At 40.1% G+C, this 72,089-nt stretch overlaps 1 protein-coding gene across 2 annotated transcripts; it reads right to left on the bottom strand.

Moving 5' to 3' along the window:
- Positions 1 to 11,849: 11,849 nt before the first annotated feature.
- Positions 11,850 to 39,617, bottom strand: LOC100590725 (zinc finger protein 726). Of its 2 annotated transcripts, none has more exons than XM_030820292.1 (4): positions 39,493 to 39,617; positions 34,475 to 34,601; positions 33,897 to 33,992; positions 11,850 to 13,879 (listed from the first exon to the last, which is right to left on the bottom strand). In XM_030820292.1, exons 1-4 carry the CDS (start codon positions 39,493 to 39,495, stop codon positions 12,003 to 12,005), a joined length of 2,103 nt encoding a protein of 700 aa, XP_030676152.1. In that variant the 5' UTR covers positions 39,496 to 39,617; the 3' UTR covers positions 11,850 to 12,002. The 2 variants fall into 2 exon arrangements, with proteins under 2 accessions (XP_030676152.1, XP_030676153.1); XM_030820293.1 differs by lacking the exon at positions 11,850 to 13,879 and adding an exon at positions 25,421 to 27,672.
- Between the last annotated feature and the right edge of the window lie 32,472 nt (positions 39,618 to 72,089).

The following is a 72,089-nucleotide window of genomic DNA, read 5'->3' on the forward strand; positions in this document are numbered from 1 at the left end:
GAAGAAGTGAGGAGCGCCTCTGCCCGGCCGCCCCATCCGGGAAGAAGTGAGGAGCGCCTCTGCCCGGCCGCCCCGTCCGGGAAGAAGTGAGGAGCGCCTCTGCCCGGCCGCCCCGTCTGGGAAGAGGTGAGGGGTACCTCTGCCCGGTCGCCCCATCTGGGAAGTGAGGAGCACCTCTGCCCAGCCGCCCCATCTGGGAAGTGAGGAGCGCCTCCGCCCTGCCGCCCCGTCCAGGAAGAAGTGAGGAGCGCCTCTGCCCGGCCGTCCCGTCCGGGAAGAAGTGAGGAGCGCCTCTGCCCGGCTGCCCGGTCTGGGAGGTGAGGAGAACCTCTGCCCGGCCACCCATCGTCTGGGAGGTGAGGAGCGCCTCTGCCCGGCCGCCCCGTCTGGGAAGTGAGGAGCGCCTCTGCCCGGCCGTCCCGTCTGGGAAGTGAGGAGCACCTCTGCCCGGCCACCCACCGTCTGGGAAGTGAGGAGCGCATCTGCCCAGCCGCCCCGTCAGGGAAGTGAGGAGCACCTCTGCCCGGCCACCCACCGTCTGGGAAGTGGGGAGCGCCTCTGCCCGGCCACCCCGTCTGGGAAGTGAGGAGCGCCTCTGCCCGGCCACCTCATCTGTGAAATGAGGAGCGCCTCTGCCCGGCCACCTATCGTCTGGGAGGTGAGGAGCGCCTCTGCCCGGCCGCCCCGTCCGGGAAGAAGTGAGGAGCGCCTCTGCCCGGCCGCCCCGTCCGGGAAGAAGTGAGGAGCGCCTCTGCCCAGCCGCCCTGTCTGGGAAGTGAGGAGCGCCTCTGCCCGGCCACCCACCGTCTGGGAAGTGAGGAGCGCCTCTGCCCGGCCACCCCGTCAGGGAAGTGAGGAGCTCCTCTGCCCGGCCGCCCTGTCTAGGAAGTGAGGAGCGCCTCTGCCCGGCCGCCCCGTCTAGGAAGTGAGGAGAGCCTCTGCCCGGCCACCCATTGTCTGGGAAGTGAGGAGCGCCTCTGCCGGCCACCCATCGTCTGGGAAGTGAGGAGTGCCTCTGCCCGGCCGCCCCGTCTGGGAAGTGAGGAGCGCCTCTGCCCGGCCACCCACCGTCTGGGAAGTGAGGAGCGCCTCTGCCCGGCCGCCCCGTCCGGGAAGAAGTGAGGAGCGCCTCTGCCCGGCTGCCCCGTCTGGGAGGTGAGGAGAACCTCTGCCCGGCCACCCATCGTCTGGGAGGTGAGGAGCGCCTCTGCCCGGCCACCCATTGTCTGGGAAGTGAGGAGCGCCTCTGCCCGGCCGCCACGTCTGGGAAGTGAGGAGCGCCTCTGCCCGGCCACCCACCGTCTGGGAAGTGAGGAGCGCCTCTGCCGGCCACCCCGTCTGGGAAGTGAGGAGCGCCTCTGCCCGGCCACCCACCGTCTGGGAAGTGAGGAGTGCCTCTGCCCGGCCACCCCGTCTGGGAAGTGAGGAGCGCCTCTGCCCGGCCACCCCGTCTGGGAAGTGAGGAGTGCCTCTGCCCGGCCACCCCGTCTGGGAAGTGAGGAGCGCCTCTGCCCGGCCACCTCATCTGGTCTGGAAATGAGGAGCGCCTCTGCCCGGCCACCTATCGTCTGGGAGGTGAGGAGCGCCTCTGCCCGGCCGCCCCGTCCGGGAAGAAGTGAGGAGCGCCTCTGCCCGGCCGCCCCGTCCGGGAAGAAGTGAGGAGCGCCTCTGCCCGGCCGCCCCGTCTGGGAAGTGAGGAGCGCCTCTGCCCTGCCACCCACCGTCTGGGAAGTGAGGAGCGCCTCTGCCCGGCCACCCCGTCTGGGAAGTGAGGAGCGCCTCTGCCCGGCCGCCCCGTCTGGGAAGTGAGGAGCGCCTCGCCCCCCCCTCTGGAAGTGAGGAGAGCCTCTGCCCGGCCACCCATTGTCTGGGAAGTGAGGAGCGCCTCTGCCCGGCCACCCACCGTCTGGGAAGTGAGGAGCGCCTCTGCCCGGCCACCCACCGTCTGGGAAGTGAGGAGCGCCTCTGCCCGGCCGCCCCGTCCGGGAAGAAGTGAGGAGCGCCTCTGCCCGGCTGCCCCGTCTGGGAGGTGAGGAGAACCTCTGCCCGGCCACCCATCGTCTGGGAGGTGAGGAGCGCCTCTGCCTGGCCGCCACGTCTGGGAAGTGAGGAGCGCCTCTGCCCGGCCGTCCCGTCTGGGAAATGAGGAGCGCCTCTGCCCGGCCGCTCCGTCTGAGAGGTCTACAATGGAGGCCAGAAGCAATGTGGGGCCTGGACGTGGTGGCTCACGCCTGTGGTCCCGGCACTCTGGGGGGCAAGGCGGGTTGATCACTTCGGGCTAGGAGTTCGAGACCAGTCTGGCCAACTTGGCGAAACATGAAAAATACAACAGACAAACCAACCAACCAACTCAGTGACAACAAAACAGGTCTACCCTGGAGTCATACTCTAATTTTTTCTATTTTCCTCCCTTTCTGATCATTTATCCCACTTTCTTTTTCTTCCTCTTCCTTCTCCCTCTTCTTTGTCAAATAGAGGATTGAGTTATTATCACTGATCCACATAAAGTCCCTCTCTACCTTATTTTAACTCCCACCCCCCATTTCTATTCCCCGACTTCCCATGTGTAACCTTCCTAATATGTTTGATACGCATCTTTTTGTTTGTATGTATTTTTAGAAAATGTTTATTGTTTTTGTGTGCAAAAAAAAATTAATAAAAAAAAACATATAAAAAAAAAGAAAACAATAATGAGCTATCACTTGAAATGTGTTAGGATTGCTAATATTAAAAACAGAAAATAGAGAAATAAGTAACCTCTGTCATTGATGTTCCTGAGATTTCTGAAACAAATCTTAACATCACCACTGCTCTCACACATTTCAGACATGATGGGAAAACTTAAGAAATAATCTAACATGCAGTTCCTCAAAAATACTCGGAGATTTTTTATATTCCCCCAAAGCAATGGAAGAGCAGGTATATCATGCAGTACCTTATAAGCCATAAAGAGGAGTTTAGTTCTCACTGTACCCTCAAAGGAAAATCACTAAATAGGAAGTAGAGTCCTTAGAAATAATTTAAGGGTATGGGACAAAAATGCTCATACTTGAGAGCTAGAGAAAAAAAAAATGGCTTTTTAGAAATCTTTCCACTGAAGCAGAGCATCCCATACCACATTTTAAGGTCTAGCATTCTTTTTGACCTTTGAACCTCTCGTCTGTGTTATTTGCTTCATTCATGCTTACCTACCTGAGTATTTGACTACTGTCTCATGTCTCTTCACATTCCAGGGCTTTTTTATTTGCCCAAGGCAGGGGATCAGATCAGGGTTAGAGACAGCAAGGCCTGTTTTGTTAGAAAAAAAGTAACATGACTTGCTGGGATTCTCCAGTTAGCAACCTAGTACCATGTTCAGTAGAGAAAATATTATGAAAGCTTCTACATATTTAATTTCAAAATACTGTTTTCTGATAGAACCTTTAGAATATTTAGAACATATTTTACATTTCTGGGCCCGTAGCTCTGCTATCCAATATTACTGAATTTAAAATTGGTCCTGGATATTGGATTTTAATATTTGGGCAACAATATTATTGCCATTGAATTTCTAGAGATGGGGGTGAAACCCAATCTCTACTAAATATACAAAAATTAGCTGGGCATAGTGGCGCACATTTGTAGTCCTAGCTACTCAGAAGGCTGAGGCAGGAGAATCACTTGAACCTGGGAGGTGGAGGTTGCAGTGAACCAAGATCAAGCCACTGCACTCCACCCTGAGAGACAGAGCAAGAGTCCATTCCCCTCACCTTCCCCCCCACAAAAAAACACCAAAGTATGCAGGCAACAAAGAGCATGATGAATGTAATTGTACATCACATTTCAATACTAACACTGAATGGAAATGGCCTAAATGCTCCACTTAAAAGACACAGAACTGCAGAATGGATAAGAACTCACCAACTATCTGCTGTCTTCAGGAGACTCACTTAACATAAGGACTCAAAGTGTAGAGATGGAAAAAGGCATTTCATCCAAATGGACACCAAAAGCAAGCAGGAGTAGCTATTCTTATATCAGACAAAACAAATTTTAAAGCAACAGTGATTAAAAGAGACAAAGAGGGACACTATATAATCGTAAGTGGCCTGATACAACAGGGAAACATCACAATCCTAAACATATATGCACCTAACACTGGAGCTCCAAAATTTATAAAACAACTACTAATAGACCTAAGAAATGGGATAGAAATCAATACCATAAGAGTGAGGGACTTCAATACTCCACTGACAGCACTAGACAGGTCACTAAGACAGAAAGTAAACAAAGAAAAAATGGATTTAACTATACCCTGGAACACATGAACTTAACAGATATATACAAAACATTTAATCCTACAACTGCAGAACACACATTCTATTCAACAGTGCATGGAACTTTTTCCAAGATAGATCATATGTTAGGCCATAAAACTAGCCTCAATGAATTTAAGAAAATTGAAATTACATCAAGCACGCTCTCAGAGCACAGTGGAATAAAACTGGAAATCAACTCCCAAAGGAACTTTCAAAACCATGCAAATACACGGAAATTAAATAACCTGCCCCTGAATGAGCATTGGGTCAAAAACAAAACCAATATGGAACACAAAAATTCTTCAAACTGAATGACAATAATGACACAACTGATCAAAACCTCTGGGATACAGCTAAGGTGGTAAGAGGAAAGTTCATATCCCTAAATGCCTACATCAAAAAGTCTGAAAGAGCACAGACAATCTAAGGTCCACCTCAAGGAACTAGAGAAACAAGAACAAACCAAACCCAAACCCAAACCCAGCAGAAAAAAGGAAATAACCATGATCAGAACAGAACTAATTGAAATTGAAAGAAAAAAATAAAAAAGGTAAATGAAACAAACAGCTGCTCCTTAGAAAAGATAAATAAAATTGATAGGCCATTAGCAAGATTAACCAAGAAAAGAAGAGAGAAAATCCAAATAACCTCACTGAGAAATGAAACAGGAGATATTATAACTGACATCACTGAAACGCAAAAAATTATTCAAGGCTACTATGAACACCTTTACACATATAAACTAGAAAACCTAGAAGAGATGGATAAATTCCTGGAAAAATACAACCCTCTTAGCTTAAATCAGGAAGAATTAGATACCCTGAACAGACCAATAAAAAACAGTGAGATTAAAATGGTAATTTAAAAATCACCAAGAAAAAAAAGTCCAGGACCAGACAGATCCACAGAATTCTACCAGATATTCAAAGAATTGGTACCAATCCTTTTGACATTGTTCCACAAGATAGGGAAAGAAGGAACCCTCCCTAATCCATTCTGTGAAGCCAGCATCACCCTACTACCAAAACCAGGAAAAGACAAAACCAGAAAAGAAAACTACAGATTAATATCCTTGATAAACATTGAAGCTAAAATACTTAACAAAATACTAGCTAACCAAATCCAACACGTCAAAAAGATAATCCACCATAATCAAGTGGGTTGCATACCAGGGATGCAGGGATGGTTTAACACACACAAGTGAAAAAATGTGATACACCACATAAATACAGCAATAATGTTTACACGAACTTTAGTTTGTATTATTTCCTATACTCAGCACTGATTTAGTGTAATGTCTAAAGTTTGAGTGCCCTAGATATTTCTACTGTGAATTATTCCCTGATATTTACAGACTTAATTTTGGATTGAACATCTTTCGTATTTAATGCATCTGCAAAAATATATTTTAGTATGAACCTTTTGGTGTTTTATAATTTGTAGTTTTTGAAAAAATGTTTTTCCAAATTCATTAGATTTGCAGGGTTTACTTCAATATAAACTCTCTGATGTTGAACAAAATTTTTGTTTCATTTCAAAACAAAAATCACATGATTATTCCAATAGATGCAGAAAAACCATTTGACAAAATCCAGCATCCTTTATGATTAAAACTCAGCAAAGTTGGCATACAGGGGTCAAAACTTCATGTAATAAAAGCTATCTATGACAAACCCACAGTCAACATCATAGTGAATGGGGAAGAGTTGAAAGCATTCCCTCTGAGAACAGAAAAAAGAAAGGATGCCCATTGTCAACACTCCACTTCAACATAGTTCTGGAGTCCTACCTACAGCAATAAGACAAGAAATAAAGGGCATCCAAATCAGTAAACAGGAAGTCAAACAGTACCTGTTTGCTGAAGATATGATCATTTACCTTGAAAACGCTGAGGACTCCTCCAGAAAGCTCCTAGAACTGAGAAAAGAATTCAGCAGTTTCTGGATACAAGATTAACGTACACAAATCAGTAGTTCTTTTCTTTACCAACAGCAACCAAATGGAGAAATAATCAGGAACTCAACCCTTTTACAATAGCTGAACAAAAATAAAATACTTAGGAACATATCTAATGAAGGAGTCAAAAGAACTCTACAAGGAAAACTACAAAACACTGCTGAAAGATATCATAGATGACACAAACAAATAGAAACACATCCCATGCTCATGGATGGGTAGAATCAAATTTGTGAAAATGACCATACTGCCTAAAGCAATCTACAAATTCAACAGAATCCCCATCAAAATACCACCATCACTCTTCACAGAATTAGAAAAAACAATTCTAAAATTCATATACAGCCCACATAGCCAAAGCAAGACTAAGAAAAAAGAACAAATCTCGAGGCACCACACTACCTGATTTCAAACTATAAGGCTATAGTCACCAAAACAGCATGGTACTGGTATAAAAATAGGCACATAGACCAAAAGAAGAGAGAACCCAGAAATAAACCCAAATACTTACAGCCAACTGATCTTCAACAAAGCAAACAAAAACATAACGTGGGGAAAGTACACTCTTTTCAACAAATGGTGCTGGGATAATTGGTTAGCCACATGCAGGAGAATGAAACTGGATCCTCATTTTTCACCTTATATAAAAATCAACTCAAGATGAATTAAGGACTTAAACCTAAGACCTGAAACTATAAAACTTTTGCAAGATAACATTGGAAAAACCCTTCTAGGCATTGGCTGGGCAAAAATTTCATGACCAAAAACCCAAAAGCAAATGCAGTAAAAATGAAGATAAATAGCTGGGACCTAATTAAACTAAAGAGGTTTTGCATGGCAAATGAAACAGTCAGCGGAGTAAACAGAGAACTCACAGAGTGGGAGAAAATCCTCACAATCTATACATCTGCCAAAGGACTAATATCCAGAATCTACAGTGAATTCAAATGAATCAGTCAGAAAAAAAAAATCCCATCAAAAAGTGGACCAAAGACATGAATAGACAATTCTCAAAAGAAGATATACAAATGGCTAACAAACATTTAAAAAGTTCAACATCACTAATGATAAGGGAAATGCAAATCAAAACCACAATGCCATACCATCTTATTCCTGCAAGAATGGCCATAATCAAAATATCAAAAAACTGTAGATGTTGGCGTGGATGCAGTGATCAGGGAACACTTCTACACTTCTAGTGGAAATCTAAACTAGTACAGCTGCTATGGAAAAAAGTGGGGAGATTCCTTAATGAACTAAAAGTAGAACTACCATTTGATCCAGCAATCTCACCACTGGGTATCTACCCACAGGAAAAGAAGTCATTATTTGAAATATAGACCAATGGAACAGAGAACCCAGAAATAACCCCAAATACTGATTATTTGAAAAAGATACTTGAACATCCATATTTCCAGCAGCACAATTCACAATTTCAAACTCATGGAACCAACCAAAATGCCCATCAATCAACAAGTAGATAAAGAAACTATGACATATACATATATGTTGGAATACTACTCAGCCACAAAAAGAAATTAACAGCATTTGCAATGACCTGGATGATACTGGAGATTATTATTCTAAGTGAAGTAACTGAGGAATGGAAAACCAAACATCGGATGTTCTTGCCGATATGTGGGAGGTAAGCTATGAGGATGCAAAGGCATAAGAATGATAAAATAGACTTTGGAGACTTGGGGGAAAGAGTGGGAAGGGGGAGGGATAAAAGACAACATATATGGTGCAGTGTATACTGCTCAGGTGATGGGTCCATCAGGGTCTCACAAATCACCACTAAATAACTTACTCATCTAACCAAATACCACCTGTACCCCAATAAATGGAACAATGAAATTAAAAAAATCATTCTTATACTTACAGACCAGCTCACATAATGAATATTTCATAAACTATTACACACAGGCTGGGCACGGTGGCTCACACCTGTAATCCCAGCATTTTGGGAGGCTGATGTGGGTGGATCACCTCAGGTCAGAAGTTCAAGGCCAGCCTGACCAACAGAGTGAAACCCTGTCTCTACTAAAAATACAAAAATTAGCTGGGCGTGGTGGCGGGCACCTGTAATCCCAGCTACTTGGGAGGCTGAGGAAGGGGAACTGCTTGAACCTGAAAGGCAGAGATTGCAATGAGCCAACATCACACAATTGCACTCCAGTCTGGGCAACAGAGCAAGACTCCAGCTCAAAAAAAAAAAAAGGAAAAAAAGAGAAAAAAAAACTACTAAACAAAAAAAATTATGGTTCTAACATGATTAACAGTCAAGTTAAAACAGAGAATTTGCATGGGGAGATTCTGAAGCATAAGCCAAAAGGTTATAAAGTAATAAATTTAATACAAAGCAGAGAGCATAGATTTACTTTCAGTATTTGAGAATTTTTGTTTTTTTCTAGTAAATTAGACACCTTAAAATGATTTGTTTTGTTCTAATATTACTTTTGGCTAAAAATAGTTTCTAACTTACACTAACACAAACACACTCCATAATTTATTTACACCTAAGATTTATCTTTAGACTAATAGATCTGTATATTTAATTCCATATAAATCAATACTAAGAGTCCATATGTGCTTGCAGCCAGAGGCCACATGTTCAAAGAAAAATATATTAAAATTTTAAAAAATATTTATTCAGGACTCAGAAATGTATGGATTTTACTTATCTTTGTATATAATTTTCATTATGACCATAAAAATGACCCTGTGGTCAAGAACAATTTAACTGTACATTTAAAAATAACTAAAACTGAAGAACTGAATTGCTTGTAATATAAAGAATAAATGCTAGAGGTAATGGATATCTCATTTCCTCTAATGTGATTATATCACATGCCTGTATCAAAATATGCCATATATGGCATAAGCATATACACATATTACATATCCACAAAAATTAAGAAAAATAAATTTAAATGTAAAAATAAGAATAAAATTTAACCTATAGGAACAATATTCTTTAACTTATTGGCAATTTAAAGCCACTGGCAAAAAGATTACTAGAGATGTCAGTCCATTATCTTACCAAATAGTGTATTGTTACTATCTTTTACCTACACCATTGAGTAAGGTGGAATAGGTTAAAGTTAGTGGCATAATGCTTCAATGAATTCACGATAGTATTTAACATGTTAAAAATGCTGAACTGAAAAGTTAAGTTCACACATAATTTAAAAATATACTGTATATTATTCCATAAAAGTACAGTAACATACTACTAACTTAATGTTAACTAAAGAATGTTTTTTTCTTTCATAATAATGCATAAAAATATTACTCTGAACACCTACCTCATGCATCACTCAACATTGTAAGTTAGCCCAAAGAGCCTCTCTACTTAAATTTTCATCATGTATCTTACATTTTAATGTCCTTACCTTTCCATAGAAAAAATCATAAATGCCTACCTAATAAAAAAGAATCTCTTATATCTTTAATGCAGCTACAATTAGTCACATGTTTTCACATGTGACTACACCAGGAATGATGAAACAGCATGAAGTAATTTAAGAGTTTAACTCCATTATTCGCTTTTTTAAAATTCTATTTTCAAAAAAGTTATACTTTGATTGTAATTATAACTCTCCAAAAAATATTCTACTTCTTTTAAAGTTATATACAAATAATGTTTACACGAACTTTAGTTTGTATTATTTCCTATACTCAGCACTGATTTAGTGTAATGTCTAAAGTTTGAGTGCCCTAGATATTTCTACTGTGAATTATTCCCTGATATTTACAGACTTAATTTTGGATTGAACATCTTTCGTATTTAATGCATCTGCAAAAATATATTTTAGTATGAACCTTTTGGTGTTTTATAATTTGTAGTTTTTGAAAAAATGTTTTACCAAATTCATTAGATTTGCAGGGTTTTCTTCAATATAAACTCTCTGATGTTGAACAAAATTTTAATAACTGCCTCAGACTTTTCCTCTAGTACAAAATGTGTACAATAAGATCCATGAGACAAGTAAATGTATTACAACCTTCTTCATATTTGTAATGCTTTTTCAAAATAAATACTCTTCTGCACTTTAAAGACATATTTTCTGATCTTTTGATGGTAATTAGATTTTTAATGCTTTTATTCAGTATGAACTCTCTGATTTTGAGTAAGACGTGAGCAGGTATTAATGGCTTTTTTACTTTGTCTATATTTGTATATTTGTTCTCAAATATAAATGCTTACCAGTGCAATAAGCTGTGAGCATTGGTTAGAAGCTTGGCCACATTGTTCACATTGGTAGTTTTTTCCAGTATAAATGATCTTATGTACAATCAAGTGTAACAATTATTTAAAGGCTTTGTCACATTCTTCACATTTCTAGGATTTGTCAGCAGCATGATTTTGTTTAGAAAAGTTTGAGATGCTGTCAAAGGCATTGGCACATCTTTCAGATTTGTAGAGTTTCTCTTCAGTATGAATAATCTTATATCTGCTAAGAATTGAGGACTTTTTTCGGATTTCTGTATTATTCACACTTGTAAGATTTCTCTCCAACATGAGTTATCTGTATCACCAGCCTTACCCCTGGGCAGAAGCAGCAGCAGTCTGCCTGGCTGGATTCAAATGATTCTGAGACTTCTATAGTCTATGCCTCCAGCTCTCTCCCTCACCCATGCTATGGTGTCTGAAATTCCACCATTAGAGAGTCATTTCTTGGGCTGTTAAAGGGACCAGGCTCTTTATAAAGCAAACGCCCCTGAGCAAGCCATTGATTTATCAGGTATCTTCTCTTCCCTGCCAGAAGGAAGGAAGCTAAGGTGCATGTAGGGCGTACTGTGTGCCCAGGCACTGTGCCAGATGCTTTGGATACTTGGAGTCATTGAATTCTCATAGTAACCCTGTGAGAGAGGGAGTCTTTTCCCCACATTGTAGAAAAAGGAAAAAGGGCTCAGAGAGATCAAGAAATATCCCTGAGATCACATGGCTCCTAGTGGAGTCAGGATCCAAACCTGGTGTCTGATTCCTTAGCCCTTGGGGGTCCGGAGGCTGCTGAACAAGAGAGGTGGAGAGGAGAGAAAGCTGCAGGAATACCACTGTACACCCTTCTTGATTTAGAAAGACTGTATGAAAATTCTGAACAGTGAACAAAGTAAACAATAAAGGTGCAATGGAAAAAAAAAGATTTCCCACATTCTTCAGACTTGCAGGGTTTCTTTCCAGTTTGAATTCTCTTATGGTTACTCAGGACTGAAGACTACTTAAAGGCTTTGCCACATTTTTCACATTTATAGGGTTTCTCTTCAGTATGAATTATTTTATGTTGAGGATCATTTAAAGGCTTTGCCACATTCCTCACATTTGTAAGGTTTCTCTCCAGTGTGCATCCTCTTATGTCTACTTAGGGGTGAGGACCATATGCTTTGCCACATTCTTCACATTTGTAGGGTTTATTTCCAGTATGAATTATCTTATGTGTAGTAAGATTTGAGAATCAATTAAAAGCTTTCCCACATTCTTCACACATGTAAGGTTTCTCTCCAGTGTGAATTATCTAATGTTTAGTAGATTTGAGGATTAAAAGCTTTTTCAAATTCTTCACATTTGTAGGGTTTCTCTCCAGTGTGAATCCTCTTATGTTTAGCATTGAGGACCATATAAATGCTTTGCCACATTCTTCACATTTGTAGGGTTTCTCTCTAGTATGAATTCTCTCATGTTCAGTAAGGGTTGAGAAACATATAAATGCTTTGCCACATTCTTTACCCTTTTTAAGGTTTCTCTCAAGTATGAATCCTCTTATGCTTAAAAAGGGTTGAGGACCAGATAAATGATTTGCCACATTCGTCACACTTGTAAGGTTTCTCTCCAGTATGAGTTATCTTATGCATACTAAGATTTGAGGATCGATTAAATGCTTTGCCACATTCTTCACACTTGTAAGGTTTCTCTCCAGTATGAATTATCTTATGTGTACTAAGATTTGAGGATTGATTAAAAGCTTTGCCACATTCTTCACATTTGTAGGGTTTCTCTCCAGTGTGAATCCTCTTATGTTTAGATAGGGTTGAGGACAATATAAATGCCTTGCCACATTCTTCACATTTGTAGGGTTTCTCTCCAGTATGAATTATCTTATGTGCAGTAAGGGTTGAGGATTGGCTAAAAGCTTTGCCACATTCTTCACATTTGTAGGGTTTCTCTCCAGTGTGCATCCTCTTATGTGTAGTTAGGGCTGAGGATCGGCTAAATGCTTTACCACAGTCTTCACATTTGTAGGGTTTCTCTCTAGTATGAATTTTCTTATGTTCAGTAAGGTTTGAGGACCATATAAATGCTTTGCCACATTCTTCACACTTGTAAGGTTTCTCTCCAGTATGAATTATCTTATGTTTAGTAAGATTTGAGGATCGAAGAAAAGCTTTGCCACATTCTTCACATTTGTAGGGTTTCTCTCCAGTGTGCATCCTCTTATGTGTAGTTAGGGCTGAGGATCGGCTAAATGCTTTACCACAGTCTTCACATTTGTAGGGTTTCTCTCTAGTATGAATTTTCTTATGTTCAGTAAGGTTTGAGGACCATATAAATGCTTTGCCACATTCTTCACACTTGTAAGGTTTCTCTCCAGTATGAATTATCTTATGTTTAGTAAGATTTGAGGATCGATGAAAAGCTTTGCCACATTCTTCACATTTGTAGGGTTTCTCTCCAGTGTGAATCCTCTTATGTTTAGTTAGGGTTGAGGGCCATGTAAATGCTTTGCCACATTCTTCACATTTGTAGGGTTTCTCTCCAGTATGAATTATCCTATGTGTAGTAAGGTGTCCGAATTGGCTAAAAGCTTTGGCACATTCTTCACATTTGTAGGGTTTCTCTCCAGTGTGCAGCCTCTTATGTCTAGTTAGGGTTGAGGACCATACAAATGCTTTGCCACATTCTTCACATTTGTAGGGTTTCTCTCCAATGTGCATCCTCTTATGTATGGTTAGTGCTGAGGGTTGGCTAAATGCTTTGCCACATTCTTCACATTTGCAGGGTTTCTCTCCAGTGTGTATCCTCTTGTGTATGGTTAGCATTGAGGGTTGGCTAAATGTTTTGCCACATTCTTCACACTTGTAAGGTTTCTCTCCAGTATGAGTTATCTTATGTACAGTATAATTTGAGGATTGATTAAAAGCTTTGCCATATTCTTCACATTTGTAGGGCTTTTCTTCAGTAGGAGTTTTCTTATGATTAGTAAGGGTTGAGGACCAATTAAAGGTTTTTCCACATTCTTTACATTTGTAGGACTTCTCTGTAGTATATATGCTTTTATGCTGGGTTTTGTGTGAAAGCATGCAAAATGATTTGACACAATTTTTACATTTGAAAGGTTTCTTTCTAGTATGCCTTATCTTATGTCTGTTTAAATTTATAAATTTATAAAAGACTTTCAAATATTTACTACATTGAGATGCTTTGCCCTGGGTAGTTGTAAAACACTGGTTAAGTCCATTATAACCTTCTTTGTGTACCTTACACTCATCCACACTTTTACAACCTTTTCTTAACTGTAAATTCTCATGTCCACATTTTTCAAATCTTCTTAGTATTACTTTTTGAAAAGAATCTTCCATGCCCTGCTCTGGCCAAATGTCTTGAGCAAAATGAGGACATATATCTGAAAATAAATTAAAATAATTTACTCCACTTACTATATTGACATAAATATAGTTTAAAAATCTTACCTATAAAATTATACAACCTACATAAACAAGATGGTTTTGCAAAATGCCACAGACCCTAATTCTTTCACAGACATTTAAATGTAACAAAAACATACAAACCAAAATATATCTGTGGGAAATTTATAAATCAGTTAAGTTTGTGCAGTGTTCCTGAAGAGCACAATGCAAAAACCACATAGAAAAAGAAAAGTCTAAATTTACCCAACACAGCTTTTCCTGCTTCCCACTATAACATAGTGCCTTTAGAAGTAAATTGCAAACCCTTGATTTCTGTTTTAAAAGAAAGGTAAAATACTGGCACATTCATTATCATTTCTGGCTTTTAGGGGCTTTTTCCTGACACTGTTTTCTGTCTCTCATGACATAAAGTGCTGACAGAAATGGTGGTATACTTTGGAATGAGAGTTTGAGTCTGCTGAGACCAAAGAAAAATGTTCCAGCAGCAGCCAGACTGCAGTACCACAGAAAAGGAACAGGTGTAGCAAGTGATTACTGACTCCTACAAAGTGACATGAATAAACTCTCTTAACTAAAAACTAAACACAAAATTTCAGACAATACAGGTCCTAAGAATAAGTTTGAAAAACTCTCATAATGACGAGCCAAGACAATTGTTTTCAGACTATGTCAGGACAAAGCTACATTATAAAAATTTTGACAGGTAGATTTTTTTTAATGTAACAAACTGAAAGCTTATAATATATACAAAATATGGCAGTATCATCCCACCAAAAATATCATAAAATGTTCCGAAAGAAAACATAAAAAAATAAGATTTATACATTAATTTTAAGAATTGGTAATAAATTGAATAATACTGATTAAAACAGGAAGAGAGACAAGTATGGAAAATCAGAAAAATGAGGACGAGAACAAAAATATTTAACATTTCATAAAAACAGAAACTGTGGAGGTAAAAAATACAAAAGAAAACTAACAGATCCTAAAAGTTAGAAAAAATGATGTAAAAATAAAGAAGCTCAGTTGTGCTTTTGGCTGGGGGGCGGTGGCTCATGCCTGTAATCCCAGCACTTTGGGAGGCTGAGGCAGGTGGATCATGAGGTCAGGAGATCAAGACCATCCTGGCTAACGCGTGAAACCCCATCTCTACTAAAACAATACAAAAAATTAGCTGGGCGTGGTGGCAGGCACCTGTAGTCCCAGCTACTCGGGAGGCTGAGGCAGGAGAACGGCGTGAACCCAGGAGGCAGAGCTTGTATTGAGCCAAGAATGTGTCACTGCACTCCTGCCTGGGTGACAGAGCGAGACTGCATCTCAAAAGAAAAAAGAAAAAGAAAAGAAAAAAAAAGCTCAACAAACTAGAAGACATTTATAACAAACAAAATATATAACCACAATTTCAAAAGTCACAGATGAAAAGATTATATTTGAAGGTGCAAGATAAAAAGGATATGCCAGGCCAGGTGCAGTGGCTCAAGTTGCAATCCAGGCACTTTCGGAGGCCGAGGTGAGCGGTTCACCTGAGGTAAGCAGTTTGAGACCAACCTGGCCAACACGATGAAACCCCGTCTCTACAAAAACTACAAAAATGAGCCGGGTGTGGAGGTGTGTGCCTGTAATCCCAGCTACTTAGGAGGCTGAGGCTGGAGAACCAATTGAACCTGGGAGGCGGAGACTGCAGTGAGCTGATGTCACAACACTACACTCCAGCTTGGCTGGAAGATAGAGTGAGGCTATGTCTCCAAAAAACAAAAAAAAAGAAAACACAAAAAAAGAAAAAAGTGATGTGCCATTTACAAACATAGTCTTATGATATAATCAGTGAACTGTTAACAAAAATTTTGAAGGCCATAACAGAACTGTGTGATGTAGTCATGAAAAAAGTTAAACATAGCTATTAAATAAGAATGATACCATCAGTGAATCTGTCCTGCCCAATTAAAAAAATAAGAAACCTCCAAAATAAACAAATTCTAAAAAAAAATTGGAACTGCATATGCCCTAGATATAAAAGGTACTGAAAACAGTTTCTTCCACTTAAAATAACATGATTCAAAAAAAAACATACAAAAATACATTATTTTCTGTAAAAAAATATGCAAATACACAAAAGTAGAATTTCTTAGCATTATCCTAGTGGTGCAGAAAACATTTTTAATTATTCTCTGAAATTTGAAAGATAAGAGCAGAGAAATCATTATAAACATCTGTTAATGAATATACAACATAAAAAATATAAATAGCAACATAAATGACAAGTCTTAGAGAAGATGTAATAAAAAAGAATTTTTGTATACAACTTAAAGATTTTTTTTCCAGATTAAAATACATGGTTGTATTTTTTACAGGTTATATGTAATCCCCAATGTACCACAAAAATATTTGTATAAATACACAAACCAGGCTGGGTGTGATTGCTCATGCCTGTAATCCCAGCACTTTGGGAGGTCCAGGCAGGTGGATCATGAGGTCAAGAGATCAAGACCATCCTAGCCAACATGGTGATACCCCATCTTACTAAAAATGCAAAAATTAGCAGGGCATAGTGGCATACGCCTGTATTTCCAGCTACTCAGGAGACGGAGGCAGAAGAATCACTTCAACCTGGGAGGCAAAGATTGGAGTAAGCCGAGATACACCACTGCACTCCAGCCTGGGCGAGAGAGTGAGCCTCTGTCTCAAAAAAAAAAAAAAAAAAAATTGTATACAACATGTTATTTCTTTTTTGGCAGATTAAAATATATTGTATCTTTCAGAAGTTATATGGAATCCCCAAGGTACCATAAAAATATTTGTATAAATACACAAAAGAGGCTGGGCACAGTGTCTCACACCTATAATTACAGCATTTTGGGAGGCCAAGGTGGGTGGATCACCCAGGTCAGGAGTTCCTGACCAGCCTGATCAACATGGAGAAACGCTGTCTCTACTAAAAATACAAAATTAGCTAGGTGTGGTGGTGCATGCCTGTAATGCTAGCTACTCGGAAGGCTGAGGCAGAAGAATCGCTTGAACCCAGGAGGCGGAGGTTGTGGTGAGCTGAGATCATGCCATTGCACTCCAGCTTGGACAATAAGAGCAAAACTCCATCACAAAAAAAAAAAAAGAAGAAGAAGAAAGAAAACAATGAAAGCATATAAATACAAACTTCAAAAAGACACAATGATGGAAAAAGACTGAGCGACACAGATGCAAAAATCAAATAAAATGCTTAATAAAATAACAGTCTCTTTCAGAAACTTATTTAAATATATAGAAAATTAGCTTTTAAATTGAGATGTATTTTCAATAAATAGATTTATTTAAACATTTTAAAAGCCAAAATACATTTTGCCTTTCTACAAGAGTCAGTTGAGATCTAATTTTAAGGCCGGGTGCAGTCGCTCACGTCTGTAATCCCAGCACTTTGGGAGGCTGAGAAAGATGGATGACAAGGTCAAGGGTTCAAGACCAGCCTGGCCAACATGGTGAAAGCCCGTCTCTACTAAAAATACAAAAATTAGCAGGGTGTCGTGGTGGGCACCTGAAACCTTAGCTACTCCAGAGGCTGAAGCAGAAAAATCACTGGAAACCAGAAGGCAAAGGTTGCAGTAAGCGGAGATCATGCCACTGCACTCCCACCTGGGTAAAAGAGAGAAACTCTGTCTCAAAAAACAAAATAAATAAAATAAATCTAATGATTAAAAAAACTAGAAGTGGCAGGATGGAAGTAGACATTCCATGCAAACATTAATCAAATGACAGCAGAAACAGTCAAAATAATCATACACAAGCTACCTCTTAAGTCAAAAAGCATGATATTTTATAAAATATACTTGACATCAAAACTCCAAAGAAACAAAGGACATCAAAAAGCAATAGATTCATTCACTGGCAACCTATGAGAAATCTGTGTGTGTGTGTGTGTGTGTGTCTCACATTAGGGTTCCAAATATATAAAGCAAATATTGATAGAATGAAGATACACATAGAAAGCAATATAATTAGAGGAAGGTATTTTAATAACACACTTTCTGTAACAAAAACTAAAACAAGAAAGAATGTTAATAAGGGAACAGACTACTTAAAGGCTGTATAAAACAATTATTCCAAACAGAGTTATGGAGAACACTCCTTAACAACATCAGAATACACACCCTTCTCAATCGCTCATATAACATTTTCCTTGATAGATCACATCTTAGGCCAAAAAGGAAGTCTTACCAAAATTTATTTTTATTTATTTATTTATTTATTTATTTATTTATCTTGAGATGGAGTTTTGCTCTTGTTGCCCAGGCTGGAGCGCAATGGCACGATCTAGGCTCACTACAACCTCTGCCTCCCGGGTTCAAGCTATTCTCCTGCCTCAGCCTCCCGAGTAGCTGGGATTACAGGCACGCGCAACCACACCTGGCTAATTTTGTATTTTTAGTAGAGACGGGGTTTCTCCATGTTGGTCAGGCTGGTCTCAAACTCCCAACCTGAGGTGATCCACCTGCCTCAGCCTCCCAAAGTGCTGTGATTACAGGTGTGTGCCACTGCAATCAGACTTCAAAATTTTTAAAAGTAAAATTTTATGAACTACTTTCTATTACAAAAATGGAATGAGAGTGTACAACGATAAGAGAAAAAAACCGTAAAATTTACAAATATATAGAAATTAACACACTATTGAGTGTGCTCTTATGCAAAGGTTGAAATAGTTAAATTATGAAGAGGTCCATCCTGCTCAATGCAATCTACATATTTAATGCAATGTTTTCCAAATTCCTCATTGCATTTTTAAAGAAATAGAAACAGCAACCCTGAAAGTATATAGAAGCTCAAGAGACAATAAAGTACCCAGGAAACTTAAAAAAAAAAAAAAATGCTGGAGGCATTAAAGATCTTAATTCAAAACACATTACAAAGCTACAGAATTAAAATAATTTCATATGAGCATAAAGGTAAATAAGTAGACTATACAATAGAATGCAGCACATATATAAGCTTTTACATATATTGTCATATAAGGAGTCACTTACATACTCTTAATTATAGCAGCATTGTTACTTTGTAAGCCAATAGGTGAAAGCAATGTAAATTTCTTTCACTAAATAATTCAGTAGATGTAATTTGAAATATAAAAATTCTGAGGCCGGGCGCGGTGGCTCATGCCTCTAACCCCAGCATTTTGGGAGGCTGAGGCAGGCGGATCACCTGAGATTGGGAGATTGAGACCAGCCTGACCAACATGGAGAAACACCATATATACTAAAAATACAAAATTAGCCAGTGTGGAGGCACATGCCTGTAATCCCAGGTACTTGGAGGGCTGAGGCAGTAGAATCACTTGAACCTTGGATACAGAGGTTGCAGTGAGCCGAGATCGTGCCATTGCACTCACTCCAGCCTGGGCAACAAGAGTGAAACTCTGTCTAAAAAAAAAAAGAAAAAAGAAATTCTAGAATATAATTCAGTACTCAAAAGGCAGGAAATATTCAATGAACTACAAATATAAATCTTGACGGCATTATGCAAAATGAAATGAGCCAGCCACAAAAAGAGATTGTATGAGATATATGAAGGACTTACACTCTTAGAAACAAAGAACAGAGTGGTATTTGCAAAGTGCTATAAAACAGAAAAAATTGGGGCCAGGCATGGTGGCTCATATCTGTAATCCCAGCACTTTGGGAGGCCGAGGCGGGTGGATCACCTAAGGTCAGGGGTTTGAAACCAGCCTGCCCAACATGGTGAAACCCCATGTCTACTAAAAATGTAAAAATTAGCCAGGCATGGCAGTGGGCACCTGTAATCCCAGCTACTCAGAAGGCTGTGGCACTAAAATTGCTTGAACCTGGAAGGTGGAGGTTGCAGTGAGCTGAGATCGCGCCACTGCACTCCAGCGAGGGTGACAGAACAAGACTCCATCTCAAAAAAGAAAAAAGAAGGAAAAATTGGTAGCTGTTTAATATGTATTAAGATTTAGCTTTGCAAGATAAAAACATTTTAGCAATATGTTGCATTACAATGTCAAGATAATTAATATGACTAAACTGAATATTTAAAAATATTTTGTGGTAAATTTTGTTGTGTTTTTTGGACAAGCAAAAATAAACAATAATACCTAAAAGAGATAAAGAATTATGATTGTTTTAAATTATATTCAAATCCAAAAATGTTTCTACCACACAAAAATTACATAGATTCACAAATAAATAGGATGTTGAAATTACAAGAATTTTATGACTTCTCATCTACACAGGATTAGAAAACCATTAACAAACTTACACAACAAATATGCACGTTATTAAAAAAATACAAGGATAACATTTATACAGGCAAACAAACATAGAGATAATTCTATCGGAAAAAGACATATGGCTAATTCATATATGATTTTGCTCCACAATGTCTTAAATTGTATAAAGTTAAAATATTGGCACGCACAATTATAATACATACTAAAAAATCAAAACACAATGGATGTGTGGTAGCATACCCTAACATATATAACATAAAAATATAAAATTCCAAAATGAAATTAAAACATGGAATGTAAAAGTTATTAGATACCATCAACTAGATCAATATATTCATTAAGAAAATCTCAGAAGAATAATATGGGAAAAAAATAACATAGAGATTACTTGAAAATAAAAAAGGGTGAGAACTTCCCAAATTTTGATGTAATAAAAGGAAAAAATATTTCTAGCCAATAATATTTGATTTAAATGTATTTCTCTTTAAAAAGATGAAAATAAAAAAACAAAAAAACAAAATAAAAGGTAAGGGTATTCATCACCAATAGCACAGTTCTACCAAAAAAAATGGTACATGGTGGCCAGGCACCATGGCTCATGCCTGTAATTTTACAGTTTTAGGAGGCCAAGACTGTCAGAACACTAGAGGCCAGGAGTTGCAGGTCAGCCTCAGTAATACAATGAGACTCTACATATAATAAAAACTGCTATAATGAGTCCATTTTGTTTAAAAATAAAATACTACTGGACAGTATCATAAAACCATATATAAAATAAAGCTCTCTATTAAATGTAAATACACAAACATAGAAATTTTTACTATCGTAATGATGATGCATATAACTCTTAAAGCTATTCTGTAGAATATTTAAAACAGGATAAAAACCTGCATAAATATGTTAATACACAATATAAAATAATTTTAATATTAATAAACTGAAAAATATAGAGGTATAATCTTTATATTCAATTGAAGTTGTCATGAGATATAAATATATTGTTTTAATTTTAAGATGTTTCATGTAAACTCCATTTTTTAGGATGATATGGTTTGGCCATGTCCCAACCCAAGACTCATCTTTAATTCCCACATGTTGTGGGAGGGACATGGTGGAAGGTAGTTGAATCATGGGAGCAGGTCTTTTCTGTGCTGGTCTCATGACAGTGAATAAGTCTCATGAAATCTGAAGGCTTTATAAGGCAGAATTTTCCTGCACAAGCTCTCTCTCTTGTCTGCCACCATGTGAGACATGCCTTTCACCTTCCACCATGATTGTGAGGTCTCCCCGGTCACACAAAACTGTAAGTCCAATAAACCTCTTTCTTTTCTAAATTGCCCAGTCTCAGGTATGTCTTTATCAGCAGCATAAAAACAGACTAATACACAAGATGATTATGAAGATAATATTTATAGAAACTATGCAAAACAAGATATAAAAAATAATTGAAGCATATCACTACACAATTAAAATGAAATTTAAGGCAATAAACCAACATATAAAAAATACCACTGAGGAACACATAAAACAATCACAATAAAAGTAGTAACTTCATTTTTAATAAATAATTTTAAATATAAATTAAACTACTTAATAGAAAAAAATACAATCTCAGGACTTTGGAAGATTAAGATGGGCTGATGACTGGATCTCAGAAGTTTGAGACCAGCCTCGACAATGTAGCAAAACTCTGTCTCAACCATAAATACAAAAAAAACTAGCTAGGTGTGATGGTACACACTTGTAACCCAGCTACCTGAGAGGCTGACATGAGAGAATTCTTCTGAGTTTGAGAGGCTGAGGCTGCCGTGAGCCATGATCACAACACTGCAAACCAGCCTGGTTGACAGAGTGATACCTATCTCAAAAATAAATGAATAAACAAGTAAATAGATGAAATTATAAAAAGAAAAACTACGCCGGGCGCAGTGGCTCACGCTTGTAATTCCAGCACTTTGGGAGGCCGAGGCGGGCGGATCACGAGGTCAGGAGACCGAGACCACGGTGAAACCCCGTCTCTACTAAAAATACAAAAAAAATTAGCCGGGCGTGGTGGCAGGCGCCTATAGTCCCAGCTACTCGGAGAGGCTGAGGCAGGAGAATGGTGTGAACCCGGGAGGTGGAGCTTGCAGTGAGCCGAGATTGCACCACCGCACTCCAGCCTGGGCGACAGAGCGAGACTCTGTCTCAGGAAAAAAAAAAAAAAAAAAGAAAAACTAAAATGCTTTAGTGGCTTAAGAAAAAGCAAACAATATGCTACCTACAAGGGACTCATTTTAGCATTGAGTCAAATAGGCTGAAAATTACATAGTGCAAAAACCTGTATTTTATGAAAATAGTAACTACAATTGGGTATTAGACATATTTTAAGTCAAGTGCTAACGTGAGACACACTGATAGTATATATCGGTAAAATGGGTTGACTTACCACAAATTTATAACTATTCTATCTATCTATCTATCTATCTATCTATCTATCTATCTATCTATCTATCATCTATCTATCTATCTGTATGTGTATGTACAACATCAGGGCTCCAAAATACATAAAGCAAATATTGACAAAAGTAAAGCAAGAAATATATAGCAACATAATAATTGTAGACATCAAGACCCGATTTTCCATAATAGAAAATTCACATTAAACAAAAAATAAGAAAACAGAAAACCTAGACAACATTATAGACTGTATCAATTATTTTGCATATAGGTGAATACTGGAGAGTGGATAACTTATAAAGAAATAATCTTTATTTGGCTCACAATTTAGCAGACTGTAGAAAATGTGCCAGCATCTGCTTCTGGTGAGAGTGTCACCAAGCTTACAGTCATGGTTGAAGGCAAAGAGTAACTGCGCATATTACATGACGAGAGACAGAGCAAGTATGAGGTGAAGGAGCCTGGTTCTTCTAATAAACCTGCTTTCATTTGAATTAATGGAGTGTAAACATTTTCATTACCGAGAGGATGGTGCCAAGCTATCTACGAGGACTTTGCCCCCATGACCCAAACACCTCCCACCAGGTCTCACATCCAACATTAAAAATTACATTTAATCACAAGGTTTGCAGGACATGAACATCAAAACCATATTATAGACCAACTAGGTTTAACAGATGAGTATAGAACTTTCCAGTCAAAAGCAAGAAAATATACAATATTCTTATTTGCACCTGGTGTATTCTGTTAGGACACATACTAAGTTTTATCAAATTTAAGAATGCCAGGTGGGTGGTGTAGCTCATGCCTATAATCTCAACACTTAGACCAAGGTGGGAGGATCACTTGGAGTTAAAACTTTGAGGCCAGCCTGGGCAACTCTATCCCTACAAATAATCAAAGAATTATTCAGACACGGTACTTTATGTTTGCAGTCCCAACTACTTGAGACACTGAGGTGGAAAGATCACTTGAGCCCAGTAGGTTGAGACTGCAGTGAGCCAAAATCATGCCAGTACACTCCAGCCTGGGTGACAGAGTAAGATCCTGTCTCCAAACAAAAACCACAACAAACACAACAACAATAAAAAATAAATTTAAGAAGACCAAAATTACACACTTTGTGCTGTCTGACCAAAACTGAACTAGAAATTAAAAAACTGAACAATATAAAATATATAAAAATAAAACACACTTTTCAACATATTTTTGCTCAGGAATCAAAAAATCATTAATTTTTCAAAATGTCAATACAACCTACAGTGGTAGACATATTCAATATAATTTTTATGGCCGGGTGAGGTGGCTCACACCTGTAATCCTAGCACTTTGGGAAGCTGAAGCGGGTGGATTGCCTGAACTCAGGAATTCTAAACCAGCCTGGGCAACACAGTGAAACCCCGTCTCCACTAAAAATACAAAAAAATTTAGCTGGGCATGTAATCCCAGCTACTCTGGAGGTTGAGACAGGAGAATTGCTTGAACCTGGGAGGCAGAAGTTGCAGTGAGCTGAGATCGTGCCACTGCACTCCAGCCTGGGCAACAGAGCAAGACTCCATCTCAAAAAATAATAATAATAATTTTTATATAAATCCAAATAGGGTTTAAGGAAACATTGTTTAAAATGTTAAAATTTTATTATGAACTATAGACAAACACCCATGAAAAACAACAGAGACATTATATTTTCTGATTTTGAAACACATTAAAAGCAACAATAACAAAAACAATTTGGTACTGACACAAAGACAGATAAAGAGATGAAAAAACAGAATAGAGAGCCCAGAAATGAACCCTTCTGTATAAGGCCAAATAATCTCCCACAAAATTAACATGAGCACACAGTAGAAAAAAGATAATCTTTTCAAAAAATTATGTTGAAAGCTGAATATCCATACTGATAAAATGAAGTTCGATTATTTCCCTATACCATATGTGAAAAATCTTTTCATTAGACATAGGAAGATAATTTTTTTTTTTTTTGGAGACAGAGTCTCACTCTGTTGCCCAGGCTGGAGTGCAGCCCAGGTGGAGTGCAGCGGTGTGGTCTTGGCTCACTGCAACCTCCGCCTCCTGGGTTCAAGTGATTCTCCCACCTCAACCTCCTGAGTTGCTGGGATTAACATGCATGCCATCATGCTCGGCTAGCTTTTTTGTATTTTTAGTAGAGACGGGGTTTCACCATGTTGGCCAGGCTTGTCTTGAACTCCTGTCCTTATGATCCGCCCACTTCAGCCTCTCAAAGCACTGAGATTACAGGCATGAGCCACCGCGCCCGACCGGATAACTTCTTAATCTCTTTAAAATATATAGGGAAAACATGACATTAGTCTTGGGGCCATTTTCTTAGATATAAAATTAAATGCATGAGCATCAAAGAAAAAAACAAAAAATTTAACTACACTACACTTCAACATTTCTGCACATATAAATATTTAAAAGACGGATAATGCCTCCTAGAAAATGGGTGAAAATATTTACAAATCACATGTGATAGGAGTCAATATTCAAAAACTATAAACTTTTAAAACCAAACAATAGCCGGGCGTGGTGGCTCACACCTGTAATCGCAGCACACTGAAAGGCAGAGGCAGGCGGATCACGAGGTCAGGTGTTCCAGACCATCCTGACCAACATGGTGAAACTCTGTCTCTACTAAAAATACAAAAATGAGCCAGGCATGGTTGCACATGCCTGTTATTTCAGCTACTCACGAGGCTGAGGCAGAAGAATCCCTTGAACCCAGGAGGCAGAGGTTGCAGGGAGCCGAGATCTCACCATTGCATTTCAGCCTGAGCGACAGAGCAAGACTTTGTCTCCCCCCCCAAAAAAAAAAAACTACACAATAAAATTGAATAACTTTATTTAGAAATAGACAAATTGAAATAAATTTTCATCAAAAATTTGAAAGGCCACTCAAAACTAATTTGTACAGAAATGCATAAAAGTCATAATGAAAAACAAAATCCCCTCACACTCAAATGGCCACTACAAATTTTTGTGAAAACACCAAATCTGTTGATGATGCAATAAAAATAAAACCCTTGGCCGGGCGTGGTGGCTCAAGCCTGTAATCCCAGCACTTTGCGAGGCAGAGGTGGGCAAATCCCGATGTCAGGAGTTTGAGACCAGCCTGACCAACATGATGAAATCCCGTCTCTACTAAAAATACAAAAGTTAGTTGGGTTGATTGTCGGTGGAAAATAAGGATGCACCAATTATTTTACAATGTTATAAATGTACTTCAAATAATTAAATATAAATTATTAAATACAGTGATTCCATTTATGAATCTAATCTAAAATATGTAACATAGGACCTTGAAGACATATTTGATACAATGGAGTATTATTCAGCCTTGAAAAAAAATCTTGTCACATTTGAAGATACACTTTGAGAATATTATGCCAATTGAAATAAACCAGTAACGAAATGATGGATGTTAGGATTTCACTTATATGAGATATATAAGACAGTCACACTTGTAAAAACAAAGTGGAAAAGTGCTTCTCAGGGGCTAAAGAGAGCATAAAATGGGTAAATGTTATTTAATGGATATTGAGTTTTAGTTTTACAAGATGTAAAATTTCAAGAAGTCTTTTGCATAACAATGTGAATATACATGATATGCCTGAAATATACACTTTTTTTTTTTAAGACAAGGTCTCAATCTGTCACTCGAGTTTGAGTACAATGGGACAATTATGGCTCACTGCAGCCTCACACTCCTAGGGTCAAGTAATCCTGACCCTCAAACTCTCAAGTAGCTGGGACCACAGGTGCACACCACCATGCCTTGCTATTTCTTAGAAAAAAATATTTGTAGAGAGGGTGTCTCCATATTTTACCCAGGTTGGTCTCAATCTTTTGGGCTCAAGCAATCCTCCTGTCCTGGCCTCTCAAAATCCTGGTTTTACAGAAGGGACCTACCACAATGCCTTGCTCTTACATGTACATTTAAATAGATTTAAGGAGGTAAGTTATATGTTATGTGTTTTTAAAACAATTATTTATTAAAAAACTGGAGACAATACAGGATTATGAATCTTTTTAAAAAATTACCTTCAAATCACAAAAGAATTATTCTCACACAAAGGAAATATATATTCATCATTAAACACATGGTGAAAATAAGACTATTTCCAAGGCTACTAACTTAGACAAGATAAAACCAACATTGAAAATAAGCTAAGAGGCCAGGCAAGGTGGCTCACACCTGTAATCCCAGCACTTCAGAGGCCAAGGTGAGCATTTCAACTGAGGTCAGGAGTTTGAGACCAGCCTGACCAACATGGAGAAATACCATATCTACTAAAAAAAAAAAAAAAACACAAAATTAGCCAGGTGTGGTGGCACGTGCCTGTAGTCCCAGCTACTCAGGAGGCTGAGGCAGGAGAATCACTTGAACCCGGGAGACAGAGGTTGCAGTGAGTCAAGATCATGCATCACACTTCAGCCTCGGCAACAAGAGTAAAACTTCCTCTCAAAGAAAAAAAAAGAGCTAAGAAAGAATATATACAAAGTATAACCAAAATTGGGGTCATATTTGTAGATATGAACACGCACACACATAAATAATTTGATTGTGATAGACATGGCTCATTTATCTTTTAATTGAACTCCACATTAACTTAAAGTATACAAAACATAATACCAACAGGCACAATAAACTGATGTTAGGAAACTTACACTACAAAAAACACTAATATAAAACTGCAACACAATAACAGAAATGTTTACTCATTACAACTAGTTGGCAACATTTATGTACATTAACAAATAATTTGTCTAGATAACTGCAATGTTTGACTGTAACTGTGCATTCATGGAAGGCAGGTATTTTAAATTACTGGCATCTGTAATCCCAGCACTTCGGGAGGCCGAGGTGGATGGATCATGAGATCAGGAGATTGAGGCCATGGTGAAACCCCGTTTCTACTAAAAATACAAAAAATTAGCCAAGTGCGGTGTCAGGTGCCTTATGTCCCAGCTACTCAGGAGGCTGAGGCAGGAGAATGGCGTGAACCAGGGAGGCAGAGGTTGCAGTGAGCCAAGATCATGCCACTGCACTCCAGCCTGGGCGACAGAGCGAGACTCCATCTCAAAAAAAAAAAAAAAATTACTGGCACCTATTGTATGGCAATAAAATTTCAGAGAAAATGCAGTACAATCATAAATAGGAGATGCTAATGAGAAACTTTTAATAGATAAGCATTTAAAAGAAATTCGGGTCAATTTTTATGTTTTAAATATATGCTAGTTTTAAACAAAATAAAACTACTGTAATCCAAGTTTAGAAGCAAAGAATAGCCTTACATTGCTAAATTATATATATATATTTAGCAGAATATGGGTAGAGCTTCATATATAAAACAAATATTTGGGGAATAAATTATGTTATTTAGTTATAGGCTGACAAAAGTGGTTGAAAATTCTATAATTCCTTTTTGCCTGCCTGCCTATTAATTATCTAATTTAATTCAGGAACATGTAAATTCTAGTATATTGCCCTAAATGTCAGAATCTAAAATTACAGACAAATTTGAAGTAGAAAATAGAAAGTAAAAATTTATATGGAGAGTGGCATTAATAAGATAAAAAAAGGTGACCTATTTGCTTATACCCTGACAGCAAGAAAATTTGTCACCCATTCCTGACAAAAATGCTTTTATGAGAGAACCAGTCATCATGGTTCACACTTGTAATGAAAACTACATGGTACATTACAGTTGAAGAATTGCTTGAGGTCAAAATATTAAGACTTGCCTGGATTATGTAGCAAGATCTCATCTCAAAAATAAATGCCTTTAAGAGAGCTCTGAGATCCAGGAAAGGAGTTGTGAAATTCTGCTAAAGCCCAAGATTCAAGGTAATTCTGTTTAGAAGGCAGGCCCCTCTGTTCAGGTTGCAAACTACATGACTACTGTTTTTGGCTACAGACAAGAAAGTGCTCCACCTAACTTGGTTCCACTGAGAATTTTAAACTTACTCTGTAACTATCCCAAACTCTTCCCAGCCACAGTCTTGTGAGCCGGCGGGCAGCGGGGTGGGTGGGGGGTCCTGCCCTTCCAGAGGCCTGGAGGAAGACTTCCATTTACAGCCATGATGGCAGGCCTCAGACCTTGGCCTTTCCTGTGGTCCATGAAGCAGTTCCATGACTCAGTTCCAGCTCCCTGAGCCACAGTTCGTAGCCAGTTCTGCCTATGTAGAAATCCAAAGTGACCTGGGAAAATCCTCTCTTGTACTGGGTGAAAGCCATGCTCATCCACATCCTGATATAAAGAACACCATATACAGACCTGACTGCAGAAACCTGCCCTTGGGTCTGCCCTTCAGAGCAAAGTCCTGAAGGATATTCACTCTCTCTAAAATTTAAATGAGAATTACAACTATTCAAGCCCTGTTTAACAAGACAAGTAAAAGTGGACCCTTGTGCAAACCCAGCAGACTTAAGACCAAGCTACAACCCCTCTTCACTACAAACCCAGAGGATATTCTATCACCCTGGGGGTACAACGAAAATAGATTTTTAGTTTCTGAAACCACTTTATAAAATCCTGAAGAGGTGTTTGCTCCTTCAAATTTACAGACACCAATGCAAAACTATTGTTTCTTATTGTCAATGCTTCTATTTTAACATAGCACTGAAAGTATGTGAAAGAAGTAGTCAAAACAAAAATTTAAAGTCGCTGGAATTGAAGACCAATAAGTAAAACGTCACTGTTTGTAGATTATGTAATCTTATATATAAAAAAGTATATTAAAACCTCTTTAAACTAATGAAGACACTCAGTTGATTAGCAGAATATGAAATTAACAAACAATTATAAGTTATCATTCCATACACTTAAAACCATCTCTCTGATAGAGGAAAAAACATTCTTATTTACAATAGCAATAAAATAATCAATTTTAGAACAAATTTAGCCAAGGAGCTGATAAATCTTTTAAGTGAAAGATATATCAATAAAAAAATTAGAGAGGACAAATATAAATTTAAAAATATTTTATTTCTATTGAAAGAGTAAGTATTGTGAAACTGCCATATTATCTAAGTTGATCTCTAGATTCAATAAACTCCCTGTCAAAATTCCAGTTTTTCACAGTAATGAAAATTACAATCCTAAAATATACACAAAACCACAAGGAATTGTGAATAGCCAAAGCAATCTTGAGGAAAAAGAACAAAGTAGAAGGACATTATACTTTATAATTTCAAACTATATATATATATATATATAGAGAGAGAGAGAGAGAGAGAGTCTTGCTCTGTTGCCCAGGCTATATAGTACAGTGGCATGATCTCAGCTCATTGCAACCTCCGGCTCCCGGGTTCAAGCGATTCTCCTGCCTCAGCCACCCAAGTAGCTGGGATTACAGGTGCCCACCACTGAGCCCAGCTAATTTTTTTATTTTTAGTATAGATGGGGTTTCACCATGTTGGCCAGGCTGGTCTCAAATTCATGACCTTGTGATTCACCCACCTTGGCCTCCCAAAATGCTGGGATTACAGGCATGAGCCACCACGCATGGCCCAAACTATATTTCAAGGCTATAGTAATGAAAACAGGATGCCCGTTCCAGCCAATGGAAACTGGACACAGCAGTGGAGTGCACACATCAGGTTATAAATGACCCTGTCTCCTTTGCTCAGTGTACTCTCATGGCAAAACTTCTGGTGAGTGTACCCTTTCTGCAGGAAGTAAAAATGGCCATATTAAAAAAACGAAAGAAAGAAAGAAAGAGCTCTCTCTTTCTCTCTTCTTTCTCTCTCTTTCCTTTCTCTCTCTTTCCTTTCTTTCTCTTTCTTTCTTTCTCTCTCTCTCTTTCTTTCTTTCTTTCTCTTCCCCTCTGTGGCCCAGGCTGCAATCTACTCGGCTTGCTGCTGCCCACGCCGCGGACTGCCTGGGACTGCCGCCGCGCGCCACCGCTGCCTGCTTTTTCTCCTTTGGCTGCAGGCGCGCGTTCGCCATGTTGGCCACGCTGCTCACCAGCCCCTGATGCCGAGTGCTCTGCCCGCCTCAGCCTCCCGAGGTACTGGGACTGCAGACGAAGTCTCGCTCACCCGGTGCTCGGTGTTGCCCGGGCTGGAGTGCGGTGGCGTGGTCTGGGCTCGCGGCAGCCTCCGCCTCCCAGCTGCCTGCCTTGGCCTACCAGGGTGCTGGGATTGCAGCCCCTGCCCGGCCGCCGCCCCGTCTGGGAGGTGGGGAGCGTCTCTGCCTGGCCGCCCCTCTGCCCGGCCTCCCCATCTGGGAAGTGAGGAGCGCCTCTGCCCGGCCACCCATCGTCTGGGAGGTGAGGAGCGCCTCTGCCCGGCCACCCATCATCTGGGAAGTGAGGAGCGCTTCTGCCCGGCCACCCATCATCTGGGAAGTGAGGAGCGCCTCTGCCTGGCCTCCCCATCTGGGAAGAAGTGAGGAGCACCTCTGCCCGGCCACCCATCATCTGGGAAGTGAGGAGCGCTTCCGCCCGGCCACCCATCGTCTGGGAAGTGAGGAGCGCCTCTGCCTGGCCGCCCCGTCTGGGAAGAAGTGAGGAGCACCTCTGCCCGGCCACCCCGTCTGGGAAGTGAGGAGCGCCTCTGCCCGGCCGCCCCGACTGGGAAGAAGTGAGGAGCACCTCTGCCTGGCCACCCCGTCTGGGAAGTGAGGAGCGCCTCTGCCCGGCCGCCCCGACTGGGAAGAAGTGAGGAGCGCCTCTGCCCGGCTGCCCCATCTGGGAAGTGAAGAGCACCTCTGCCCGGCCGCCCCGTCTGGGAAGAAGTGAGGAGCGCCTCTGCCCTGCCGCCCTGTCCGGGAAGAAGGGAGGAGCCCCTCTGCCCGGCCGCCCCGTCTGGGAAGTGAGGAGCGCCTCTGCCCGGCCCCCCTCTGCCCGGCCGCCCCTTCTGGGAAGTGAGGAGCGTCTCTGCCTGGCCGCCCCGTCTGGGAAGTGAGGAGCGTCTCTGCCTGGCCGCCCCGTCTGGGAAGTGAGGAGCACCTCTGCCCGGCCGCCCTGTCTGGGAAGTGAGGAGCGCCTCTGCCCGGCCGCCCATCGTCTGGGAAGGGAGGAGTGCCTCTGCCCGGCCACCCATCGTCTGGGAAGGGAGGAGCGCCTCTGCCCGGCCACCCATCGTCTGGGAAGTGAGGAGCGCCTCTGCCCGGCCGCCCCGTCTGGGAAGTGAGGAGCGCCTCTGCCCGGCCACCCATCGTCTGGGAAGTGAGGAGCGCCTCTGCCCGGGAGCCCCGTCTGGGAAGAAGTGAGGAGCGCCTCTGCCCGGCCGCCCCATCTGGGAAGTGAGGAGCGCCTCTGCCCGGGTGCCCCGTCTGGGAAGAAGTGAGGGGTGCCTCTGCCCGGCCACCCATCGTCTGGGAAGTGAGGAGCGCCTCTGCCCGGCCACCCCGTCTGGCAAGTGAGGAGCGCCTCTGCCCGGCCGCCCCGTCTGGGAAGTGAGGAGCGCCTCTGCCCGGCCACCCGTCTGGGAAGTGAGGGGCGCCTCTGCCCGGCCGCCCCGTCTGGGAAGTGAGGAGCGCCTCTGCCCGGCCACCCACCGTCTGGGAAGTGAGGAGCGCCTCTGCCCGGCCACCCACCGTCTGGGAAGTGAGGAGCGCCTCTGCCCGGCCACCCATCGTCTGGGAAGTGAGGAGCACCTCTGCCCGGCCGCCCCATCTGGGAGGAAGTGAGGAGCGCCTCTGCCCGGCCGCCCCGTCTGGGAGGAAGTGAGGAGCGCCTCTGCCTGGCCGCCCCGTCCGGGAAGAAGTGAGGAGCGCCTCTGCCCTGGCGCCCCGTCCGGGAAGAAGTGAGGAGTGCCTCTGCCCGGCCGCCCCGTCCGGGAAGAAGTGAGGAGCGCCTCTGCCCGGCCGCCCTGTCCGGGAATAAGTGAGGAGCGCCTCTGCCCGGCCGCCCCGTCTGGGAAGTGAGGAGAGCCTCTGCCCGGCCACCCATCATCTGGGAAGTGAGGAACGCCTCTGCCCGGCCACCCATTGTCTGGGAAGTGAGGGGCGCCTCTGCCCGGCCACCTATCGTCTGGGAAGAAGTGAGGAGCGTCTCTGCCTGGCCGCCCCATCTGGGAAGTGAGGAGCGCCTCTGCCCGGCCGCTCCGTCTGGGAGGTCTACCACGGAGGCCAGAAGCAATGTGGGGGCTGGACGTGGTGGCTCACGCCTGTGGTGCCGGCACTCTGGGGGGCGAGGCGGGTTGATCACTTCGGGCTAGGAGTTCGAGACCAGTCTGGCCAACTTGGCGAAACATGAAAAATACAACAGACAAACCAACCAACCAACTCAGTGACAACAAAACAGGTCTACCCTGGAGTCATACTCTAATTTTTTCTATTTTCCTCCCTTTCTGATCCTTTATCCCACTTTCTTTTTCTTCCTCTTCCTTCTCCCTCTTCTTTGTCAAATAGAGGATTGAGTTATTATCACTGATCCATATAAAGTCCCTCTCTCATTTATTTTAACTCCCACCCCCCATTTCTATTCCCCGACTTCCCATGTGTAACCTTCCTAATATGTTTGATACGCATCTTTTTGTTTGTATGTATTTTTAGAAAATGTTTATTGTTTTTGTGTGCCAAAAAAATTAATAAAAAAAAAAAGAAAGAAAGAAAGAAAAAAAAAAAACAACAGGATGAAATGAGCAGAAAAAAAAAAATCCCCCTAATGAAACAGAAACCACTACTCTCGTGCAAAAAGAGAATTCAAAAAATTGTTTAGGCCAGCCATGCTGGCTCACACCTGTAATCCCAGCACTTTGGGAGGCTGAGGTGGGTGGATCACCTGAGGTCAGGAGTTTGAGACCAGCCTGGCCAACATGATGAAACTCTGTCTCTACTAGAAATACAAAAAACTAGCCAGTTGTGGTGGTGTGCACCTGTAACCCCAGCTACTCAGGAGCCTGAGGCAGGAGAATCACTTCAACCCAGGAGGCAGAGGTTGCAGTGAGCCAAGATCGTGCCATTGCACTCCAGTGTGGGCCACAAAAGTGAAACTCCTAAAACAAAAAATAAAATTTTAATATAGAGTGTCTCAAAATTATGCAGATATTTATCTGTCCACAAAAACAAGAAAAAATGTCAGATTGTATGCTCCTTTATATGCCATGAACAGTACTTTGGCTGTCACTGTAAACGTTAAGGAAGATCATTGAAGGAACAGTAGAATTCTTAGAGATTTTATAAGCTTAAGCAGAAGATGCCCATATGTGAGAGTATAATTTTTAAAAACTTTCAAGCTTTCCAGAAACTATTTCCTCCGGAACGCAGCTTTCCAAACCACTTTAAAGACTGGCTTTCTTCTTGACGTTGGGCCTCTCATCCAGATCGTCTGTTGTATTCACTCTCACCTACCTGGGGGTTCATCCACCATCTCATGTCGCTTCATATTCCAGGGCTCTTTTTCTTTCTCCAGACAGATGATGAGGTCTGGCTTAGAGACAGCAATACCTGTTTTATTAAAAATAATTAACATGAATCTTGCTCATATTCTCCAATTACCAACTTAGTAATGTGCAAAGTAAAAGGGATATAATATTCAAATAAATTTATCCCATATACTAATTTATAACAGAAATTTTTAAATATTTAGAGAATATTTTAATTTTGTAGGTTCTTAATTTCACTGCCTGGTACTACTGAAGCAAAAATTGGTAATGGCGCTTAGATTTTAAGGTGTGAGTAACAGAATTTTATGCCACTAAGGTTCTGAAATTACCACTAATCTAAAGTGAAGGACACAGATCAGCTCAGGAATGTGGAAATTTCAGGTCAGGATGAAACATCTTCAAGAAATTTTTTCTAAACAGACAAATCCCCAGGATTTTCTTGAAAACAGAAATATGAAAGCATAAATTACCAGAAAACATACTACAAAAGAAAAATAAAAGCTTTAGTTTATATTAAAAATTTTGTATTAAAGTTATCCTCACCTAGGAAGGCCAGGTTTCTGTAGTTCTCTAGCATCACATTCCTATATAAATTCTTCTGTGCAGTGTCCAGGCACTGCCACTCCTCCAGAGAGAATTCTATGGCCACATCCCTAAATGTCAACAGTCCCTGGAAAACACACACAAACCACATATTTACAAAGTGGCTATGGGCAGAATTTTTCATTTGGCTCAAGGTAAAATCAGAAAGTGACTAGAACTGATTCTAACTTATAAGAGGGACTGAAATTATCCAATAAAATAATTGTCAAAACACAAACGTTTTCTAATGTATTCTCTAACTCTGAGAAAAGAGACTGGCATAATATCCGGAACATCAGTGTATATATGATACTTTTCTGAATGATAAAGTGTAAAAATGTACTAACATGTACATTTTTGAGTGCAGTATTTACATAATACTGAATGAGTTGTGTATATTTTTCAGATGAAAAAGACAGCTGTTTATATTTTTCAGACAAAATAAACATGTTGAGTTAGAAAGTACCACTCAAATTTAAATGTGTACAATAAACTGGACATCTCGTTAATGCAGATTATTTTTTCAGGAGATCTGAAATAAAGTCTGAGTTAGTGAATCTCTATCAAGCTCATTAGTAATGCCAATGTTTCGGCCCCAAAAGACTATTTTGTCAAAAATCCAGTAAGTAGAAGTCTGGTTTTTTTTGTTTTTGTTTTTGTTTTCAGTTTTTCTGGCCTGTAAACAAAGATGAGAGGTTTCATTCAGCAACAAAAGATAAATGCAAAGAATACCTAAAAAAACAGGCAGCTGCCAATTAAGTGTGATGGTTTATGCACATCAGCTGCATAAAGACACTTAATGATGAAGAGAAAAATAACTCCATACAGAAAAAATCTGTAAGAGAGCTTATTGAATTAACATCAACTGCACTAGGACAAGTTTTTATAGTGTGCTGATGCACGCAGGACACAGCATCACTACTAAGATATTACCCCCACTAAAGCAAATTACAGTCTGAATTTAGCCATAAGAAAATATCACTTTTATGGAAAGTCCAAGATACAGATATCTTCTATGTTCTACAATTTTTAATAGTGATTTTAAGTAGTCTTTTTTTAGCACCCTAGTAAGCAGGTATTTCCCGACAGTTTTTTCAGAACTTTCTGGGTAATAAATGCCATCCTGTTTAAATGAGCATTTTCTTAATCCTGTAATGCATAGATGTTGAATACTCTAAGAAATTATTCTTCAAAAGTTTAGCTTGCTTAAGTTTCTTTGCCCTTTTTTCCCTTGCTTTCAAGGCCAGACTTCCTTACTCTCTGTGTTCCCCTTCCCTGGTAAACAACCTTCTCGCCAGTTCTCGTCTATGGAGCCACATCCCACACCTGCTACCCACTCTGTGAATTACCCCTCCCATCGCAAGGGCTACTTCCACCGAAACTGATCTTCCTGCCTTCCCACCGGTATAACCGCATTCCTGCACTTTTCAAGTTAGCCAACGGGGTTTAGCCAACCGGATTGTGCCATCCAACTCCAGCCAATGGAGACAGGACACAGTAAGGACAAGCTGCTTAGAGGTAATAAAACCCCCCTACTTTCCTTTGTTCCTGCGTACTCTCATGGCAACCTACGAGGGGCACCCTCATGCAGCTTAAGCTTTAATTTCCATGTTAGAGTTATTAATTTCATTTTTGAAACTAAAACTGTTAGAAAAATTCAGCAAAATTATTCAGTGTTCATATAACGAAAGAACATTTTAAGGTGCTTACATTTTATACCTCAGTAAGAAAAGCAAAAGTATGTATTCCTTTTAGACAGTAAATGTATTATTATTTGTATTAAAAATCATGTAGTAAACAAACAAAAAAGGATACAGAACAAAGATATTCACTGTCAAAATTTTACCCTGCTAAAAAAAAGGAACTGAAGTTTTCAGTAATACATGTAACTCACCAATTATCTACCACATTTTTGGGGGAAATGTATTCATTGTCTACAGCTGAAATTGAAGAGTTTTTTTTTCTTTTTTTCTTTGGTAGCTACCATTCTAAAAGCTAGATGGAATTCTGTATGAAATGACTCAGCCATAAAAGCACATGCTTGAAAAAATTTCTAAACTCACTCCTGAGAAAGATAAAGTAAAAGTTTTCAACAAATTATATTATTAATTTTTTTTGAAACTCACCTTTTATGCCCTTTGTAAATATTTCCTTACCTTTCAAGCTCTACTAATAAAATGCAATACACAGTTAAAAAACTGAGGTCAGCTGAGCACAGTGGCTCATGCCTGTAATCATAGCACTTTCGGAGGCCGAGGAAGGTGAGTCACTTGAGGCCAGAAGTTTGACACCAGCCTGGCTAGCATGGTGAAACTCCATTTCTACTAAGAATACAAAAACTAGGTGGGTGTGGTGGTGCACACCTGTAATCCCAGCTACTTGGGAGACTGAAGCATGACAATCACCTGAAGTCGGGATTTGGAGGTTGCGGTGAGCAGAGATGGCACCACTTTACTCCAGCCTGGGTGACAGAGGGAAGCTCTGTCTTAAAAAGATACATAAATAAACCTTAGGTCAAAATAAATGAACAAATCCTTTCAAGGTACAGATATGTTTTACTCATATGTCAAGTCAGGCCATTCAATTAGTTGACTGTCCCACCCCATCCTGCTCACTTAAGTGCTCAATAACCCCTCTCAGGAGACTCTGAACTATGCCCCAGTGAGTGCCTCAGGTGCATTTTACTCTGCAAGTTCTTACCCCACCACAGTGGAGTCAGTTTTTTGGGTTTTGGTGGTTTTTTGGTCTTTTGGAATACTAATTTTTTTTTCTAGAAATTTTTTACTATTTTTCTTGCACTATTTTTCTGCCCCCTAAAGGAATCCAGGATGCAGAAATTATTTTTCTCCTCAATGCTTGTAGCTATTGGCTGACCAGCAATGTGTCTCCAAGAAATGAAAGCTGGGTTGGGTGAAGACAATATTGATGTCTCAAGGAATTAAGTTTTTTTAAAAAACAAAAGTGCGCCAGGAAATGCCTCTTAGCCTCAGGGCATCCACCTGAACACTTGAGAAGCTACACTCAATACCTTAGGTTGTCCTATGAGAGAAAATGACCCAGCAGCTGATATTCACTAGACACTAGCAGACATAGCCACAGTGGGTATCGTGGTTTATCCTCATACAGTACTGAAACCCAGGTCCAAGCTAAAACTGAAGTGTGACTGAAGACACGTCACCCTATGAAGTTTCCAAAAAAAAAAATCTTGACCCCAAAACATTCTAAGATATCTGTGACTAGGGAAAATAAAAGAAAAAAACACAGAGATATTTTACAATAGTGTCAGATTATTCTTTGCTTTATTCTCATAGGAAATATTTAGAAAAAAATCTTTTTAAATGTGCCATCAAATGCTTTGTCAAAAAATAATTAATTCACCAGGCACAGTAGCTTACATGTGTAATCCCAGCTCTTTGGGAGGCCGAGGCAGGCGGATGACTTGAAACCAGAAGTTCGAGACCAGCCTGGCTAACATAGTGAACCCGTCTCTACTAAAAATACAAAAATTAGCCACGCGTGGTGCCAGGCATCTGTAATTCCAGCTACTTGGGAGACGGAAATGAGAACCGTTTGAGTCCAGGAGGCGGAGGCTGCAGTGAGCCTAAGTCATGCCACTGCACTCCAGCCTGGGCAACAGAGCAAGGCTCTGTCTCAAATACTTTAAAAAAAAACAGATTCATTAAAATAGGTATCAATATGTACACTAAAGGACAAATAGTTGATAAAGTCAATTAGGGAGGAGAAACTGGCATTTGGCAACGTCAGACAAAACTGGAAATTTAGTATTTTACTGCAAACCAGTCAGGCTGGAGGAATAGGGGATGAGGGGCAAACTTGAGGCCCTGCTTGGGACACTTGTGAAAAATTCAGGGAAAAATCAGTCCCCTGTGGAGTGTGAGAACCATTAAGTGGCAGGAAATTAGAGTGAGGTGGCTCTAGTCCCTGGATTTCTACTTCTACAAAAAAAGCCTAAACTCAAGAGCATTTTTTGGTAAATTACTACATTGGCAGAAACAAAATTCAGGCTTAACCAACTATAAACTGCCAATTAAGCTCTGATTACATAACGAGGATATTTCCACCTTGATCGTAAAAATTAAGAACTAGGAGGGGTGCAGTGGCTCACGCCTGTAATCCTAGAACTTTGGAAGGCCGAGGTGGGTGGATCACCTGAGGTCAGGAGTTCGAGACCAGCCTGACCAACACGGTGAAACCCCTGTCTCTGCTAAAAATAAAAAAAATTGCCAAATGTGGTGGCAGGCGCCTGTAGTCCCAACTACTCGGAAGGCTGAGGCAGAAAAATCGCTTGAACCCGGGAGGTTGCAGTGAGCTGAGATCACGAAACTGCACTTCAGCCTGGGCAACAGAGACTGTCTCAAAAAAAACAAAAGAAAATGAAAACAAAACAACAACAACAAAATCTACATAACCGTACCTAGCCAATTACGGAATTTGGTTTTCTTTATCATGAAACTTATAAAAACCTTTCCTTCCATGGATTACAAATTACAAACCACAACAAGGTGCTCTAAAATTTTTGAATCACACTTTAAATTATTTAATGTTTTTGCAGTGCGGCCCATAAATTTTTAATAGGAAAAAATGGCCTGAAAAGCCCACGGACTAAAGCTCTTCCCATTCATGAACCCGCACCCGGAGTCAGGATTCTGCCCTGAGGTTCCTCCCATGGTGCCTGCACAATCTAGGAGAGAGGCGGGGCTACTGGGGCAGAGCTGCCCAAAGAAGGCTCCAGGCCAGGGCACAGTCACTGCGCAGGGAAGAGACAGAACGCCCGGGAACCCGGGCTGTCAGCGCAGCCTCCATCTTATGGCTGAAGGGACTGAGGCCGAGCTGGGCAAGAACTCGGGCGCAGATTGTAAAGCTGACTGCGGGGAGGCCTGAGTCGCACCACAGCCGCTTCCCACCGGTTCCAGCGAACCCCGTTCCCTCTCTCGGGATGTCGGACCCGGCACTCTCACCATTTCTAGGCTTCCAGGGGGCAGGTCACAGGGCCACAGAGGCTGCGCCCCTAAAAGCAGAAGACACAGAGCAGTGAAGACGAGACCTGGAGCTCCCGCCGCAGCTAGAAACAAAGGCCCCGCCAAATCCCGGAAGCCGCCCTGTTCGCTCCAGCTGCGTGCCTGATTGGACAGTTTCCAGGACAGCGTCTCTGATTGGATAACGTTTAAGACCCCGCTTTCTAAGGCCCTGAGTGACAGAAGATGTCATCAGACATTGGGCTGAATGAAGAAAGATTGACAGCCTAAGCCTCAGCCTTTTCAGGCGGGGCTTCCTGCCTGAGCTGAACTAGGCCCATCCCAGAACACGGAAAAATTCTATCTCTTCTTTGCTCTTTTTTTCAATGTATTAAATATGTGCATAATTTTTTTTTTGAGACGAAATTTCGCTCTTGTTGTCCAGGCTGGAGTGCAATGGCGTGATCTTGGCTCACTGCTACCTTCGCTTTCCGGATCAAGCGATTCTCCTGCCTCAGCCTCCAGAGTAGCTGGGACTACAGGTGCACACCGCCACACCGGGCTAATTTTTGTTTGTTTTTAGTAGAGATGGGGTTTCGCCACGTTAGCCAGGATGGTTTCGAACTTCTGACCTCAGGAGATCCATCCGCCTCGACCTCCCAAAATGCTGGGATTACAGTCGTGAACCATCACGCCTGGCCGACTCTATATTTAAAGCAAAATTAGGAATACCTTTATTCCCCAGATGTTGGAATATCTGGGCACTCCTCCATCTGGTTCTGCTTAGTAAACATTATTAATTCATTTCCTTAACCATAAATATCTAGAGGCTAGGAATGTCTAACTTACTGAGAATGCAGCCCAGCGAGTCTCAGCGTCATTTTCCTAGCTCTCTCTCAAAATGGAGTCGCTCTGGTTCAAATGATTCTGACATATTTTTCGCCTTCTTTTACAAGAGGACCCTTAATCCTAAGAGTTGCAGAGAGACAAAGATTCGTCTTCTGTAACTTTTTCAGGCTGATTAGGGGCGATAATATTCCTGCCTAACCATTGGTCTCTTGCATTCAGGGTAGAGAGAAATTCAGTCAGACAGTGTTGGTATGGTGAAGGTCGTTCATAACTTCGAGTTCCAAAAGAAGGTGATATCTGGAAGACTAATAAGCGTCCAATATAAGAAAGCATTTAGCGAGCTTATCTTCCATTCCTACACAAAGAGTACAACCACAATATATTCCACAACAGCAAAGCAAAATTAGTAAAATTATTCCAAGTAAACTAAACAGGAAAGCCTTTCAGGAAGTGGGCAGTTGTTGGAACCAAACTGATGTATGGTTGACTGATAACACATAAATGGCAGAGATGTGAGTGCCTAAAACTTTTATGGCCTGGGTAATGTTATGTAAATAGTCTGGAGCACACACAAAACATTTGGTTTTGATCAAAGCATAGGTTTCCTTTTGAGTCTCTGTTTAAATGTCTGCATACCTGAACAGCTTGTTCAATTATGTAGAGAGGATGAAGTCTGTGCCCACTCAGTAAATAAGTTACCCTCTGCATGATTTCAACTAATACCCAAAAGTAGAAAGCCAGTCTATATCTTTATGTTACCCATCCCTTTCATTTCTTCTGAACAGGAGTCGGAGGTCACTGGCTCATGGGGATAAACAGGATCAATCTCTTGTGTTCTGCGGGGCTGTAGGACTTCATAAGAGACAGGTTTAATTCGAGTTAAGTGGACCCAGCTATTTATTCCCAGAATTTTAACTGCAGTTGGGGTACTATAGAGAACTTGATAGGGTCCCTTCCACTTTGGGGAAAGTTGACCTGCTGGGGATCCTTCTTTTCAAGTTTTTAATAGGACCCAATTTTCTGGCTGGGTTATAACAAGATTATCTTCCTTATTTGGGGAAAGGAGTCTTTGATTTCCACATTCAGAGTGTGTTTTGCACTTGTCACATAATTCTGTAACTTGAAAGTATCCATGTCTATTAGGCACAGTAAAGAAGGCATGTAGCTGAGAAAGGCCTTGCATATGTTATTTCAAAAGAGCTGAGCTGCAGATTTCCCTTAGAGGCCACTGGAATCTGTAATAAGGCTACAGATAGTAAAGACAGCCAGGTCTTTGATATTTCTTGGCATAGCATAGCAAGAGTCCTCTTTTGAGTTTGATTAGCTCTTTCTACGTTCACTGAAGACTGTGGCCTTCATGCTGAGTGAAGGCAGTACTAAATTTCTAGGGCTCAAGATATGTTTTGTGTATTTGTCACTGTGAAAGATAGGCCACTATCTCTGTGTAATTTCTTCAGCAGCCCAAATCTAGGAATTTTTTCTTTTCTTTTCTCTTTTTTTTTTTTTTTTTTTTTTTTTTTTTGCAAAGAGTTTCACTCTTGTTGCCCAGGCTGGAGTGCAGTGACACACTCTAAGCTCACTGCAACCTCTGCCTCTCAGGTTCAAGTGATTCTCCTGCTTCAGCCTCCAGGTAGCTGGGATTAGATGTGCCTGCCACCACACCTGGCTAATTTTTTGTGTTTTTAGTAGAGACGGGGGTTTCATCATGTTAGCCAGGCTGGTCTTGAACTCCTGACCTCAGGTGATCCACCCGCCTCAGCCTCCCAAAGTGCAGGGATTACAGGCATGAGCCACCTCACCCAAGGATGTAATTATTTCTTTTAGTAGGAGTTTGGGAATCTCAAGTGCCTTTTCAGATTGGGTAGGAAAAGCCTTGATCCAAACGGTAAAGGTGTCAATGAATACTAATAAATATTTAAACCCTTTACATGGGGGCATCTGAGTATAGTCTATTTGCCAATCTTCACCAGGGTATGTTCCTCTATGCTGAACAGGCCTTATTAAAGGAGGAGGTAAACATTGGTTATTTGGGTTATTCCAGGCACATAGTTCACAGGCTCAAGTAACCTGGTTTACTGTTTTAAGTAATCCTTTTTCTATAAAAAGCCAAGACATTATTTGAAACAGGGAATCTCTTCCCAAATGGGTAGAGTCATGCAAATGTTTAACCATTTTTTATTGATTAGCACCTCATATCAATAGTTTATCAGGAGTGTCTAGCAAAATGCCTGCTGTTTCAATAAGTGTCCCCCTGTCATCCACCAGTATCCTTTAGCTTCTAGGACTCCTTGTACTTGGTGTGGGTTTTAACTTCCAGGTGTTGTTCTAAAGCCAGTTTATTGGATTCATCTACCAAAAGAGAAGTTGCTGCAACTGCCCTGAGGCATCCAGGCATGATAAGAAAGTTGTGTAAGAAAACCAAGGTCTCTGAAAAACAGCATAGAGAATAGGTAAAATAGCATCTATGGGCTTGTCAGTCTACCCCTGTGACCATGAAGTTTTGGGGCAGCAGAGACCCATTATAATGGGTCAAAACAGAGTAAGCCATCCAGGAGAAAGTTAATATTATTTTTTTTCTTTTCTTTTTTTTTTTTTTTTTGAGATAGTCTCTTGCTCTCTTGCCCAGGCTGGAGTGCAGTGGCACAATCTCAGCTCACCGCAACCTCCGCCTCTCGGATTCAAGCAATTTCCAGATTTTTTTTTTTTTGTATTTTTAGTAGAGATGGGGTTTCACCATGTTGGCCAGGCTACTCTCAAACTCCTGACCTCAAGTGATCCTCCCATCTTGGCCTCCCAAAGTGCTAGGATTACAGGCATGAGCCACCACACCTGGCAAAAGTTAATATTCTTACCTGCCATGGCAAAGGTTACTGAGGCTTCTCCAGATACATGGCTAGTTGTCTGATGGAAGCTGTGGTGGAAGGTCTCAGGCCCCGTCACTCTTGGGCACTTGCCTGGCTGTTTCACCCATCATTAGTTTGGGTGCTGACGGCTCTCTTCAGAACACTAGACGATCCCTCTTCCAATGCCCTGTTTTCTTATAGCGTGCACACTGATTTATGCCCAAAGCACAGTGACTCAGATGCCCAGCTTTGGGCTTTTCACCTTTCAGCTTCCCTTGTTCAAGCTAAGACCTAGGAGGGCAACCCCACATGGGAGGTAAGCTTAAGGTTGCAGCCAAGAGCTGCACCTTGTGGAGGTCCTTCTTCCTCTTTCTCCTTCCTCCACTTTGCCCCTGTTATTAAAAACTAAAAATGCCATATCCAAAGCTGTTCATAGAAGTTTTGGGACCCATAGCTGCTTTTACTAGTTTTCTATGGATATCAGGGGCAGACTGGGTTATAAAATGGACTCCCAGAAGGGTTTATCTTTACCTTGAGGCAGGATCCATGTTAGTATATTTCCTCATTGCCTCAACTAAATGCTATTGAAACAAAGCTGGATTCTCATCTTTGCCCTGAGAAACTTCCTTAACCTTTTCATTGTTAATGGGATTTTTCTTACATTTCTTCATCTCTTCCAACAAACAAGTGACCATATGATCTCTTCTCCCAAGTCCTCACTGCCCCTTTGATATTCCATCGTAGATCTTGATCTGGAACTGCTATACCTCCTGTCTGATATATATTATGGTTCAGGCTGCAAGCCAATACCTCATCTGCATGGGTCCTAGCTGTCCCCAAAATGCATTGTTTCTCTTCCACTGTACAACACAGAGACAACAAAACATACAGATCCTGCCAAGTTAAAGTATAGGTCAGAGTTAACTTTTCAAACTCATCTATGAATTTTTCTGGATCTTCAGAGAAATGACCAAACTTGTCTTATTATAGAGCCAAACCAGACATAGAAAAGGGGACATGTCCTCTCACAATGCCTTCTTCCCCATTTGCAACCACTCTAAGTGGACAAAGATTTCCTTTTGGAGGTTGATAGGCAGCTCCACTACTAGTAGTACCTGCTGGGCTCCATTCTTCAGGGCATGGTGGGTGTAGAGAGGAACTAGAAGGGTAAAGAGGAGGGACAAAGGGTTCTCAATAGAAATTTCAGTTGAACTAGGGGCAGATAGGACCAACACATCTGAACCTTCAGACCCGACAGAAAGAGGTTCTGCTTCACCCAAAAATGCTCACCGAATCAAGTGGCAGGGGGCTTGCAATAAAGGATCATATTGTCTAACTCTTTTTATTCTATTTCTCTCATGAAACATGCCCATGCCTCCTGCAGGGTTTCATTCTGACTGAGCAGCAAAAATGCTTGAACTTATGATATTTTATCCCATTTTCCCTACCACATACAGAACAAATCGAGTTGAACTATAGTATAAGTACTCATTAGTGGCATTTTTTCTTGTATCATTCTGAAATTATTTGCTGATTTTCCATGCATATCATCCTTAAGAAAGCGCACACTCTTAACCCAATCTGTAATCCCTGTTCTTGAGGTTTTGGTAACCTGATGTTTCTCTTTTGTTGTAGACATCCCTGAAGATGAGTTTTCACCCCAGAGAACAGAATACAAAAGGCCAAGATGTGGTTGAAACGGCTGGTGAGAGACATTGGGTGAGGAAAGGCCAGGCTTGCCAAGCATTCAGACACACTTGTGCAACTGTCTTTGCAATTAGGAGCCAGGTCCCAATGAGCTTCTCACCACATGTGTCTTTGAACTATGCTAGGCCCTGCTGTTGATTAGTTTCCTCTACTGAGCAGGTAGCTTATAGTCAGAGTATTTACACCCAGGAGAATGTTCCAGGCCAGCCCTGCATCAACTTAAAATAATCAAAAAGTTAAAATGTAATCTGAAATATATTTACTCAAGGTCTGATATTGAGCATGGCCACCAGGAGGACAGATTTAAGTTGCCCTGAATATATATTTCAATTAACAGCCATTGAAAGTGAGTCTTTTCAAAAAAGTGAGAAGCCAGTCTCTAAGTTGTTTACCAAGAATTCATACTGAAATGCATAAGCTATTGATTGGCTACCTATATTCTTTTGTTTTAGAAATTTCAGAATAAAGAAATAATGGGTGAGACTGCTAGTCAGAAACAAAATGTCTTTAAGCAATTGCCCCTAATCCCAGCACTTTGGGAGGCCAAAGTGGGTGGATCACCTGAGGTCAACATTTCAAGACCAGTCTGACCAACATGGTGAAATCTCATCTCTACTAAAAATACAAAAAAAAAAAAAAAAATTAGCCAGGCCTAGTGGCATGCACCTATAATCCCAGCTACTCTGGAGGCTGAAGAAGGAGAATTGTTAGAACCAGGAGGTGTAGGTTGCAGTGGGCTGAGATTGTGCCATTGCACTCCAGCCCAGCAACAGTGCAAGACTCTGTCTCAAAAAAAAAGAAAGAAATGAGTCACTATATTAACTCTGGGGGCATGATCACATATGACAGTCAGAATTTTTACTGTGGACTACACTCACCTGTGAAATCAGTATCTCTCCAGTGGGCACTGTCCATGTGTCAGGGTGACAATGCTAACATTTGGTAGGTTGTGCATATGGGAAACACAGTCTCACCTGTGTGCTTGGTCCTGTGATGACACTCTCTGTACCATCCAAAGACATAATATAAATGTGAAAGAATGGTAATCTTTTGTGATGTTATTATCTAGAGAAGACACAGGAATATACCCATTTCTCTAAGTTTAGTTACAAGTGCCAGTATCTCTCCTTTTGGCTGATCCGTGGTATTAGTGTCATGATCACAACTGTGAGCTTGGGTATGGTATATGCCACAACCCAAACTGTGAGTAGAAAGAAAACAAAAGACTAACATCACCTGGGAGCTGGGTCAGAAATATGTCACAATTTTTCCAGGGCAGAGACCAGGCAGAGAGTCATATCACCTGGTTGCCTGGCCAGGGTTATGTTACAATGTTCTCCAGAAAGCAGGGCACAAACAGCAAAGACACATTACCTGGGTAGTGGGCCCAGCTATATGTCACAATTTTTTTCTGCAGGTAAGACCTGGGTACAAGAAAAACACCACCTGGTTGCTGAACCCAGAGGTATATCACAAACTTCTGTGTGGGCATGATGCTGATGCAAGAGGATAGTCACACCTCAAAGTAATGGACGAAGAGATATGTCACAAGGCCTCTAGTGGGCAGGGCCCAGGCTAGAGCCTCTCACCCACTTGATTTGACCCAGCAATATGTCTTAATACCTAAAATACATGGGGCCAATTTGAAAGAGGAGAGTGATAAGGGCTGGTTCAGTGGCTCACACCTACAATCCCAGCACTTTGGGAGGCTGAGGCTGGCAGATCGCTTGAGGTCAGGAGTTGAAGACCAGCCTGGCAAACATGGCAAAACCCCATCTCTACTAAAAATACAAAAATTAGCCAGCTGTGGTAGCACACACCTGCAATCCCAGCTACTTGGGAGGTTAAGGCAGGAGAATCACTTGAACCTGGGAGATGGAGGTCGCAGTGAGCCATGATCACACCACTGCACTCCAGCTTGGGATACAAAGTGAGACATCATCTCAAAAAAAAAAAAGAAAAAATAAAAGAAAAAAGAGGGTGATATCACCAGATGCTGGGTCCAGTGATATGTCACAATCCTCCCTTTATACAGGGCTCAGGTAGAAAAGGAGAGTTACATCACTTAGGTGATAAACAAAATATGTCATAATTCCCCTATTGGAAGGGCTCATGTGGGAGAGTTAGATCATGTACGTGTTGGACCCAGCCATATTTCAATATACACAGTTTTTAACATACACAATATACAATTTGTATATTTAAATGTGACTGGACCTAACACCTAGGTGATGTGACTTTTGAAATATGCCCTTTTTGGGCAGAGCCCAAGCACTAGAAGACAGTAACATCACCTTATTGCTAGGTCAAAAAATTATGGGACAATACTTCCTGGAAAATGAAGAGCCCATGCGGCAGTCTACCTAAATTAGAGCTTCAGAGATATGTCAAAACACCCTGTGTGGGCAAGGCTCATGTAGAAGAGAAAAGTCATAACCTAGGGCCTTCACCTAGTTATATGTCACAATCACCCCAGTGGGCAGTGCCCAAGCATAGGAAAAATATTATGTAAATGCTGAGAAGAGTGATCTATCACAATCCCCACTGTTGACAGGTCTGAGACAAAAATAAAAAGTCATATAATCTAGTTTAGTGGGCCAGGGACATTCACTATGTCCTCTGTGGACAGGTATAATGCAGAAAAATTACATCACCTGTGAATTGTCACTAGGGATTAATCACTCTCACTTCTGTGGTCTGGGCCCAGATAGGAGAAAAGAGAAACATTATATATGTCTCCTAGGGAAGAGCCCATGTAAAAGTGGAAAGTAACATCAAATAGATGGGTCCAGGGATATGGCAGGGTAGCCAGGGTCTAGGGCAGAGATTCATATCTCCTGGGTGTTAGACCCAGCAATATGTTACAGTAGCCGATGTGGGCAGGGCACAGAAAGGACAAGCACATTACCTGGGTGCAGGGACCAGTGATATGTTGCAGTGCCCTCTTTGGCAGCACCAAGGCATGAGTTTAGGGTCACATCATCTACATACTGGTTCCAACAATATGTCCGAATCCCATCTGTGTGCTGGGCCCAGGCAGGAAAGTCAAATCACTCAGGTTATGAACAGAGATGTGTGTCACAATCACATATGCAGAAAGGCTCAGGGATAGCATGAATAACATTTCACATATTCTCATTCTAGGTATGAGATTCAAGACCATTTGGAGGTTGGGTCTAAGTACACAAATCACAGTCTCAATGTGGATGGGTTCATGAATAAAAGCCTCATTCTCTCCTTCAGACTGTGTCTCCTCAGTAAACTCCATAGTCTCACAGGTGTGCTGAATCTTGATCTGAGTCATCAGCCTAGCTATGGACCAGATCCACATGTGAGAGTCAATTTTGCAACTTTCCACTTCCTCCAGGGATGAGATTCAGAACTTCAGAAGTAGATTGTGTTTATCTAAAAGGATGACATATTTACTGTTGACTGGTTGTGAATACCAGTATCACAATGTCACCTGTGTGCTGGACCATATAAGGGCATTCAATATATTACCTGAGGGCTTTATTGCTGGGTCTGTCCCACAGACCCTGGCTGATGGATGAAATGAGTACTCAGACACAGGTATGCAGTGTAAGAGCAGCTAGGCGACTGCCCGGCTATATTGGACAGAGTGCAGCCCGGAGAAGCTGGGCTGCTTTCTCTTATTCAGTGCAGGCACAATGCCAAAAACCTGGAGCCAATACAATCTGCAGGTAATTAACATTTATTGTCCCCCTTTCAAGAAACACCACGTGTGCAAGTGATCAAAGGTCAGTTCCTGGTCAACATAAGTAAACAAGCCTCTTTAAGCTAAAGTTCCCCACCCTTCCTTGTATTTACTCCTCACCCCCTGACTCAAGGTTATAGAACAGGTTCCTTCAGCCATTATCCCCTGGGGCTCTTCAGGACCTTCCGAACTTTCAGGAGGTTTGCATTCTTTCCCTATAGATTTTTCACCACTCTCACTGCACCCCCCCCACCCAATTTCCCCTCCTTTTTTTTGCATCAGGTTTTGATGATTGAAACATACAGATGTGAGCAGTGACTGGCATAGTGGTTACAGCTTGTGTTCCAGCTTTGCATCTTAGAACCAGTAAATAATATAAAACAAACATGAAAATAATCAGTATTATTCTTTTACAATCAAGGAGTAATATGTAGTGGTACTTGCCACCTCAGTCCAATGTATGCCATTACTGATGGACCCCCACCGGAGGTATGTCAATTCCTCCCAGCCAATCAGTCACATTTTTAGAGGCTAGGAAGAGGGTCTCTGCCCAAGTAACAGTGTGGAAGAAAGGCAGATCTAGAAGATGGGCCCAATAGAGTATAGCAGGTACAGGTTGCAGGCAAAGTGAGAGTAAGAAGAATCAATACCCTACAAGAGTTGCAATGTACAACAGAAAGCATAGAAAGGAATACATTATCTGAGGGAATGGTTTCTTTTTCTGCAGCAGAATTCACTCAGCCTCCTGAGTTGTCTTCTTCAGCATCCCCCAGGTAATGTCTGGGGCCTGTGATGTCCAAGGAAGTGGCATTGTCTGGGGTTGCATGTTCTGCAGGATCATTTCCTTCATTTTTGGTACTGGGTTGGGTCCTAGCCATGCCGTGGTAAGGTTTGGTGTGTCACACTGGAATCCAAAGAGGACCTGAGGGGGTGTGAACACAAGCATATCCTCTTCCCCAGATTAACAAATAATTTGGACCACACTATACATTACTATTTGCCGAGACCAGCTCAGTCATGGAGACCCTAACCCAGTGGCACTAGAGGAATTAAAGACACATGCACAGAAATATAGCATGTGGAGTGGGAAATCAGGGGTCTCACAGCCTACAGAACTGAGAGCCCCGAACAGAGATTTACCCACATATTTATTGGCAGCAAGCCAGTGATAAGCATTGTTTCTATAGATTATAGATTAACTAAAAATATTCCTTGTGAGAAAAAAAGGGATGCGCTCTGTCTAGTTATCTGCAGCAGGAACAGATCCTTAAGGCACAGATTGCTCATGCTATTGTTTGTGGTTCAGGAATGCCTTTAAGTGGCTTTCCCACCCTAGGTGGGCCAGGTGTTCCTTGCCTCATTCCAGTAAACCCAAAACTTTCAGCGTGGGCATCATGGCCATCATGAACATGTCACAGTGCTGCAAAGATTTTGTTTATGGCCAGTTTATGGCCAGATTTGGGGGCTTGTTCCCAACAACTATTTACATCTTTCCATAAAACTCGAGAGGTTTTTGCAAAGTGTTTTTCTATGGCTGACTGAAATTTATTATCTAAATTTAAGAAATTTAGGGTAAATAAGGTAAATTTAAAGGTAAATAAAAGGTAAAATAAGGTAATAAGGTAAATAAAAGGTCAATTTAAAGGTAAAATAAGGTAAATAAGGTAAATTTAAGGTAAATAAGGCTCGTGCTAGTAGTGTTGTAGGGTTCCTACTCATATTCCCCATTTTTGGTTTTTTAAGCATACTCTTAAGGGTGGAATGGGTACATTCCACTGTTATCTGGGTTAAATAATTGATAAATTCAACAAATGGCTCCCAGGGCCCTTGTTGTACATTTACAAAAGATCCCTGTTGAACTCTACCTTTGGGAATTCGTTCCCAGGCCCTGTGAGTGAACAAAGACACATGCACATTTACCTTCCAATGAAGCTGCAAGGTCAGCATAACCTGTCACTGTTTGATTAACTGCCTCTGTTCTGCTTCTGTGAGCCTGCTTGCTTGCACCACGAGCTTTGTGCCACTAGATGGCCCATGCATGTATAAAAGACAAGCTCTGTCTTAGTCCATAATGATGCATAAAACCCTTAAAGCTCCTCTGTAGAATATTTAAAACAGAATACAATCTGCATAAATGTTAATAAATACACAAAATAATTTTTTTATTTACTTTATTTTGAGATGGAGTATCGCACTTGTTGCCCAGACTAGAGTGCAACGGCACAGTCTTGGCTCACTGCAACCTCTCCCTCCCGGGTTCAGGCAATTCTCCTGCCTCAGCCTCCCGAGTAGCTGGGATTACAGGCATGCGCCGCCATGCCTGGCTAATTTTGTATTCTTTAGTAGAGACAGGGTTTCTTCACATTGGTCAGGCTGGTTTCAAACTCCTGACCTCAGGTAATCCGCCCACCTCAGCCTCCCAAAGTATTGGGATTACAGGCATGAGCCACTGCACCCAGCCTAAAAAATTTTAATGTTAATAACAAACTGAAAACTATGGAGGTATAATTTTATATTCAATTGAAGTTGTCATGAAATTAAAGTATATTGTTTGAATTTTAAGATATTTAATGTAAACTCCATTTTTTTAAGATAATGTGGTTTGGCTGTGTCCCAACCAAAGTCTCATCTTTAATTCCCAGATGTTTTAGGAGGGATGTGGTGGAAGGTAATTGAATCATGGGGGCAGGTCTTTTCTGTACTGGTCTCATGATAGTGAATAAGCCTCATGAAATCTGATGGCTTTATAAGGCAGAGTTTTTCTGCACAAGCTCTCTATCTGCCACCATGTGAGACATGCCTTTCACCTTCCACCATGATTGTGAGGTCTCTTCAATCACATGAAACTGTAAGTCCAATAAACTTCTTTCTTTTGTAATTTGCCCAGGGTAAGGTACGTCTTTATCAGCAGCATGAAAACACATGAATAGACAACATGATTATAAAGATAATATTTAAAGAAACTATGCAAAACAAAATTAGAAAAATAATTGAAGCACATCACTACACAATTAAAATAAAATTTAAGGCAATAAAACAGTAAATAAGAAAAAACATACCACTCGGGAACACATAAAACAGTAACAATAAAACCAGTAACTTCATTTTTAAGAAGCAGTTTTAAATATAAATTAATTAAATTACTTAATAAAAAGAAATGTAATCTCAGGACTTTGGGAGGTTAAGGCGGGCTGATCACTGGATCTCAGAAGATTGAGAACAGCCTTGACAATGTGGCAAAACTCTGTCTCAACCAAAAATACACAAAAAACTGGCTGGGCATGATACTACACACTTTTAACCCAGCTACCTAAGAGGCTGAAATGAGAGAATCTTCTGAGTTTGTAAGTTGAGTCTACAGTGAGCCATGATCACAACACTGCAAACTAGCCTGGTTGACAGAGTGAGACCCTATCTCAAAAATAAATGAATAAACAAGTAAATAAATAAAATTATAAAAAGAAAAAATAAAATGCTTTACTGGCTTAAGAAAAAAGCAAACATTATGTTGCCTACAAGGGAATCATTTCAGCACTAAGTCAAATAGGCTGAAAACCACAGAGTGAAAAAAAAAAAAACTATACTTTATGGAAATAGTAACTACAATTGTGTATTAGATATAGTATGTTTTAAGTCAAGTGCTAACATGAGACAAACATTGACATTACAGACTCATAAAATGTAGTAAATCAATCTATCTACCTGTCTGTATGTATACGTATATATAACATAAGGTCTCCAAAATATATAAAGTAAATATTGACAAAAGTAAAGCAAGAAATACATAGAACATAATTGTAGACATCAAGACCCCATTTTTAATAATAGAAAATTCAGATTAAAAAATCAACAAGAAAACAAAACCTAGACGACATTAGAGACTGTATTAATCATTTTGCATACAGAGGAATACCTGAGTGGATAATTTATAAAGAAATAATTATACGGCTCACAATCTAGCAGACTGTACAAAAAGCGTGTGCCAGCATCTGCTTCTGGTGAGTGTCTCAGCAAGCTTACAATCATGGTTGAAGGCGAAGAGTAACTGTACCTGTCACATAATAATAGACAGAGCAAGTATGAGGTGAAGGAGCCTGGTTCTCCTAATAAACCTGCTTTCATTTGAATTAATGGAGTGTAAACATTTTGATTACCAAGAGGATGGTGCCAAGCTATTTATGAAGACTTTGCTCCCATGACCCAAACACCTCCCACCAGGTCCCACATCCTGAACATCAAAACCATATTACAGACCAACTAGGTTTAACAGATGAGTACAAAACTTTCCAGTCAAAAGCAAGAGAATACACAATATTCTTATTTGCACCTGGTGTATTCTGTTAGGACACATAGTAAGTTTTATTAAATTTAAGAATGCCAGCTGGGTGGTGTAGCTCATGCTTATAATCCCAACACTTAGAGATCAAGGCGGGAGGATTACTTGGAGTTAAAAGTTTGAGGCCAGCCTGGGCAACATAGTGAGACTCTATCCCTACAAATCATCAAAGAATTATTCAGACATGGTACTTTATGTTTGTAGTCCCAACTACATGAGACACTGAGGAGGAAAGATCACTTGAACCTGGTAGGTTGAGGCTGTAGTGAGCCAGAATCATGGCAGTACACTCCGGACTGGTTGACAGAGTAAGATCCTGTCTCCAAACAAAAACAACAAACACAACAATAACAAATACATTTAAGAAGACCAAAATTACACACTTTGTGTTTTCTGACCAAAACTGAATTAAGCTAGAAATTAAAACTAAAAAAAATCCAAAAGTACATGAAAATAAAACACACTCTTCAACATATATTTGCTCAGGAATCAAAAAATAATAATTTTTCAAAGACGTCAATACAACTTACAGTGGTAGACAAATTCAATATAATCTTCATAAAAATCCCAATAGCAGTTTTTTAAAGAAATATTGTTTAAAATGTTAAAATTTTATTATGATCTCTAGCCAAACACCCATGAAAAAGAACAAAGATGCATTATAATTTCTGATTTTGAAACATATTAAAAGCAGCAATAACAGACACAATGTGGTACTGAAAAAAAGACAGATGAACAGATGAAAGAACAAAAAGCCCAGAAGTAACCCTTCTGAATATGGCCAAATAATCTCCCACAAAATTGACATGAGCACACAATAGAAAAAAGATAATTTTAAAACTGAATATCCATACTGAATTATCCATACTGAATATCCATACTGAATTACCCATACTGAATATCCACACGATAAAATTAAGTTTGATTATTTCCTGAAACCATAAGTGAAAAATCTTTTAATCAGACATAGAAGATAACTTCTTTTTTTTTTCTTGTTTTTATTTTGAGATGGAGTCTTGCTCTGTTGCCCAGGATGGAATGCAGTGACACAGTCTCAGCTTGCTGCAACCTCCACCTTCCAGGTTCAACCAATTCTCCTGCCTCATCTTCCCAAGAAGCTGGGATTACAGGCGCCCGCCACCATGCCTGGCCAATTTTTATATTTTTAGTAGAGATGGGGTTTCACCATGTTGGACAGGCTAGCGCGGTGGCTCACGCCTGTAATCCCAGCACATTGGGAGGCCGAGGTGGGCAGATCACAAGGTCAGGAGTTCGAGACCAGACTGACTAACATGGTGAAACCCCATCTCTACTAAAAATACAAAAATTAGCCGGGGGTGGTGGCACGTGCCTGTAATCCCAGCTACTCAGGAGGCTGAGGCAGGAGAATCGCTTGAACCTGGGAGGCAGAGGTTGCAGTGAGCTGAGATCATGCCACTGCACTCCAGCCTGGGCAACAGAGTGAGACTCTGTCTCAAAAAAAAAACAACCATGTTGATTGTCGGTAGAAAACAAGGAGGCATCCATTATTTTATGTTATAAATGTACTTCTTATAAATAAAAATAAAATTATTATCAAATACAACAATTCCACTTATTAATCTATATCTAAAATATGCAACATAGGACCTTCAAGACATATTTGATACAATGGAATATTATTCAGCCTTAAAAAAAAATCTTAAAAATCTTGTCACATTTAAAGATACATTTTGAGAATATTATGTCAACTGAAATAAGCCAGTAATGAAATCATAGATATTATGATTTCACTTATGTAAGATATATAAAATAGTCACACTCATAAAAACAGAAAGTGGAAGGGTGTTTGTTAAGGGCTGGAGAAAGCATAAAATGAGTAAATGTTATTTAATGGATACTGAGTCTTAGTTTTACAAGATATAAAATTTCTAGAAGTCTTTTGCATAACAATATGAATATAGTTAATATACCTGAAATACACAACTTTTTTTTTTTTTTGAGACAGGGTCTCAATCTGTCACCCAAGCTTGAGTGCATGGCACAGTTATGGCTCACTGCAGCCTCACACTCCCAGGCTCAAGTAACCCTGCCCCTCATTCTCTCAAGTAGCTGGGACCACAGGTACACACAACCCTTCCTGGCTATTTCTTAGAAAAAGAATGTTTGTAGAGAGGGTGTCTCCACATTTTGCCCGGTTGGTCTCAATCTTTTGGGCTCAAGCAATCCTCCAGTCCTGGCCTCTCAAAATCCTGGTTTTACAGATGTGAGCCACCACCATGCCTGGCCGTGACATGTACATTTAAATAGATTTAAGAAGCTAAATTTTATGTTACGTGTTTTCACAACAATTACTTTTTAAAAAACTGAAAAAAATACCAAATTTTAAATCTTTAAAAATTACCTCCAAATCACAAAGTGTTTGTCTCACACAAAGGAAATACATATTCATCATTAAACACATGACAAAAATGAGACTATTTCCAAGGCTACTCACTTAGACAAGATAAAACCAACATCGAAAATGAGCTAAGAGGTCGGGCACAGTGGCTAATGCCTGCAATCCCAGCACTTTGAAAGGCTGAGGTGGGCAGATCACCTGAGGTCAGGAATCCGAGACCAGCCTGACCAACATGGAGAAACCCCGTCTCTAATAAAGAAAAATACAAAATTTGCCAAGTGTGGTGGCACATGCCTATAATCCCAGCTACTTGGGAGGCTGAGGCAGGAGAATTGCTTGAACCCTGGAGGCAGAGGTTGCAGTGAGCCGAGATAGTGCATTGCACTCCAGCCTTAGCAACAAGAGCAAAACCCTGTCTCAAAAACAGAAAAAAAAAAAAGAGAATGAGCTAAGACAAGCTACAACAAAAATTGGGGTCACATTTGCAGATACAAACACACACATATCTGATTGTGATAGACATATGGCCCATTTATCTTTTAATTAAACCCCACATTAACTTAAAGTATACAAACAGAATTGCCAGTTATCTAAAATTATAATACATAAGTAAAACCAAAAACACAATAAACTGATACTAAGAAATTTACAGTAAAAAACCACAATATAGAACTACAAGACAATAATAAATGCTTACTCATAAAATCTAGTTGGCAACATCAATGTACATTAACAAATAATTTGTCTAGATAACTGCAATGTTTGACTGTAACTGTGCATTCCCGGAAGGCAGGCATTTGAAATTACTGGTATCTCTTGTATGACAATAAAATTTCAGAGAAAAGGAAATACAATCATAAACAGGAGATGCTAATGAGAAACTTTTAATAGATAAGGATTTAAAAGAAACTAGTGCCAATTTTTCTTTTAAATGTTTGCTATTTTTACACAAAACTACTGTAATCCAAATTTAGAAGCAAATAATACCTTACATTGCTAAATTATACATATACTTAGCAGAATATGGTTAGAGCCTCATACATAAAACAAATATTTGGGGAATAAACTATGTTATTATTTAGATATAGGCTGACAAAAGTGGTTGAAAATTTTATAATTCCTTTTTGCCTGCCTGCATACTAATTATCTAATTTAATTCAGGCACAACATGCAAGTTCTAGTATATTGTGCTAAATGTCTGAATCTAAAATTGCAGACAAATTTAAAGTAGAAAATAGAAAGTAAAAATTTATATGGAGAGTGACTAACAAGATAAAATTTTAAAAAAGGCACCCTATTTTCTTATCCCCTGACAGCAAGAAAATTTGTCAGCCATTCCTGACGAAAATGCCTTTTTAAGAGAATCAAGCATCATGGTTTACACCGGTAATGACAGCTACATGATACATTAAAGAATTGCCTGCAGTCAAAATATTAAGACTTGCCTGGGTTATGTAACAAGACCCCATGTCAAAAATAAGTGCCTTTGGCCAGGCACATTGGCTCACATCTGTAATTCCAACAGTTTGGGAGGCTGAGGTGGATCACCTGAGGTCAAAAGTTCAAGACCACCCTGGCCAACCTGGTGAAACTCAATCTCTACTAAAAACACAAAATTTAGCTGGGTGGTGGCGGGCACCTGTAATCCCAGCCACTCAGGAGGCTGAGGCAGGAGAATCACTTGAACCTGGGAGATGGAGGTTGCAGTGACTCAAGATCACACCACTGCACTTGCCACTGCACTCCAGTCTGTGTGACAGAGCGAGACTCCATCTCAAAAAAAAAAAAAAAAAGTGTCTTTAAGAGAGTTCTGAGATCCAGGAAGGGAGTTGTGAAACTCTGCTAAAGCCCAAGATTGAAGGTAATTCTGTTTAGAAGGCAGGCCCTCATTCAGGTGGCAAACTACAGGACTACTGTTGTTGGCTACAGACAAGAAAATGTTCCACCTAACTTGGTTCCACTGAGAATTTTGAACTTACTCTGTAACCATCTCAAACTCTTCCCAGTCACGGTCTGGGGGAGGTCCTGTCCTTCCAGAGGCCTGGAGGAAGACACCCATTTACAGCTATGCTGAGAGGCCTGCAGACCTTGGCCTTTACTGTGGTCCCTGAGGCAGTTCCATGACTCATTTCCAGCTCCCTGAGCCACAGTTCATGGCCCGTTCTGCCTACGTAGAAACCCAAAGTGACCTGGGAAAATTCTCTCTTGTACTCAGTGAAAGCCATGCTCATCCACATCCTGATATAAAGAACACCATATGCAGACCCGACTGCAGAAACCTGCCCCTGGGTCTGCAATGCACAGCAAAGTCCTGAAAGATATTCACTCTGTCCAAAAATTAAATGAGAACTACAACTATCCAAGCCCCCCTTTTTTTTTTTTTTTTGGAGAGGGAGTCTCGCTCTGTGGCCCAGGCTGGAGTGCAGTGGCGCGATCTTGGTTCACTGCAAGCTCCGCCTCCCGGGTTCACGCCATTCTCCTGCCTCAGCCTCCTGAGTAGCTGGGACTACAGGTGCCCGCCACCATGCCTGGCTAATTTTTTTGTATTTTTAGTAGAGACGGGGTTTCACCGTGTTAGCCAGGATGGTCTTGATCTCTTGACCTCGTGATCCACCCGCCTCGGCCTCCCAAAGTGCTGGGATTACAGGCGTGAGCCACCGCGCCCAGCCTATCCAAGCCCCTTTTAACAAGACAACTAAAGGTGGACCCTTGTGCAAACCCAGCAGCCTTAAGACCAACCTACAACCCCTCTTCACTACAAACCCAGAGGGCATTCTATACATTGGGGGCCAAACAAAAATTTATTTTTACTTTCTGAAACCAGTTTATAAAATCTTGAAGAGGTGTTTGCTCCTTTAAATTTACAGACCCCATTGCAAAACAATCGTTTCTTATTGTCAATGCTTCTATTTTAATATAGCACTGAAAGTATGTGGATGAAGAAATAGTCAAAAGAAAAATTTAAAGTCATTGAAATTGAAGACCAAAAGTAAAACGTTGCTGTTGGTAGATCATGTAATCTTATATAAAAAAAGAAAAAAGAAAAAACAAAAAATAGTACATTAAAACTTGTTTAAACTAAAAATATAAAATTAACATACAAGTATAAGTTATGGTTCCATACACTTAAAACAAACAGTCTGATAAAAGAGAGAAAAAAAAATCTTATTTACAATAGCAATGAAATAATTAATTTTAGAACAAATTTAAACAAGGAGCTTGTAAATCTTTTACGTGAAAGATGTATCAATGAAAAAAATTAGAGGACACAAATAAATTTGAAAATATTTTATTTCTACTGAAAGAATAAGTATTGTGAAACTGCCATATTATCCAAAGTCATCTCTAGATTCAATAAACTCCCTGTCAAAATTCCAGTGTTTTTTTTTCACAGCAATGAAAAACACGACCCTAAAATATACATGAAACTACAATAAACTTTGAATAGCCAAAGCAATCTTAAGAAAAAAGAACAAAGCAGAAGGACATCATACTTCATAATTTCAAACTATATTTCAAAACTATGGTAATGAAAACAGGATGAAATGTGCAGAAAAAATGAACAAGAAAAACAATGAAACAGAAACCACCACTTTCGTGCATTTCAGACGTGATGTAAAAAGACAACTTAAAAAATAGTTTAACATAGAGTATCTCAAAATTATGGAGGTATCTCTCTGTCCACAAAAAGAAGAAAAAAGTCAGATTGTGCACTCTTTTTGTATGTCATGAACAGTACTTTAGCTGTCACTGTAAATTTGAAGGAAGAACATTGAAGGGAAATTAGAATTCTTAGAAATTTTATAAACATAAGACAGAAGATGCCCCTATGTGAGAGTATAATTTTTAAAAAATTTCAGGCTTTCCAGAAACTATTTCCTTTGGAACACAGCTTCCCAAATCACTTTAAAGACTTGCTTTCTTCTTGACTTTGGGCCTCTCATCCATGTCGTCTGTTGTATTCACTCTCACCTACCTGGGGGTTCATCCACCATCTCATGTCACTTCATATTCCAGGGCTCTTTTTCTTACTCCAGATAGGTGATCAGGTCTGGCTTAGAGACAGCAATATCTGTTTTATTAAAAATAACTAACATGAATCTTGCTCCCATTCTCCAATTACCAACTTAGTAATGTGCTCAGTAAAGAGGATATAATAGAATATTCTAATAAATTTATCCCAATATACTAATTTATAACAGAAATGTTTAAATATTTAGAAAATACTTTTATTGGTCAGGTGCGGTGGCTCATGCCTGTAATCCCAGCAATTTGGGAGGCCAGGATCACGAGGTCAGCAGTTCAAGACCAGCCTGCCCAAGATGGTAAAACTCTATCTCTACTAAAAATACAAAAATTATCTGGGCATGGTGGTGGGTGCCCATAATCCCAGCTACTCAGTAGGCTGAGGCAGGAGAATTGCTTGAACCTGGGAGGCGGAGGTTGCAGTGAGCCGAGATCATGCCACTGTACTCTAGCCTGGGTGACAGAGCAAGACTCCACCTCAAAAAAAAAAAAAAAAAATTTAATTTTGGAGGTTCTTAATTTCACTGCCTGGTACTACTGAATCAAAAATTGGTGATGACAATTAGATTTTAAGGTGTGAGTAACAATATTTTATGCAACTAAACTTCTGAAATTACCAATAATCTAAAGTGAAGGACACAGATCAGCTCAGGAATGTGTAAAGTTCAGGTCAAGATGAAACATCTTGAAGAAATTCTTTTCTAAACAGACAAATCCCCAGGATTTTCTTGAAAACAGAAATTTGAAAGCATAAATTACCAGAAAACAAAAGAGAAATTCTACAAAAGAGAAATGAAACCTTTAGTTTATATAAGGAATTTTGTATTAAAGTTATCCTCACCCAGGAAGGCCAGGTTTTCATAACATTCCTCTATAAATTCTGCTGTGCCAGTGTCCAGGCACTGCCACTCCTCCAGAGAGAATTCTATGGCCACATCCCTAAATGTCAACAGTCCCTGGAAAAGACACACAAACACACATATTTACAAAGTGGCCATTGGCAGAATTTTCCATTTGACTCAAGGCAAAATGAGAAAGTGAATAAAACTGGTTCTGACTTATAAGAGTGACTGAAATTATCCAATAAAATAATTGTCAACACACAAACCTTTTCTAATGTATTCTCTAACTCTGAGAAAAGAGTGGCATAATATCCACATCAGTGTATATATGATGCTTGTCTGGATGATAAAGTATAAAATTGAGGACATAAACACTAAGGTACATTTTTGAGTACTGTATTTACATAATACAGAATGAGTTGTATACGTTTTTCAGATGAAAAAGACATAGTTGTTTACATTTTTCAGACAAAATAGACATGTTGACTTAGAAGGTACCACTCAAATTTTAATGTGTACAATAAACTGGACATCATGTTAATGCAGATTATTTTTTCAGGAGCTCTGAAATAAAGTCTGAGTTACTGAATCTCTACCAAGTTTACCAGTAATGCCAATGTTTTGGCCCCAAAAGATCATTTTGTCAAACATCCAGTAAGTGGAAGAGCCTGTGTCTTTTTCAGTTCTTCTGGCCTGTAAACAAAGATGAGAGCTTTCATTTACCAAAGAAAGATAAATACAAAGAAAACCTCAAAAACAGGGCAGCTGCCAGATTAAATGTGATGGTTTATGGACATCAGCTGCATACAGATACTTAATGATGAAGAGGAAAAAAAAAACTCTATAGTGTAAAAATCTGTAAGAGAGCTTATTAAGCAAGTGAGTTATTAACATCAAATACACTAGAACAAGTTTCTATAGTGTGCTGATGCACCCAGGACACAGCATCACTACTGAGATACTGCCCCCACTAAAGTAAATTACAGTCTCAATTTAACCATAAGAAAACACCGGTTGGATGGAAAGTTCAAGATACAGATATTTTCCATGTTCTACAATTTTTAATAGTGACTTTAAGTAGTCTTTCTTTAGCACCCAAATAAGCAGGTATCTCCTGGTAATTTTTTTTTTTTTTTTTGAGACTCAGTCTCGCTCTGTCGCCCAGGTTGGAGTGCAATGGTGTGATCTTGGCTCACTGCAACCTCTGCCTCCAAGGTTCAAGTGATTCTCCTGCCTCAGCCTCCCTAGTAGCTGGGACTACTAGCGTGTGCCACCATGCCTGGCTAATTTTTTGTATTTTTTGTAGGGATGGGGTTTCACCGTGTTAGCCAGGATGGTCTCAATCTCCTATCCTCGTGATCCATCCGCCTCAGCCTCCCAAAGTGTTGGGATTACAGGCGTGAGCCACATCGCCCAGCCACTTTTTTCAGAACTTTTTGGGTAATAAATGCCATTCTGTTTAAATGAGCATTTTCTTAATGGTGTAATGCCTCGAAATAATAAAGAACACAGAAATAACCTCAACATTACATGTTCTCCATCTTTACCAAGAACCCCAGGTTTTCCCCATAGAAATCTAGAGTATAATTGCTGGATGCTGCGGCTCATGCCTATAATCCCAGCACTTTGGGAGGCTGAGGCGGGTGGATCACGTGGTCAGGAGTTTGCGACCAGCCTGACCAACATGGTAAAACCCCGTCTCTACTAAAAATACAAAAATTAGTTGAGTGTGATGATGCATGCTTGTAATCCCAGCTACTCAGGAAGCTGAGGCAGGAGAATTGCTTGAACGCAGGATGTGGAGGCTGCAGTGAGCCCAGATCATGCCACTGCACTCCAGCCGGGACGACAGAGTGAGGTTCCATCTCAAAAAAAAAAAAAAAAAATGAAAGAAAGATAGATTAGATAGATAGATAGATAGATAGATTATCTACACCTATCCATGTTCAACAGCCAAAGACAACATTTTTAATATTGCAGATCACGAATTCATGGTGAGAATTCTGCATGACATATAAGAAGCCGTGACGTAGAGAAGCTGTGATATACAGAAACGAAATATTTTTCAGAGATCCTTAACTATCATAAGCATTTATAAAAGTAGTTAAGAAAAACTCACTAGGGAGAACAAACACAAGTATAGAAGTAAAGATTTGCAAGTAAGTACTAAGCACATGGCAATCCAGGAGGCACAGTGGACACAGCTCTTGATATCAGAAATGTTTAGCTGAAAAAAAGTCATTTTTTCTCTTTCTCCTCCTCTAGAATTATTTCTCAGTGACATTTTCTGGACTAATTATGCCTGCATCTTTAGAATATGCCTTTAAAAATTTGAGTACCACATGTTCATCTCTTACCACCACACCCAAAGGCAGAAAGCCCAAGACAGAAAAACTCTACCCATTTCTGTCCTTTATAACAGAAAGGATTTAGGAACTATAAGTTTCTCTGCAGCTGGGCAAGGCGGCTCATGCCTGTAATCCCACACTTTGGGAGGCCGAGGTGGGTGGACAACTTGAGGTCGGGAGTTCGAGACCAGCCTGACCAACATGAAGAAACCCCATCTCTACTAAAAACAGAAAATTAGCAGGGCGTGGTGGCGCATGCCTGTAATCCCAGCTACTCAGGAGGCTGGCGGAGGAGAATCGCTTGAACGCAGGAGGTGGAGGTTGCAGTGAGCCGAGATTGCACCATTGCACTCCAGCCTGGGCAACAAGAGTGAAACTCCATCTTTAAAAAAAAAAAAAGAAAAAAGTGTGTCTGTGTGTGTGTGTGTGTATATGTTTTTTATTTTTTTGGTCCTCAGGTTCTCTGCTACAGACACTAGCAATTTCTGCTACAGTAATAGAAATATTGGCCACACTGTCCTGTCATTACCAAACCCAAACAGAACAGGTTCCTGGACCACCCTTTAGTGCAAAGGCGGCACTTAACTCTCACAAATGTATCTTGAACTCGTCATACTTGATTCTGGCACCTTAGAGTCACTGAGGCACTTAATTAAAACAAATAGACGCTTTCACCCAGAACATTAAGCAAACTGTCTAAAGGGCACAAGAGAGTTCTGCAAATTGGCCATGTGATTCTAATTAGAAGCCTGGGCTTAAAACTACTTACCTAAGCATTGCTACTCAAGCTTTAATGAGCTTATAAATCACTTCGTAAATTTGGCCCCACTCTATGTAATATGATTCTGTGGGTTTGGAAAGGGTCCATAAATGGGTGTTTTAAAGAAGTCCTCTGTCAGTGTTGATGTCGCTCTCTCTGGGCTCATTATTAGCACTGGTTAGAAAAATGAGGCACAGGCCGGGCGCGGTGGCTCACGCCTGTAATCCCAGCACTTTGGGAGGCCGAGATGGGCAGATCACGAGGTCAGGAGATCGAGACCATCCTGGCTAACACGGTGAAACCCCATTTCTACTAAAAATACAAAAAATTAGCCGGGTGTGGTGGCAGGTGCCTGTAGTCCCAGCTACTCAGGAGGCTGAGGCAGGAGAATGGCGTGAACCCAGGAGGCAGAGCTTACAGTGAGCTGAAATGGCACCACTGCACTCCAGCCTGGGCGACACAGCAAGACTCCGTCTCCAAAAAGGAAAAAAAAAAAAAAAAAAAAAAAGAAAAGAAAAATGAGGCACAGCACAGAGTCCCTTATATTCCTCTGTCTTGTCACAACACAAATACTTTTGATACAAATGAAGACAACCATCCTTTATCTTAAAGTATATTATTTGCTGGCTCTTTAAAGTTTACAGAGAAAACAGAAAGCAGCAATTTCTGAGTAAGTCTGCATTTAGAAAACAACATGTACACGTGTACTAATGCAATGTTTATTAAGCAGGTACTGTGTGCTCAATAAGATGTTACAGAGCACTGTGATGACCCATTATTTAATTCTGATAAAACCCTGTGAGTTTATACTAAGCGTTCAATAATTCCAAGGATTTAGAATAAGAACCCAGCATTTTTATTTCTTCTTCTGTTTATCTGTCACTGATTTTTTAAAAAAATGTATAGAATACAAATATAGACAGATGAGAGGGATACAGATAGAGTTTCATATAATTTAGATGAATTTTTGTTGTGTTTATATTTACTATTTTGTGATTTGTGAATCAACTACTATATCTGCAGGTACAGAAAACGAGTTGCTAAATGTAGTGTCTCTGCAAACAATGGTTTTAAAAAAAATGTAAGACCCTATAAATTATATTTTATATTTTCCATTTATCTGCTTTTGGGTTTCAGAAAATCATGAGCACCAACCCTAAAAAAGCAACAGGATGCATCACCCAAAACTCTGATCTCTTCTAGTTAGTTCTGTGAGGCAAGACTCCAGAGTATGGCCACACCTAAATAAGGTCTTCAAAAAGGGTGAATCTGATCAGGGCTGGGGCAGGGTGTAGAGCTAATGTAAAATTCTGTTTTTTATGCCACTGGGGAGTATTTTCAGTTCTGTTTCATTTTTTAAGTGTACCAAAAAAAAAAAAACTTAAATCTCAGAGTTTGTATAATTTTTAATCTTATTAATCCCCACTGCCCTCTCAAGGTTATATTACATACTAATAAGCAATTTAAACAAATCTCTTAAGGTTTTCTAAAATAGTTTTTTGGAAGATAAGTATTCTTAGCAAGCTAAAAAAAATACAAATAATAACTCTTGTTTATAAATATATGTTCCAGTGTAGACATCAGAATTCTCAACAATATAAAGAAAATGGTGCAAATATATCCCATATTTTTGCATATGTCTATTTATTGTACCCACCATATGATGCATAATTAAACCACTTATGCAGCTGATAGTCAAGACTAAAAGTTCTTGCATGGTAGGGACCATGACTGCTTCATCTATTTTTCTAATGACTATATGAAGTGGAATCAATTTGTATATCTGTTTGAGTCTCCAGACCTCCTCCTTGTTTTTCACCCAAGTACCAGAGAACCAGAGAAACTCTCATCTGGGTACTAACCAAAGACATCACTTGTATGATGGGAGGAACACACACCAGATGATTCATTTCTTTTACACTAAGACAGAAGCAAAATTAACCACCCTTGTCAGACTGACACAAATCTGTTCTGGAGATTCTCAAATGTCTCAGATGCCTAGGTGATTGTGAGAGCATTTCCAGTGACCCTGGGCTGATGGACCAATAATAAGCCAGCAGGAGAGACTCAGGCTGATTCTAAAAAGAAAATGAAACTATCCTGGTGGAGCTGCAGAACCTGGATCACCTGTCCTGATTAGCTAGCTTTTGAGTATGTAGAAGGACAATAACACTCTAGTATCACATTTTCCAGGTAGCTATAGTTGTGCTCACGGCTCTGGCTACTTTGTGGCCTTGATCTCTCACTCCTAGGATGCTTGTTTACATTTAGAGATTCTGCCATCAGATTGTATTTAAACCTGTAGCCTCTCACATAAAGGTTGCGATGTGAACAGGTCAAAGAGCCACATTCTCAAAGGAGGGATCTGAAGTGTCTATGTTGACATCTCACAATGCAGAAAATGCCTCCTGTTGGTTTTCTGTATGTTCTCAATCTAAAATCTGGCCATGTTTTGTAAATTCCAGGCAGAGATCAGACCTTATGTTCAGATTCTAGATAAAACCAACATCACTTTGCATTTTTGGCTGTTACAGCAAGTACAATCAAAGGAGAAATCTACTCACAGAGGCTGCTCTAGAAAATTCTAAATAATATTTTACGTAAAAAAAAAGCTGACACAACATGAATATAAGTAGACAGTTTATTGGGGCCAAGCTTAAGCACTGTAACTTGAGAAGAAATATTCAAGATGCCTGGAATCTACACTGATTAGCAGCAATTACAAGTGGATTTGTGAAGGAAAAAAAAGAAGAGAGACAGACAGTGGGGTGACACAAACTAGTTTGTGAGAAATTCTTATTTGTTTAAATAAATAACTTATCATTGGTTTAACTTATACCTACTTTTGGCAATAGTGAACAGCTTCAAGAGATGAATATACAGTTGAAACTAGAGAGAAAGACATAATTGTGCTCTTATTTTAATGTCTGAGTTTTATAAGTAAAAAGACTGGCAGACAGGCACAGTGGCACATGCCTGTAATCCCAACATTTTGGGAGGCCGACGCAAGTGGATCACGAAGTCAAGAGATCGAGACCATACTGGCCAATATGGTGAAGCCCCATGTCTACTGAAAAAAGTAATACAAAATTAGCCAGGTGTGATGGCACATGCCTGTAATCCCAGCTGCTCAGGAGGCTGAGGCAGGAGAATAGTTTGAACCTGGGAGGAGGAGGTTGCAGTGAGCCGAGATGATGCCACTGCACTCCAGCCTGGTGACAGAGCAGGAATCCATCCCCCTCAAACCCCCCTAAAAAAAAAAAAAAGACTTGATTTCTCAAATGAAACTTTTGTTTTGTTTTGTTTTTTAATTTCTAGACCTAGATTTAGAATTTGGAGCTGCAGATTTAGGTCCTGGATGGGTGGAGTAGCAGCAGGTGTTACCTGCAATTGTGAGCATTTTAGCAAGGGGAGAGAAAGAGAAGTGGAGATTCTCATGTCTCCATGTCTACTCAATGCACACTTGTTACACTGATTGGGTTTCTAGGCTCCATGGTCTCTGAATCAGTTTCAGGTCTGAAGATACAAGAGTCATTTAAAGAAGTAAAATGGTTAATATCTGCCCTATAAAGTTGGTAGAAATCTAGGCCAGGCGAGGTGCCTCACACCTGTAATCCCAGCACTTTGGAGGGCTAAGGTGGGTGGATCACCTGAGGTCAGGAGTTCAAGACCAGCCTGACCAATACGGAAAAACCTTGTCTCTACTAAAAATACAAAATTAGCCAGGCTTGGTGGTGCATGCCTGTAATCTCAGCTACTCGGGAGACTGAGGCAGGAGAATCACTTAAACCCAGGAGGTGGAGGCTGCAGTGAGCTGACATTGTGCCACTGCACTCCAGCCAGAGCAACAAGAGCGAAATTCCATCTAAGAAAACAAAAAAAAGTTTGTAGAAATCTGCTCTAGCCTCTCTAGAAGTGACTGTGGAGGACTATAGATACCAAATAGGCAGAGACACAATTCTGCCTGCATATTTAGGTGACAGCATGCACTTTACAGCATAATTGTGAATTGGCTGGAAGCCTGAGAGGGAAAGTCCCCTCTAGAGTAAAGCTTGGTTGGCACCTTATTTGTTTATATTATGTCTGGTAATTCTAGGAAATATATATATATATATATATTTTTTTTTTTTTTTTTTTTGAGATGGAGTCTTTCTCTGTCCCCTAGGCTGGAGTGCAGTGGCGCGATCTCGGCTCACTGCAAGCTCCGCCTCCCGGGTTCACGCCATTCTCCTGCCTCAGCCTCCCGAGTAGCTGGGACTACAGGTGCCCACCACCACGCCCAGCTATTTTTTTTGTATTTTTAGTAGAGACGGGGTTTCACCATGTTAGCCAGGATGGTCTCGATCTCCTGACCTCGTGATCCGCCCACCTCAGCCTCTCAAAGTGCTGGGATTACAGGCTTGAGCCACCGCGCCCGGCCTAGGAAATATAATTTAAAAAAAATTCTCTTCAGCCCCAGAGAAACCACAATAATAGAAAAGAAAGAGGTTGGGCATGGTGGCTTACACCAGTAATCCCAGCTTTGGGAGGCCAAGGCAGGTCGATCATGAAATCAGGAGATAGAGACCATCCTGACTAACATGGTGAAATCCCGTCTCTACTAAAATTAAAAAAAAAAAAAAAAAAAAAAAAAGGCATGGTGGCATGCACCTGTAATCCCAGCTACCTGGGAGGCTGAGGCAGGAGAATCACTTGAACCTAACAGGCAGAGGTTGCAAAGAGCTGAGATCGCACCACTGCACTCCAGCCTGGGCAACACAGTGAGATTCTGTCTCAAAAAAAAAGAAAAATCTTTCATTACACAATTAAATCTGAATGTCACATGTATTACAGTCAGTCTGCTTAAGAGATTGAAAAGACATAAAGATGGTTACCATAAATAGTTCACAAGTAGAAGAATTCACAGCACCATGTCATAGGTAGTTCATCCTAAATTCACCTGGTCATTGGGGAGGTCATCCATGTATGCTAATTGGTTATATTCAGTGACAAAATAAGCTTTTCACATCTTCATGACAGAAGATAGTTCTGCAACTTGAAGCCAGCTGCCTGCTTAAGGTAGACTTTCACTCTTCTACAAAAGTGGTTGAATAGGGTGCTATCTTTTTGGCTACTTGCATTTTAAAGCAGTACCTCTCTCCTCCCTGAGGATGGGGTTACAGTACTCCAGCTTCCCCTCTTCTGGTGGCCAGTGTCCTCTTTCGTTTCCTACCATCTGCCACTGCGGTACAGCCCACAGCACAGGGCTCACAGCTGGCAGCTCACATCATAGGTGAACGCCAATTGCCATAGCAGCACTTTAGTGTCACATCAAAGAGTGAAGCCTGAGCTGCAGGAAGGAGCCTCCCTGGGTAGAACTGCACCTTCACAATAATGGAAATGAGAGCATTATTTAAGCCACAGTTTCTATTTATAATGGTGACATGGAAAATATACTGCTGGATTTCCAGCATACATCCAGATAGAGATAGCTCCAAGAGTTCTCACTGTGACAGCCCACATCTTTCACAGACATTATGGGATACTAATAGGGCTTCTAAAACAGATACACAAAGCATTCAAAAGAAAAACAGCTCTCACTCTGAGAAAGATTATATTGAGAGAAACAAAGAAGTTAAAAGCATCTTAAGAAAAAACTGAAATTAGATATAAGATTGATCAAGTCAGCCAGAAAACATTCCTCCAAAAACAATTTCTCTCAAAATACCCAAAGTGCATAGCTACTCAGCATGAGAAACAAGTACTATGAAGAAAAGACGTATATTATCATAAGGCAGAATCATAAAATATTTTTTTCTATCTCTGCTGCTAATTTTCTAGCCATTGAATGCAGAATCTATATTCAAATATATCTGACAACTTCCACCAGCACTTTTTGATAAAAAATTAAAATCTGACTGTGTTAATATAGTAGAATATATGTGAACCTGCAAGGTAGCTAAATGGAGAGCTACTACAGTTTTTGGGCGGCCACATCATCTGCCTTTATTTGTCCTATAATAGCAGCATTCCAATTTGTGAAATGAAAGACACCAAAATTATGCTTACTTATAATTATCTCTTGGTTAAATTAATAAGCATAGCAGACTAATATCTACTGTAACAATTTGGTAGTAAAATTTCTTTGGATATTAGATATAAATATGTAAGTAGGAATAATTTTAACATACTAGTCATAATGTATGTAGGATTTTTTAAAAAATTTCTGTAACTATATTTCAGTTGAAAAACTTTACATTTCAAAAGTATAAACCACAATATTAAAATAATTAAGGAATTCATTCAAAGTAGACATTGTGGCTTTATATTCATACTATTGTAGAAAATACTATTAAATATATATGAATGCAGGTTGTCTAAACACCACACGTAACTATGCTAATTGTACTGAAGTAATAGAAACCAAGGTATGACAACATACTCCACTGTTCAGTTTATAAACTGAACTATTTTTGCTTTTGTAGTATAAGTACTTCAGCCTGTAAATAATCACAATGGATAAACAGGTTTCTGTCAATCATATTACTCAATATCTTTTAGTCCTTATAATTCTGTTTTGCTAAATTTAATCCTATTTTTATGCTAAACTTTTGTGTGCTCTTGGAATGAGTTTTACTGTGAACAAATCTGTGTCAACTTTAAAAGACTAAAAATAATAAGAACAACCTTTTGCCAAAGCAAAAACAAAGCAATTAATCTCAGGTCCCAGATAAAGACAATCGTGAGTAAAAAAAATAAATACATAACAAAGATTTATTTAGCTGTTACTATGATTTACATATATTTCAAAAAAAGGAGATAAAAATCTACAAATCATCTAAGTGTTTTAAGAAAACAGATTTTAGTAAGATATTTTCCCTTATTTTTATGTGGACTAATTAAGCCTCTTATTTCTAATTTATATTTTCTTTTACAACAGCCAGGTCTCTAAACATGATCTTGAACTCGTGGACACCTAAATTTTGCACATTGTGCACACAAGAAAGAATGTTTATGGAAGAAAAAGCAGAAAAGAGAAAAGTGTTATATAAAATTCATGGGTTCATATGAATAAAGCAAGTTCTTAGAGACCTATGAAGAGATTTAGATTCTGACACAATAATAGTGGGAAACCACAACATCCCACAGGCACTAATAGACAGACAACTGAAGAAGAAAATTAACAAAACATTAGGACCTAAACTCAACACTTGACCAAATAGTCCTAATAGACATCTACAGAACTCTTCAGCTTGACAAAAATATAATTCAACAAAAAGAAAACAACTTGAAACCATACAATTACATAAAAATTAAACAACCTGCACTTGAATAACTTCTTGATAAATAATGAAATTAAGGCAAAAACCAAGAAGTTCTTTTAAACAAATAAGAACAAAAAAACAGGCCAGGGCTGGGCATGGTGGCTCATGCCTGTAATCCCAGCACTTTGGGAGGCCAAGACAGGTGGATCATGAGGTCAGGAGTTTGAGACCAGCCTGGCCAAGATGATGAAACCCCATCTCTACTAAAAATACAAAAATTAGCCCGCCGTGGTGGCACATGCCTATAATCCTAGCTACTTGGGAGGCTGAGGCTGGAGAGTCACTTGAACCCAGAAGGCGGTGGTTGCAGTGAGCCGAGATCATGCCATTGCACTTGGCCTGGGCAGCAAGAGCAAAAATCCATCTCAAAAAAATAAATAAATAAACAAATAAATAAAAACAAAAATAAAAACCCAACACATCAGAATATCTGCAATACAGCTAAAGTGGTGTTAAAAGGGAAATTTATAGCATTTAATGCTCAAAAAGTTTGGAAGATCTTCATTTGACAACCTGACATCATAAATAAAAGAATGAAAGAAGCAAGAGCAAATCAATCCCTAAGCTAGCAGCAGACAAGAAATAACCAAAATCAGTACCAAGAAATCCAGGAATTAAGTCTATGAAAAAAAATAAGATAAATAAGCCACTAGCTAGATTAATGAAGGAAGAAGGGATGATCCAAATAAACACAATTAGAAATAACAAGAGACATTACTATTGACCCCACAAAAATATATTTAAGTCTACTATGAATACCTCTGTGTACACAAACGAGAAAATCTAGAAAAAATGAAAATATTATTGAACAAATACATCCTTCCAAGAATGAACAAAAAAGAAATCAAAGCCCTAAATAGATGAGTCAGAAGCTCAAAAATCGAATTAGAATTAAAGAGCCAACCAACCAAATAAAGCCAAGGACCAGACAGATTCACAGCTGTGTACAAAAAAGTGCTGGTATTATTTGTACTGAAACTATTTTAAGAAATTAAGAAAAAGTAACTTTTCTCCAACTTATTATATAAGAACAGCATTATTCTGATACCAAAACCTGGCTGAGATTAAAAAAAAAAAATTCAGGCCAATATCTTTCAACATTCATGCAAAAATCCTCAACAAAATACTGACAAACCAAATTTAGCAGCATATCAAAAAAGCTAACCCAATATGATCAAGTAGAATTTATTTTGGGAATGCAAGGTTGGTTCAACATACACAAATCAAATCAATAAATGTGATTCATCACATAAACAGAACTAAAGTCAGAAACCACAAGATTACCTCAATAGATGCTGAAAAGGCTTTTGATAAAATATAACATCTTTTATGTTAAAAACTCAAAAACCTAGGCATTAAAAGTATGTACTTTACAATAATAAGTTATTTATGACAAACTCTCAGCCAACATACTGAATGGACAAAACCTGGAAGCAGATGGGTGCAGTGGCTCATGCCTGTAATTCCAGCACTTTGGGAGGCCAAGGCAG

Source organism: Nomascus leucogenys, chromosome 10, assembly GCF_006542625.1.
Source record: "Nomascus leucogenys isolate Asia chromosome 10, Asia_NLE_v1, whole genome shotgun sequence".
NCBI lineage: Eukaryota > Metazoa > Chordata > Mammalia > Primates > Hylobatidae > Nomascus > Nomascus leucogenys.

Bases quoted from the DNA above. Each gene is read 5' to 3' on its own strand.
- LOC100590725 (XM_030820292.1), bottom strand. The intron at 33,993-34,474 runs GTGAGGATAACT...TTAATAAAACAG, and splicing joins CAGAAACCTGGCCTTCCTAG to GTATTGCTGTCTCTAAGCCA. The intron at 13,880-33,896 runs GTAGGTGAGAGT...ATTTATTTTCAG, and splicing joins GATGGTGGATGAACCCCCAG to ATATATGTCCTCATTTTGCT.